Here is a 72,089-nt window from a genome sequence, read left to right as displayed (position 1 = left end):
ATGACCACGACGAGAAATTTCGAGAAATTAGAGCTTACACCGTCTTACCGACAATCAGTCATTCCATACGCCATTTACGACCTGAACAGGAAGCAGGATCGGTTAGTGGTACCTGAAGTACCCTCAAACATGCATCGTTAGTGTGATATAGATAGATGTAGGTGTACATTTACCAGCTTTACCAACCCTCTTCTGCTAGACGAATAGGAATTGTAGTGTTTAGGGTTGCAGAATGTAACGCATCTATATAGGTGTGTGAGAAAGAGCGTGCTACAATCAAGTTTAGAATTCGATGAGTTCGTCCACCCGTGAAGCAGCCTTCAGCAAGGCAATGCCAGACCACACGTCAACGCTGCAACATCTGTAACAATCGGAAGATTTCGTTCATTTTCAACAATCACTGTTCATATAGTCTTGACTTGGCCCAATCCGATCATGTGGTTTCAAAACTTAAATAACCTCTCCGGTGACTTCACTTCGATAGTGAGGAAACGGTGCAAGAACAGGTGATGTTGTAGCTCCTTCAGTCAAAATCATTCTTCAGTAACGGCATCAACAAACTGGACTATCCTTGGGAGAAATGTGTTCGTCGTATTGAGAAATGAATGCGTAGGCATTACGTTTCAGCGCCCCATTGTGACTATTGAGATCAGATCTTAACAATACCTACCGGTCTGTCACACAGAGCGTGTCTGGAATGTCTAGGGGACTATTCATGTAAGAACCATCATCTTCCACTTATTGAGTACGAATGACAGTCGTTTGATTGTACCTCGAAGTGCACGAAACGTAAACAATCATTGCTGTTCTTGTTGTTGTAGTGTTCACTCTGAAGACTTATTTGATGTAACTTTCCACACTACTACGTCTTGTGCATCTCTCCTTCTCTGCATACCCACTGCAACTTGCTTCCTGTCTTTATGTTGATGCTTAATTTTGTCAATGCTGGAGACGAAATTTTCGTTTGGACCACTAAGGTAATGTGGCTTTCAGTAAGCTTAGGGTGTGAAGTGCAATTTTCTGTAGCAGCTATAACAGAGGGCTTCGAATCAGTGATCCATAAACATTTGAATTCTGTATTTGCAAAAATACATACATTTTAAGGTTGCTAGCACTGATTCTGTGGTCCATGGATTCTGCAACTCTTAGGTAGGTTTTCGAAGGGATGTTGCACTAAACATCTACATGAAGGTCACACAGTTTCTGCAAATTACGGATCGGTGGTTGTGGGCATTGACCTGGTACACGACATCTTCCCACATGAGTTCGATCGGGCTCCAATCAGCCATATTTGGTGACCAAAACACCAGCGTGAGTTACCACGATCCTCACACCGCTGTAGTACGATTTTGGCGTTGTAACAGGCAGATATTATGCTCGTAGCCGTCGGTCTGTACACGTGGTCTAGGGGTAGCGTCTTTGATTCATAATCAAAACGTATTCGGTCCCGGGCTCGATCCCCACCACTACCTAAATTTTGACAAATAATCAGCATTGGCGGCCGAAGACTTCCGGCATAAGAAGTCAGCCTCATTCTGCCAACGGCCTTGTCAAAGATGGCGGAGGAGCGGATAGAGGTTCAGGGCACTCTCTTGTCCTAGGGGTGGAAAATTGCCCCTAAAGGCGGAAGAATCAGCAATGATCAACGACATGAGGATGCAGAAGGCAATGGAAACCACTGCATTAAAGACACGTAACGTGTATCCACAGGACATGTGGTCTGTAGTTGAAGTGTCATCATGATCCCTCCATTGGCAAAAGATTCCGAAATAGTCCCCCATTCGGATCTCCGGGAGGGTTCTGCCAAGGGGGAGGTTACCATGAGAAAAAGATTTAATAATCAACGAGAAGATAATTTTCTACGAATCGGGTCGTGGAATGTCAGAAGCTTGAACGTGGTAGGGAAACTAGAAAATATGAAAAGGGAAAGGCTAAGGCTCAATCTAGATGTAGTAGGGGTCAGTGAAGTGAGGTGGAGGGCAGACAAGGATTTCTGGTCAGATGAGTATCGCGTAATATCAATAGTAGCAGAAAATGGTATAACAGGTGCAGGATTCCTTATGAATACGAAGGTAGGGTAGAGGGTGTGTTACTGTGAACAGTTCAGTGACTGCGTTGTTCTAATCAGAATCGACAGCAGACCAACACCGACAACGATAGTACAGGTATACGTGACGACGTCGCAAGATGAAGATGAACAGATAGAGAAAGTGTATGAGGGTATTGAAATGGTAATGCAGTATGTAAAGGGGGATGAAAATCTGATAGTAATGGGCGACTGGACTGCAGTTGTAGGGGAAGGAGTAGAAGAAAAGGTTACACGATAATATGGGCTTGGGACAAGGAATGAAAGAGGAAAAAGACTAATTGACTTTCAGCAAGTAATAGCGAATACCTTGTTCAACAATCACCAGAGAGGAGGTATAGTTGGAAAAGGCCGGGAGATACGGGAAGATTTCAATTAGATTACATCATGGTCAGACAGAGATTCCGAAATGAGATACTGGATTGTAAGGCGTACCCAGGAGCAGATATAGACAATACAGTAGTGATGAAGAGTAGGCTGAAGTTCAAGACATTAGACAGGAAGAATCAATACGCTAAGAAGTGGGATACGGAAGTTCTAAGGAATGACGAAATACGTTTGAAGTTCTCTAACGCTATAGATACAGCAATAAGGAATAGTGCAGTAGGCAACACAGTTGAAGAGGAATGGACGTCTCTAAAAAGGGCCATCACACAAGTTGGGAAGGAAAACATAGGTACAAAGAAGGTAGCTGCGAAGAAACCATGGGTAACAGAAGAAATACTTGAGTTGATTGATGAAAGGAGGAAGTACAAACATGTTCCGGGAAAATCATGAATACAGAAATACAAGTCGCTGAGGAATGAAATAAATAGGAAGTGCAGGGAAGCTAAGACGAAATGGCTGCAGCAAAAATGAGAAGACATCGAAAAAGATATGATTGTGGGAAGGACAGACTCAGCATACAGGAAAGTCAAAACAACCTTTGGTGACATTAAAAGCAACGGTGGTAACATTAAGAGTGCAACGCGAATTCCACTGTTAAATGCAGAGGAGATAGCAGATAGGTGGAAAGAATAAATTGAAAGCCTCTATGTGGGTGAAGATTTGTCTGATGTAATAGAAGAATAAACGAGAGTCGATTTAGAAGAGATAGGGGATCCAGTATTAGAATCGGAATTTAAAAGGGCTTTGGAGGGCTTACGGTCAAATAAGGCAGAAGGGATAGATAACATTCAATCAGAATTCCTAAAATCATTAGAGGAAGTGGCAACAAAACGACTATTCACGTTGGTGTGTAGAATATATGAGTCTGGCCACATACCACATGACTTTCGGAAAAGCATCATCCACACAATTCCGAAGACGGCAAGAGCTGACAAGTGCGAGAATTATCGCACAATCAGCTTAACAGCTCATGCATCGAAGCTGCTTACAAGAATAATATACAGAAGAATGGAAAAGAAAATTGAGAATGCGCTAGGTGACGATCAGTTTGGCTTTAGGAAAAGTAAAGGCACGAGAGAGGCAATTCTGTCGTTACGGATAGTAATGGAAGCAAGGCTAAAGAAAAATCAAGACACGTTCATAGGATTTGTCGACCTGGAAAAAGCGTTCGACAATATAAAATGGTGCAAGCTCTTCAAGATTCTGAAAAAAGTAGGGGTAAGCTATAGGGAGAGACGCGTCATACACAATATGTACAAAAACCTAGAGGGAATAATAAGAGTGGACGATCAAGAACGAAGTGCTCGTATTAAGAAGGGAGTAAAACAAGGCTGTAGCGTTTCGCCCCTACTATTCAATCTGTACATCGAGGAAGCAATGATGGAAATAAAAGAAAGGTTCAGGATTGGAATTAAAATAGAAGGTGAAAGGATTTCAATGATACATTTCGCTGATGACATTGCTATCCTGAGTGAAAGTGAAGAAGAATTAAATGATCTGCTGAACGGAATGAACAGTCTAATGAGTACACATTATGGTTTTAGAGTAAATCGGCGAAAGACGAAGGTAATGAGAAGTAGTAGAAATGAGAACAGCGAGAAACTTAACATCAGGATTGATGGTCACGAAGTCAATGTAGTTAAGGAATCGTGCTACCTAGGCAGTAAAATAACCAAGCAAGGAGCAAGGAGGACATCAAAAGCAGACTCGCTATGGCAAAAAAGGCATTTCTGGCCAAGAGAAGTCTACTAATATCAAATACCGGCCTTAATTTGAGGAAGAAATTTCTAAGGATGTACGTCTGGTGTAGAGCATTGTATGGTAGTGAAATATGGACTGTGGGAAAACCGGAACAGAAGAGAATCGAAGCATTTGAGATGTGTTGCTATAGACGAATGTTGAAAATTAGGTGGACTGATAAGGTAAAGAATGAGGAGATTCTACGCAGAATCGGAGAGGAAAGGAATATGTGGAAAACACTGATAAGGAGAAGGGACAGGATGATAGAACATCTGCTAAGACAAGAGGGAATGACTTCCATGGTACTAGAGGGAGCTGTAGAGGGAAAAAACTGCAGAGGAAGAGAGAAAGGGCACTCGGAAAGACTTTAAACATGATGGGATGACGGCAGTCGGTAATAATGTTCACGCTGCCCACAAATATCGTGGTGACTTCGATTACTACCACAGTTATGATGGTATCCCAGGTGAATCTCTTCCAAAGCATAATACAGTCCATAAGCATAATACAGTCCATAATGACATACCTTTCGGCTGGATGACCGCGTACTGGGATAAGTCCATCGACCTGTTACAACAAGAAACGTGATTCATGCGAACAAACGACATTTTCCTCATTGATTTAAGGTCCAGTCTCAACGATCCTCTACCAATCGCAGTCGTAATTGACGACGAAGTTTGTTCAGCAGAGGAACACACAGGGTTCATCTGGTGCGGTACCACATGTTCAGTAGCTAACGCTGAACAGTGAGCTCCGAAACACTTGTTCCTGCATTAGCATTGTACTCCGTCCTCAAATCGTCTACTGCCCTTATTTTCAGCCATATTGGCTATGTTTTTGGACCGTGACTGTATGGGATAATTATTTATTTCAAGTTTCTGCTACCAGTCACTTTTTATTTTATGCTTAATCTAACACGGTGCCTAACATATGCAACGCGATCGAACGTGTTCTATTCATCTTCAAACGTGTGCACATACATACATACATAGAGAAATGTTACTTAAAAATAAACAGTCTTAACTAGATTAATTTAGAACACTTTGTCCATTGTTTTTACTGTAGATGCTGGTGTGGCATTTGGGGGGAAGGAGGGGGGCAGTGTATATCTATAAATCGAAATCAGTGATGTCTTCTGCTGGTTCTCTTCTTTGTTGTTGACTATGTATATTACAGCCTGTATCGGATGCAAATAGATCTGCATCAGTTGGTTGTGTGTTACGGAAATAGTGCTAAAGGCTTTTATGTGACAGTTGATCACTTACAATTTCATCTTCTTGCTGCTTCACTTGCATCACTGGTGTAATGGCGGAGCTGTTGATAGACATTACACTATTGCACATTATATTCTGTCACTGATTGCCACTGCACGAATTGCTTCGATGTTATACAGACAGCACAAGGTGGCGGACTCAAGCAGGTGAGCCTGTATCGATTATCAAGGTTTTGTATTGATATTCGTGGTTCTAGTCAATTATTTATATTGACATTTCTTGAATCTATTGAGATAGAACTGGATTAACCCTGTTAAGGAATTTTGAGTTTTTGGATACAGTTATTTCATTAAGAATGTTATCTCCATGCTCCATGTTAGGTATGAAAATTTCAATTTCTTCCATGATATCAATTCTTTTACTTTTTCTTAATTTGTGTAAAATTTAGAGGTTGTCTTGGATTTTCAAAGAGTAGCCTGTGTCTTTAATGTGAGTTACTACTGCTCACTTGGTACATTTATCAAGCCTGTAGCAGTCTAAAACTTCTTTGAATCGGGTTCTGTAATTTCTGCTGTTTGGCCGCTATAATATTTACTACACTGGCTGCAGGTAATTTTGTAAATGCCAGATGCACCAGGACTTGTATCTGGTGGTTTTATATTGTGAATAAGCTTCCTACTTAGCTTGCTGTTGGTGCTGAAGCAAATTTTTACTTCTGTGTTTTTGAATAGTCTTGCTAATTTGTCAAATACTATTCCAAGATATGGCATTTTTGCATATTTGACAGCTGGTGCACTGTCAGTTGTGAGTGTAGTTTGATGTTGTTTGTTCACTTTATTTCTTATCTGTTGTGACATGGAATTAATTAGAGAAGGATCATATCCATTGTTTATTGCAGTATATGTTATGGTTTCTAGTTCTTGTTTGAGTTCTGTATGTTGAAGTGGAAATTTGTGTGCACTGCACAGCATTGATCTATAAGCAGCATTTCTGTGGAGGGAGGGATGTGTTGAGAAGTTTGGTATAGTGGGGTCAGTGCCTGTGGGTTTTCTGTAAACATTGCAAGCTACTTTTTGATTTTGCTTTGATATTTTTATTTCAAGAAAAGGTATGGTGTTGTCTTCTTCCTGTTCAAGGGTGAATTGAATATTTTTATGTAGGCTAACATAGTACAGCGCGATTCGAACATCTTCTGTTCATCTACAAGCTTTTATTCATACATACCCACTTACATAGAGAAACGTTACTTAAAAATAAACAGTCTTAAACTGGATTAATTTAGAACACTTCGTCCATTGTTTTTACTGTAGCTGCTGGTGTGGCATCTGGGGGAAGGAGGGAGGCAGTATATATATCTAGAAATCTAAATCAGTGATATCCTCTGCTGGTTTTCTTCTTTGTTGTTGGTTATGTATACCACAGCCTGTATCGGATGCAGATAGATTTGCATCACTTATGTTAGATTAAGCATAAAATAAAAAGTGACTGGTAGCAGAAACTTGAAATTATTAATTCCACTACCCTGCTTGACAAAATGGACAGGACTCCGACTTCGACGTTATGAGATGTGGAGGAGCAACATTTTGTCGCCTTCTCGTGGCTTCATCGCTCTCCAACTGCTTTCCATACACGCTCAGGGCAGTAGTACCTGAGGCGATCGACTGGCATACTAGAGACACTGTCCAACACGTCCAAGCAAAGTTTCATTGGATTTTCTCTGTGGTTACCTTTTGGCAATCGCTCGGACCCTGCTTTTCAAATAGTCCTCGCGTATCTAAATGACGTGGATTAACTAATTACCGAAATGATGTCCAGAGCAATTCGATTCCTGAACATTTATTTTACTAAATCGACACACATCCCAGAAAGGAAACATGGTGAATGTGTATCTTCAAAAATAACAAGCAGCACAAGAAATGCACATATGGCGGTTCCGCACGGCATTGTGAAATAATCAGGAATCGCGACTGATTCGATTTTAAATGGTGTGACAGAAATAACTGCACTATCCATTGTAATAAGAGGAAGTTAGACATACACAAGAATTAATACGTGAACCAGACCAGTTAACGAGTAAGCCACGGTAACACAAGAATCACAACAGCGTTAAGTCGTCAATAGGAAAGGAATTGAAATGAAAAATTAAGAAACATGATTAAGGCTTGATCGTAAGTTTCCTTAACTTCACACGACATGATCTCAGTTAATTTCTAGCACCGTTGCGAGAATACTCAGCATTCTGGCTGACGCCCTGGATCTCTAGCGACGACCGACTGCTCTACATCAATCTCAGAAACAGGTCGCACTCGCTATTCTTTCAAATCAGAATCCTCTCTCTACCGTCTTCCGGAATACAGTGATCTGTCGATTGCTTTCAGGAAAATAATGTTCTTTCGCTTCTCTAACTCTGACAATTCACCGAAATTATTCAGCCAGAAGCCGGCATCAGCCAACCAGGGTTCGTGCTTTTTTGTTTCACATACCGGACAAGGGAAAATTTCCGGCATGACTCACCTCCTCTGTTTGACAAGTCTCAGAAAGATCCAGGTCACACATTACCAGCCAATGAGAGCTCTAGTCCTGAAGTTAGCCAACGAGACATGAGCAAACACTCGTTTTCACCCCTACAACGCTTCTCTTTTTTTGAAAGTGTCCCCCACAGTTTTGCTACATACCTTTGGCCTCGGTATATCTGTCAGGGAAGTTATGTCCTACTTAATTAACGGGCAGCCAACCTTAGACTGGTGCCTTTATTTCTCCTGTGGTTGTAAATTGGCATTAGTTCCTGAGGTTTCGTTACAGGATTGGAACCATCGGGTGTGCATGAGGCGCGTCTCCACCGTTGATTAGCGAAGTTTCCAACTCGGAGCTTTCCAGCGAGAACGTACCACGGTGAACCACAGCCGGACCTGTAAATCGACCATCCTGGTTAGCATCTCTTCTGAACACGTTACGCTGAGCTGCAGCGAAGTCCCAGCGGCACAAAGAGGATCTATCCTAAGAGGCGCACAAGTCTCGTTTGAAATTAACCAACACGAAGTTAAGTCAACCGAATGAAAAACTATTATACAGTAACATCCCTCCACCTGTAAAAGGAATACAAAAATCGTCTATGTAAATTCTATGAATAATAATAGCGAATGTGGCTGCAGATGTTTTGCTCTGTTCACCTTGAACTTACTGGCGGAAACCAAATTTAATTTATTTTTAACTACCTACAGGCAGAGGTCTCTGTCAAAGGGCAAGTAACGAGACACACACAAACATCTACCCATGTTACGTTTATTAATCTAGCTCCTTGTCGTCTGTTGTCAGATTGGAAATTTGGAAATTTGTGGTAAGGTCTTATGAGACCAAACTGCTGAGGTCATCGATCCCTAAGCCTATACACTACTTAATCTAACTTAAACTAACTTACGCTATGGACAGCACACACACCCATGCCCGAGAGACACGAACCTCCAACGGGGAGAGCCACAAGGACCGTGACGAGGCGTCAAGACCGCGCGCCTACCACCCTACCGTCAGATCGGATTTTCACGTTAGTTGGACAAGGAAGGAACTGAGGAGTGTGGACTCAGGTTATCATTTAGCAAATATGTAAACCTAAAGAAATCAGTGGCATACTTCTTTAAGAAAGGCTGGTTGTATTCGCAAACATTTAGCAAATTGCAAAAGCCAGTGAGCAATTCAGACAAGCAAAAATCTATGGGAGGGATCGCTGTCAACTATTTTGTGTGATCAGCAGTAAAGGATGCACCACAGCTCAATATTTGAGCTATTACTCCTCAACGGACGGGGTTACACTGTTCTTGTAACTGTTGTTCGTGTTTCAGCTGTTTTTCTTTGTCTGTTCTCCAGAGCCAGGCGAGCAGTCCTACTGCCCTCCCGTGGTGAAGGACCTCCTGGAAGGACCAGTTTCCACACTTTATGCCACGCTTTTGTCTGGGGTCCATGTTGTCACCATTCCTTCTGAAGTCCTTGTACAAGAACCAAATGTCTGGGGGCCCTTTCGGTATGATGTTCTCTTTGGCGCTCACGACAATGATTCGATATTCCTCAAAATCCGTTATATTTTGATAAGCTGTATATTCACACCCGTTAGCCATCTACTATTTTCCACATGTAGGCTTAGCTTTAGTATATGCCGAACGTACACACAGTACGCGTAACTTATTTCCTTTTGCTCTTTTTGAATAAACCTGTACTATTCTATCCATTTCGTCTGAGGGCACATGTACCCATAAATCCGCAACCACAATATATGGACAGTGTCCAGGTACCTCTGTGGATGAAACCCCATTAGGATAAAGTACATTTCGGAGTACACGTAATTTTGGTGTATTTTCCTATAAACTGCAAACTTGTTGCGATGAACCCTTCCAAGATAGAATATTCCACAAGGATTTGTGGCAATAGAAGCCATAACGACATCGTCTGAAGGTGGGCTACAGCTGCAGTCTGCCACAGACAGTGAAATGCACTTTCATGGCATGTGAAGAATGTCATGGTGCAAGCAGGGTGGTTTGTTCCGTAGTAGTGGTAGGCCTATTTTGGAGGTGAAAGAAGTAAGTAATATGAATTTTAACTGTACACAAAGGTAATATCAGACCGATACTGTTCAGTAAAACATTTAGTTGAAACTTCTTAATTTAAGTTTTACTTGAATTGCTGAGTGAAATAAACTATACTGTCTCTTTGCTGGTCTTTATCATTTCAAAACTGACCCACATTACTCTAGCGCAACGCAATCTGACTGCTCAGAGGATGATAAACTGATTTCAGATAATTAATACAAAACTCAAATAACTTATAACCAAACATGACAAAATACAAGCTAAAGACAGCAATGCATATAAGGAAAATGTCTATTCACATCTTAATGCCTATATCATATCTTAATACTGGATAGTGCACCACAACAACTTGCTGTTGTTGTTGTGGTCTTCAGTCCTGAGACTAGTTTGATGCAGCCCTCCATGCTACTCTATCCTGTGAAAGCTTCTTCATCTCCCAGTACCTACTGCGAAATACATCCTTCTGAATCTGCTTAGTGAATTCATCTCTTCGTCTCCCTCTACGATTTTTACACACAACGCTGCCCTCCAGTACTAAATTGGTGATCCCTTGATGCCTCAGAACATGTCCTGTCAACCGATCCCTTCTTCTAGTCAAGTTGTGCCACAAACTTCTCTTCTCCCCAGTCCTATTCAGTACTTCCTTATTAGTTATGTGATCTACCCATTTGATCGTAAGCATTCTTCTGTAGCACCACATTTCGAAAGCTTCTATTCTCTTCTTGTCTAAACTATTTATCGTCCATGTTTCACTTCCATACATGGCTACACTCCATACAAATACTTTCAGAAACGACCTCCTCACACTTAAATCTATACACAATGCCAACAAATTTCTCTTCTTCAGAAATGCTTTCCTTGCCATTGCCAGTCTACATTTTATATCCTCTCTACTTCGAACATCATCAGTTATTTTGCTCCCCAAATAGCAAAACTCCTTTACTGCTTTAAGTGTCTCATGGCCTTATCTAATTCCCTCAGCATCACCCTACTTAATTCGACTACATTCAATTATCCTCCTTTTACTTTTGTTTATGTTCATCTTATATCCTCCTTACAAGACACTGTCCATTCCGTTCCATTGCTCTTCCAAGTCCTTTGCTGTCTCTCACAGAATTACAATGTCATCTGTAAACCTAAAAGTTTTATTTCTTCTCCATGGATTTTAATACCTACTCCGAACATTTCTTTTGTTTCCTTCACTGCATGCTCAATACAGAGATTGCATAACATCGGGGATAGGCTACAACCCTGTCTCACTCCCTTCCCAACCACTGCTTCCCTTTGATGTCCCTCGACACTTATAACTGCCATCTGATTTCTGTACAAATTGGAAATAGCTTTTCGCTCCCTGTATTTTACCCCTGCCACCATCAGTATTTGAAAGAGTGTATTCCAGTCAATATCGTCAAAATATTTCTCTATGTCTACAAACGCTAGAAACGTAGAATTGCCTTTTCGTAATCGAGCTTCTAAGATAAGTCGTAGGGTCAGTATTGCCTCACGTGATCCAACATTTCTACGGAATCCAAACTGATCTTCCCCAAGGTCAGCTTCTACTAGTTTCTCCATTCGTCTGTAAAGAATTCGCGTTAGTATTTGGCAGCCGTGACTTATGAAACTGATAGTTCGGTAATTTTCACATCTGTCAACACCTGCTTTCTCTGGGATTGGAATTATTATATTCTTCTTGAAGTCTGAGGTTATGTCGGCTGCTTCACACATCTTGCTCACCAGATAGTAGAGTTTTGTCCGGACTGGCTCTCCCAAGGCTGTCAGTAGTTTCAATGCAATGTTGTCTGCTCCGGGGTCCTTGTTTCGACTCAGGTCTTTCAGTGCTCTGTCAAACTCTTCACACAGTATCGTATCTCCCGTTTCATCTTCATCTACATCCTCTTCCACCTCCATAATACTGTCCTCAAGTACATCGCCCTTGTATAGACCCTCTATATACTCCTTCCACATTTATGCTTTCCCTTCTTTGCTTAGAACTGGGTTTCCATATGAGCTCTTGATATTCATACAAGTGGCTCTCTTTTCTCCAAAGGTCTCTTTAATTTTCCTGTAGGCAGTATCTATCTTACCCCTAGTGACATAAGCCTCTACACCCTTACATTTGTCCTCTAGCCGTCCCTGCTTAGACATTTGGCACTTCCTGTTGATCTCATTTTTGAGACGTCACAACAACTTATTCTATAAAAAAGTTACGAAGTCCTTGAAAAGAAAATGATGTATGCAATTCCTGTTACTAGTCCCTGTTCCTTCTTATGCTTCTTTACTTTGCAAGTGCTCTTTTTTAAGAATGTGAATCATAGAATTATTATTTAATAGATCTGTTGGCTGAAAGTGTATACATTACCATATGTATTAATTTTTTTTTTTTATTTTATAACCAATGTTGGAAGGCAGCTAGAGACTAGATATGAAATAAATTAATCAAATATGTACAAAGCAAAGCATAAAATCATTATTCACTAACCATATGGAATTTTATAAATCAGTCAAAATTCGCTCAACTTTTATAGAAAGATCTTTATCATAATCATGTGTGTAGACGTAAGAATGTTTCTCATCACTACATAAACATTTCAGTAAGTAGCACAGAGAACGAGTTCCATACTGTAATCATATGCTTTCAAGTAACAGTGTGTCGTGTTTGTGATGCATTCTGCAAAGAAATGTCAATAGTGAGGTCAATGGATTCTCTTTTCTGCACCTATGTGAGCAGTTGCGCGAGTGCGGCAAGCATCTAAGTTGCTGCAGCGGCACGAGGTAAGCTGAAAATCCACACAACAGGCATATTTCAAAGTGGTTAGCGCCTAGCCCAGCGCAGCGTAATGTCAACGTCATATACATTTTTTACAAACATATTTAGGCCAGCAATTTCAGCTACAATGACAGTTTGATACAGAATAAAAAAATTTACAGTTGAAAATTTACGTTAGATGTGTACAGAAACGAAATATCATGAATAACAGTGTCCAGAAATTCCCGTCGGCATTGTGGCCCTCACATTCACATATATTCTGATTTTTCAAAACTCTTTAAATATGATTCTTGGCTTTCACCATTTTTTCCACGAACCAGAGTCCCTAAACACTACTCATTATTCCTCAGCTTATAACACATATACATATTCATTGATACTTCTTCAATATTTCATCATAATAAATATGTAGCATAATCAAATTCCTCATAAACACCATCTCATTGATCATAAACATAACTCAACATCGTAACACCCATCATCGTCATAATAACATGTCAGAACAGATCAATCAGATCTCAAAATCGTCGTAGCTTCCTTTAATAATCTCTAAATCAATAAAAAAAAGAATGCTCTCTGCTGGCTTCAATAGTGTCATCTGCATCAAACGTACTTAAAAAAATCATGATCCCAAACAAAATACACCTCTCTAAGCTCTTCCAGGATCACAATGGCTCCAAAAGTAAATACGAACAGTTCCCAAAATGCAGACAAAGTACAATTTCATAAGTGTGAAGTAATCTAACTGTGCAATTATCTAGACATATGTCAGTGATAAGAATGAGGGTAAGCTACTACAAATAGCATAGTGAACACATTATTGTGGCTAAGATAGATACAAAGCCCAACCCTACCACAGTAGTGCAAGTTTATACGCCGACTAGCTCCGCAGATGACGAAGAGATTGATGAAATGTATGATGAGATAAAAGAAATTATTCAGATAGTGAAGGGAGCAGAAAATTTAATAGTCATGGGTGACTGGAATACGATAGTAGGAAAAGGAAGAGAAGGAAACGTAGTAGGTGAATACGGAATGGGTATAATGAATTAAAGAGGAAGCCGCCTGGTAGAATTTTGCCCAGAGCGTAACTTAATCATAGCTAACACTTGGTTCATCAATCATGAAAGAAGGTTGTATACATGGAAGAAGCCTGGAGATACTGACTGGTTTCATATAGGTTATATAATGGTAAGACAGAGATTTAGGAACCAGGTTGTAAATTGTAAGACATTTCCAGGGGCAGATGTGGACTCTGACCACAATCTGTTGGTTATGAACTGTAGATTATAACTAAAGAATCTGCAAAAATAAGGGAATTTAAGGAGATGGGACCTGGATAAATGGACAGAACCAGAGGTTGTACAGTGTTTAAGAGAGAGCATTAGGGAACGATTGACAAGAATGGGACAATGAACTATAGTAGAAGGAATACGAATTTCTCAAAAATGAAATCGAAAGGAAGTGCAAAATGGCTAAGCCGGTATTGCTAGAGGACAAATGTAAGGATGTAGAGGCGTTTATCTCTAGGGGTAAGATAGATACTGCCTACAGGAAAATTAAAGAGACCTTTGGAGTAAAGACAACCACTTTCGTGAATATCAAGAGTTTCGATGGAAACCAAGTTCTAAACAAAGAAGGGAAAGTAGAAAGGCGGAAAGAGTTTATAGAGGGTCTATAGGAGAGCAATGTTGTTGAGGGCAATGTTATGGAAATGGAAGAGAATGTAGATGAAGATGAAATAGGAGTTATGATACTGCGTGAAGAGTTTGACAGAGCACTGAAAGACCTAAGTCGAAACACGGCCCCAGGAGTAGACAGTATTCCATTAGAACTAGTGAAAGCCTTGAGCAAGCCAGGCCTAACAAAACTCTACCATCTGGTGAGCAAGATATAAGAGACCGGCGAAATACCCTCAGACATCAAGAAGAATATATTAATTCCAATCCCAAAGAAAGCAGGCGTTGACAGATGTGAAAATTACTGAACTATAAGTTTAATAAGCCACAGCTGCCAAATACTAACACGATTACCTTACATGCGAATGGAAAAACTGGTAGAGGCCAACCACGGGGATGATCAGTTTGGATATCGTAGAAATGATGTAACACGTGAGGCAACACTGACCCTACGACTTATCTTAGAAAATATATTAAGGAAAGGCAAACCTACGTTTCTAGCATTTGTAGACTTGGATAAAGCTTTTGACAATGTTGACTGGAATACTCTCTTTCAAATTCTGAAGATGTCACTGGTAAAATAAAGGAAGCGAAAGGCTGTTTACAATTTGTACAGAAACCACATGGCATTTATGAGAGTCGAGGGCCATGAAAGGGAAGCAGTGGTCGGGAAGGGAGTGAGAAAGGATTGTAGCCTATCCCCGATGTTATTCAATCTGTATATTGAGCAAGCAGTAAAGGAAACAAATGAAAAATTCGGAGTAGGAATTAAAATCAATGGAGAAGAAAGAAAAACTTTGAGAATTGCCAATGACATTGTAATTCTGTCAGAGAAAGCAATGGTCCTGGGAGAGCAGTTGAACGGAATGGACAGTGTCTTGAAAAGAGGATATAAGATGAACATCAACAAAAGCCAAACGAGGATAATGGAATGTTGTCGAATTAAGTCGGGTGATGCTGAGGGAATTAGATTACGAAATGAGACATTTTAAGTAGTAAATGAGTTTTGATATTGGGGGAAGAATATAACTAACTATGGTCGAAGTAGAAAGGATATAAAATGTGGACTGGCAATTGCAAGGAAAGCGTTTGTGAAGAAGAGAAATTTTTAACGTCAAGTATAGATTTAAGTGTAAGAAAGCCTTATTTGAAAGTATTTGTATGGAGTGCAGCCATGTAAGGAAGAGAAACATTGACGATAAATAGTTTAGACAAAACGAGAATAGAAGATTACGAAATTTGTGCTACAGAAGGATGCTGAAGATTAGTTGGATAGATCACATAACTAACGAGGAGGTATTGAATTGAATCGGGGAGAAGGGGAGTTTGTGGCACAACTTGGTAAGAAGAAGGTACCGGTTGGTAGGACATGCTCTGAGGCATCAGGGGATTACATATTTAGCATTGGAGGGCAGCGTGGAGGGTAAAAATCGTAGAGGGATACCAAGATATGAATACACTAAGCACATTCAGAAGGATGTAGGTTGCAGTAGGTACTGGGAGATGAAGAAGCTTGCACAGGATAGAGTAGCAAGGGAGAGCCGCGTCAAACCAGTCTCTGGACTGAAGACCACAACAACAACAATATGTGAATGATGCAGCAACAATATGTTTGTCTCTCTCAGTTAAATGGTTATGTAGCTGTGTAATTCTGTATTAGAGAAAAATGGTACTCATGTGTAAAACTGTATAAACAAATACTGTATTAGCTGTGGCTCCTTGCACTTGCCACAAACATGGTACACAAAGTAGGCAAAACCCCACGAGGGCTAATTTAATTATACACCAGATGTTACAGATTAAAACTGCGGAATGACATGTATCGCCGAGAACCTTCTCTGTGTTACTGTAATACAAAAATATTCCAAATACGAAAGGTAATCACTCAAGTGCGTGTCACGTAGCGATAAACTGTAGTTCTTGCTGTAGGATAGTTTCTGTCATTAGCTAATGGTAAAAGTGTGCCAAGTGTCGTAGTTATCGTCGTCCATAAGCAGAGTTCCCCAGAAGGCAATGTACTGACCTCGTCATTTACAAAAGTAAAGTGCTATTCGTACAAATGTCGTAGTTATCACGTTGATAGCCGTGACGTTGAAAGTACCATACTGCAACTTATTGTTGTGTGAAAAATACCTGTCTCGTTGTAGCTATGCCACAAAAGTTATTACCAAGAAGAACGTAGAAAAACTGTGCAGATATAAAACAGATACAGCTCAAAGCAATAATACAAATTGTGTCCCCCATAGGTAAAGTCATAGTCAAATAAACCAAATACTGTGTCATCTGTAACCTCTCAGAAAGTACTTTATTTAAAAGATGTCTTTACAGGTACATTAAAGTGTTGCAGGTAAACCTCATTATTAGCATATGTTCCAAGACTGTACGCCTTATGGTCGTTACGTAATCCTGCAACCAACAACCAAAAATGTACATACAACAACACTGTGTCGTCTGTCCCCTATAAAAGTGAACTCTTAAAATTACTGTCTTAATAAATTCCAAAGGTTTTTCACTAAATAGTTCAAAATGGCCCTAATGGCTCTAAACACTATGGGAACATCTGAGGTCATTAGTCCCCTAGGCTTAGAACTGTTTAAACACACCTAACCTAAGGACATCACACACATCAATGACCGAAGCAGAATTCGAACCTGCGACCGAAGCAGCCCGGTTCCGGACTGAAGCACCTAGAACCGCTCGGCCACAGCTGCCGGCGAATGGATAGTTGACTTCAAAACATAGTTGCATGCCAAATGTGACAACTCGTAATAGTAACCTGAAGTGAAAAGTTTTATAGCTACTACTAGGTCAGAAAGCAGATTATTTCTCAATAAACGGGTTCACATGAGAAATGTGGTGTAATCCTTTATTTTTCTTAGTAAGTAGAGTTTCAACTTCAATGCAAATACCATGCGGTATACGTCGGATCCTATAAGGCCCATTGTAAATCAGAAAGAACTTGTGACCTAAATGTTTCTTCTTATGTAACAATGTATGGGCTTTAATTCGGACTTTCTGACCAATATATAATTTCTTTGCATATGTCCTTTTGTCTGCAGCAGAATTTATATTTTTAATAGACAAATCAATTATGTCTTTACGTCGAAGTTTACATGTATTCGAAAAAGGTGCAAGCTCTCGGATTCTCTTCGGTTGTTCCTCATTGTTCAGTACAAGAATAGGTGGTAAAGCAGTCGAGTCATGAGGCATTTCATTGAGTACATTTTGAAATAAGTGTAAGTATCTGTCCAAATACTGATGTTTTCTGTGGCAAAAAAGTCTGCAGAGCTTATTGATTTCTTTTGTAATCCGTTCAGTCGGGTTACAATGTGGAGAGTACAATGAAATAAAAAGAGGCTTAATTATACGGTTCCGAAGCATGTGTGACCAAACAGAGATCTTGTGGCGTATATATATATATATATATATATATATATATATATATATATATATATATATATATATATATATATATATTCGGTGCGTACAGTGTCACGTCTTTCAGTGTCACAAAAATTTTTATTTTTAAAGGTGATCACGTAAGACTATTTTCATGGGTTCGCCCTCAAATTTCTCCCGCATATCACAAAATTGTCGTCTGATGCTGTAAAAACTGAAAAAATAAATTCCTTTTAAAGCAGAGTTTCATATATAATTTACATTCATAACCTTACACTTGTCTCACAGAAGAAACATCAAGAATACTTTACACAAGTTTAAGGGAAGAGATGCTTCCGACAATTATTACAGTATTTAAAAAACATCAAAATATGAACAGACTGAAATGAACTAACAGTACATGAGACTATGTAAATCAATTCAACTGTAACAAGCTCTAGAGCATATTATTATCACAATGAGAACTATGCAAAAGCGAAATGCCAAAATGAGCACTTCTCAATTGGGAGTAAATCAAAACAATCAGAATGGCTGAAAGAGAGCACAATAACATGAGCCATAAACGAATAAAAGCTAAGAAACTAAGCGAATAAGAGAATAGGCAAAAATGAGATTCAAACAAAATGAGGGCTCGCCGAACTCCGTCGGGACTTACATACGGTTGCGCTTGTGGCGGCACCTCGTGGCCCGTATGCAATTTGTGCCACTGCTGTCGCATGTCGACTCTTAATCTATGATGTTACAATTTGAATTATGGTTCCTTATCTGAAATAACTTAAGCAACATCTCCAACTTCATGTAAGAAATTTTTAAGAAAGGCGTTGGATAGTCCGTTCAGTGACGTTGCATAACTGTGTGGAAAAAGAAGTTTGATGTAAGTTTAAGAGCGACTAGAAAGTAAGAAAATCTGTTCAGTGTTTTGACAAGGGGTCCCAGAAGATTAAGAGCAGCAAATTCTTTTAATCTAGAAGGAAAGATAGGAAACAATGGTGCACGGTGTGAGATGGTAGATAATTTAGCTTTTTTTAGAAAGTTTACAAATATCCAATACTCTCCTAATTCTCTTTTCCATGTTGTTAAAATAACAAGTCGTCCAAAGAATATGATAATATTTTCGTGGACCAAAATGTACGTAACTGAAATGAGTGCACAAAATGAGCTTATTAACAAAATCGTCAGGAATACCAAGTACCTATAACGTATAATTTACAGTGCTACATTTCAAGAGAATGTTGTTTCTAACCATATAATAATGACAAATCTGCGTGTGTGTTTTTTCATGCCATTTGCTTTCGATACATTTCCAAATCGGATCTTTATCTTGTTCATAAGCAATGTTCTTTACGGATGCAGTGATGAAGTTTTCAAAGGCTAAGTTTTGAATGTAAAAAAATACAGAAATTTTTCTCAAGGTCAGCTTCTGTGCTACTTTTCTCAAGGACGGACGGTGCACGTGAAAGTGCGTCTGCATGAATGTTTTCTTTCCCAGGAATGTAAACTATTGTGAAGCGGAATTCCTGCAGAAACAACGCCCAACGTTTCAGCCTATCATGATTTAATTTTGATGACATAAGAAATTGTAATGCTCGATGATCAGTACAGGCTTTTACGTGTTTGCCAGAGAGAAAGAAATGAAATTTGTCAAATGTGCAAACAATAGCTACAGCTTCTAATTCAGTGACGGAATAATTTTTTCGGATTTTGTTAGCACGCGGCTAGCAAAAGCAACGGTTTTCTGAACGATAATGTCATTTTCTATGATTTCTTGAAATAAATAGGCACCAAGAGTTACTTTAGAATAATCTGTGCTAAGGCAGAAATCTTGTGACAAATCTGCGTGAGCAAAGACTGACGCGTTAAGTAGCGCTCCTTTCAAAGAATGAAATCCCAACTCTGCCTGTTGCCTGTTCGTCCCAGTTCCAAATAGTGTTTTTATCAGTGAGAAAACGGAGTTTTGGTGTTATTAGAATTTGAATATTCAGAACACGACGGTAGTAATTCAAGAGACCTAGAAAACTGAGAACTTTTTTTTCTCTTTTTTTGTGAATTGGCCTTTTCGGGATCCGGCTGAATGCCTTCATAAGAAATAATGTGACCCAAAATTTCACCTTTGTCCTACCGAATTCAGATTTTTCCAAGTTAACTGTAATTCAAGATTCTGCAAAAATACGGAACACTCTGTTGAGGAAGCGATTATGTTGTCCCCAAGATGCTTCTGCTATTAAAATATCGACCATGTATGAGGTTATGTGACGTTTTAAGAAGTCAAGTATGGAATTTCGGCCACGAATGAAATGTTCAGACGAAAAGGAAGTTTCCGAAATTGATAACAAACGCCGAAACAAAGAAAAGCCCTATATTTAATACATTCTGGATGAAGTTCGATTTGATAAATGCTGGATCTGAAATCTATAGAAGACAACCATTGAAATTTTGGAGGAGTTCTTTCAACGTTTGATGCCTATATGTTTCAGGAATGTTTATGGTATTTATTTGTCTCGAATCTACGAGAAGCCCTATGTCAAGCATATATTGTATTTCTGTTCTAACACGGTCGCTATAGTGTGCCGGAAATACGTATGGTCAGACGCAAAATTTAGGATGCTCACGAACACGAAATTGATATTGAAATCGTTTAATTGTTCCTATTTTGTGAGTAAAAACTGTGGAATATGCTTGTAAAATGTCAAAAAAGTCGTGCCTACCTGTGTCATTACAGTTCTCAATTGTTTGAATTTTTTCTGAATTAAAACATTACTATCTAATACGTCATCAAAACCATCTGCGACAGTACTTGCAAATTGATTAATAGTGTCAAATTCCGTCAAAAGTTCCAAACTGTATTCAAACAAGAGGTAAAGCCGATTAATTTCCTCGTCATTGTTTGAGAGTCCATCTTCAAATTTTAATATTTTGGCTAACCTTCTTTCTGTAAGCTTATTTCACAGTCGTGAAAGTTTAAAATTGCTTTATATTCATTCAAAAAGTCTACACCCAATATAACTTTTGTCGACAATAATGGAACAACAAGAAAATTTTACAAAAGAATTCTAAGTTACTTTGTGATGTACATCTACACTTTTTTCAAAAAATTGCACCTTGTAATTTAATCTTATGTAAAGGAAGTGTGGAGCAGTTGTTCGATTTGTTGCAATTACTAAACGCTGTTTCACTAATTACTGATATAGGTCTGCCAGAGTCAAGTACTGTCGTAAATTTTATATCGTTTGCTATGATGTGAATTACAGGGTATTCAATATTGTTCTGTTTCACTGTTTCATGTCATGTTCCCGGAGTAAGGTGTTCCTAATGTCTTCCATTTTCACGTAACTGATATCCACGGCAGCTACGTCATCAGCTTCATAACTATGTTTTGTTCCTGCAAGTGGTGCGAATTGTTGTCTATTATCTCTTTGATGTCGTGCCTCGTTAGGCGGGAGTTGGAGGTCTAATTTTTACTATTTCAACTTGACGAGAGGCGCCTGCCCTATTTGAATCACACCAGTTCTGATTAAATTCAGGTCTGTCGTCATGACTATAGCGTCTGTCATCATGTTGGTAAGTTCTGTAATTTCTTTCTTGACGGTTAACTGGTGGAGAATATCTCGCAGAATCGTAATTGCGAGATGAACCGTTCCGTCTGAAATTATTTTGCCTCCCTTGATAATAATTGTTCTGGTTCCTATATTGTCTGTTTCTACGGTTATCTCTGTCATATTCATTACCACGGAGAGGTGATATTTCCCTGTAACTACGTTTATTCTTCTAACGGTTGTCATACGGGTGGTGTCTGTTTTGGTCACGATTTGCGTTATAATAATAGCTTTGTCGTGTTCAGTTATTTCTGACGACACAGAATTGTGACAGATGTGACTTGTAATTGTTGTTTACCTGTTTTCTCATCATGCAATTGTCTGTTTAATTTACAGTTTTTGGAACAGTCCCTGAAAAGCTTCGATGTCATCTTTACAACGACCAGCTAAAATAATGTGTCTTAAATGTTCAGGCAATGTAGTTAAGCAAATGCGGATGAACTCAGAGGGCCTATAAGGGTTTGACAAATACTGATTTTTGTGCAACATATCTTCAAAATATTTTACCTGGCTGGAAAATGTTTCATCATTATGATGGTGTGTTGTACTCTATCTTGAGTGGCCTGAGACGAATACGCAGAAAGGAAGGCATGACAGAAATCTCCTTCATTCTGACAGTCGCGAATAACCGATCGCATTCTTACAGCTGGTTCATTCTCTAAACAACCACACGTGTATTCTAATCCTTGCTCTAATGACCAATTGGGGGGAAAACAATCAGCAAATTTGTGAAGCCAAGCTTGTGGATAAATGTCATAATGGAATTCGTGAATACTTTAAATTTACGTGTCGTGATGAAGAGCTTATGGTCAAAATCATTGTGTCGGCGAGTCGCAAATCGGTCATTTTTACGTCGTGTCGGCGATTCCACCTGAATATTGGCTGCTCCTTGCCAACTCCTTTCAAAATCTCCTAAATATCTAGTGTTATTACTTTGTGACCTTCCCTTATTTCTAAATCCCTCTTTCCTTGTCGGAGTAAGAGCATCCTCTGAAATATGTTAACTCTTGTATCGCCTGTGCCAATGGATCTGGTACTTCCCGCACTTCTTTTTTGTGTTATGTGTTGATTTGTTACTGACTTTGTTTGAATATTCTAATATCTTCGTACTCCACTGTGTCAGTAACGGCTACCGGTCTTGTATTATTCAAATCATCATCTACCTTCGTAGATAAATTCATTACCTGACCCGAAAGTTCGGCTACTTTCGCCAATAATGTGCTTATTTTCTCCGTGTGTTTTTCTGAACCAAATTTTAGACTGTCCATTCGTGTCTAAATCGTATCTACTGTGTCCTTTAAATTTTCCTGGTCTTTTGCAAGTAGCGTAACCGTATCGGTGGATGCAACTGATCCAATTTTAGCCTGCAAAGTGTCGCGATTTTCAGGAACAAAGGTCTGCAGCTCTTTTATGGCTGCTTCATGATTCTGTAATGAGTTTCTTAATCGCGAAAAAATAGGCTGAAAAGGCTCACATATTTGTGATTTCACAACTTCAAAAATTTGTTGACATTTCAATTCGATTTTAAGTAACTCAGCAGTTAAACCTTCACGTGTTTGTTCAAGTGTTTCTTTAATTTGTTTGTGATTTTGTTCCATTTCTTGCTGTGTTTCTTTCTGATTTTGTTCCATTTTTTACTGTGTTTGTTTCTGATATTGTTCCATTTGTTGCATCACGTTTGCGCTTTTCGGCAGTGCATTGGCACCGGCAACATTCCCATTCTGAAAAGCAGGGAGTGAGTCTTGACTTAATTGAGAAAGGGGTGATGACGAAAATCTTGAATTCACGGTATTTGCAAGATTTGGTTCACTTATTTCGCATTCCTGAGGCGAACTGTTAAAGACAGGTCGATCGCCAGAACTTCTCTGTTCACTAATTGTTTCACTGACTACACCATTATTTACTGCCTAGTCCATTTCCCTATGCACAATTACAAAATTATTATGTTGAACATCTGTTAATTCGCCACAAGGTGGTGCTAACACGTTACGCTCATCGTCACTGTCATTTTTCAATTTACTTTGGAGATTAGTGTTGCGCTTTTCACACACTATTATTACCACAGCGTTTCACAAGATAGCAAACAAAAACCATTTGAAAAGTAAAAATAATAACACAGACGAAAATAGCACTAAAAATAACCAATTTTTAATTAGTTGTAAATGCGACTGCGAAATAATTGGTGCAAATCCACATGCATGCTACGACTGCTTTGATCATTACAATAGAGTAAAACAATGAGAGACTACAACTACAAGGGATACGCCACATACAATTACGCACTAGCAGTGAACAATAACTAATTTCTAATCGTGCACTAATTATTAAGACTAGAAGAAAAATCAGAAGATTCCAGTGAGGTATCCTCTGCTAAAAGTCGACAGGTGAAATTTCTTGATTAAATTTTTAATTAAACTGCTGAAATAGACTATACTGTCTCTTTGCTTGTCTTTATCATTTCAACATTGATCCGCAATATTCTAGCACAACGCAATCTGACCGCTCAAAAATGATAACGTGATTTCAAATAATTAATACAAAAGAATGGCCCTGAATAAGAAGAAATACTAACAATAACTCACATATATCATAAGTCACTTACGTCACAGAAAATCTTCATGACACGAACTACAGCGATACAAGCGCCAATCCTGCCAGCTAAATAAAACATTCTAAGTACTGAAGGCTCTAACTACTAATAGGCATGTTGTTAGCAAAGGAAAGATTTTGTTGCAGAGCAAACAATGTATTTAGCAGATTTTACCTTAATCAAGTGACAACCAGTTCAAAAAAAATATAAAATCATCAGTAATACTCGTATATCTCCATGACCGATGCACATTCAGGCCGTGCGCTCGCGCTAATACTGCAAACCTCCACCACTGCTAATTATTAACCTCTAACCTCCACCAGTGCTAAGTACTCACCCCCAACTTCCATCACTGCTTGCTGTTCACCTCCATCTGACAGCACCGCTGACTGTTAACTTCCAGCTGCTAGTCAGACCAACTACAGAGTCTCGGACAGAGTACGCACAGCGCTGTCAGAGATATAATGCAGAGCGCTACATAGCGCTGCCAAAATGTAAACATACAAAGAGCCTACTTACATAGTTTATTCATTTTCTAAAATACTTGAAGACATGGATCTTAGGAAGTCAACGCTACACTCAAAACCTATCCGAGTCAAAAGTAGTCAATGCTCATATATTTCGATGTGAAATAAACGAATATGATGTTTAAAATGTCCACTTTGATCTCATGCCCTTGGAAAACTAGCAAATTTTCTTTATGATAGAGGGAAATTTCTTAACGATAAAATTAAATCCTTCCTAGTTTGTAACTTCCCCCTCACTTATCGACCTTAATGACAGTGAAAAATTAAACTGTGTGTACCTAATGGAAATTTGGGAAAAACAATGGTCACTGAAGTTAATCTGTCGGTAAAGAGGGAGGAGAGAGTTACATCTAAATAAAAGGAAAAACGCTAATGAAATTGGTGGAAATTAATTTTGAAAAAAGGGTAAAATTAATAAAGTAAGTAAATGTGCGGTCGTTACGTTAACAATTAATTGGCGTTAATTGGATATTTGAGATTTGGGGAAAATTACGATCGCCAGTCCTATGGACAACTACTATAATAACTAAAATTAAAGGCTAAATCACATATAATTAGCACTAAAAGCGTGGCAACTGATGGTTGGCACGTGTTGTATGAAAACTGAATGTTTGTCAGAAGTAATAACTTTCGCTACACTCTCACTTAATTTAGCAAAAGAATTAATAAAACCGGAAAATTGAAAGTTAATTTAGTGACTGAAATTAATAGTGAGTTTTGTTTCTTCAGTACTACGAAAGTCAGTAAAATAAGGTTAGACTTGGGCTACCTTAACAATCATATCAAAAGCTGCTTGGATCTACGCAATTTAGAAATAAGAGATTCAACTTTGAACTCGAATTAAATGATTCTGAACAATTAACACTAGTACAATTTAGTATGTACCAAGCTGAGCGACAGTCGCAGGTAAGCTAAAATATGGTAACAAAACTCACACTCTTAATTTATGCTTGTGTAATCTAAATATTGTAGCCAGCTATGAATACCTTAACTGAACTTTGAAATTAAAGCAGTGAAATCGAATGATATTACTTTAATGCTGGCGTCTGAATTTCAACGACACTCGGGTTCATTCCGGAAAAGCAAGGGACCCTGCTTGGTAACGCAATTGGGATATTGAGCAACAAAGGGTCATGCTAAGCTGCTGTAATTTAAAGAGGCAAATGGAACAATTTTAAAAGCTGAGGTCTGCCATACAGTTCTAAAACATTACGTGCTTTTAGTCTTCCTTGTTGGTTGATTGAAGGTTTGACGTCGTCGGTCGAGGAGGTGGCGACAGTCACTCATTGTCGGCCGTCGCTGTTGCAGCAGCTGGATGTTGGCGCGACTTCTTCTCGACACTGTCACCAGGCGAAACGGGCTCTTCATGTATGCAAGCTAATGTTTCCCGTGCGCGATACCGTGCCAGAAACTATCATAGCAAGTGGAGCGCAATTACATGCTGTCAAACCCTGAAAGCGCGGCAACTCGCGGGAGTGTCACTCAACACATTTGCTCCACCGCCCTACTCCAGCCAGACACCATCTACCCGCGCTCCATGCGGCAGCGTTAACACTACCAAAGATCCTAAGCACTTTGGTTCTCCACACGACCTATCGATGTAGTCGTTCGATAGCATACTTTTCCCTAGGCCAGACCCAGAGTAAAAATACAAATAATATTTACAAAACAAACCAATCATACATCGACATAAATGTATATATATACAAATATAAAAACAATTACAATATACAAAGACACATGAAGTAACCATGAGGTAACCAAATAAGGAAAAAAATGTATATTAAAATAAATGGAAATAGGAGGATATGCTTTTCTAGAATTACAAGTTGTCGAATATGGGTAATCTAGGAAATCTGATTTGTCGGATGGCTAGACAACATTCAAACAAACAGTATTAATGAATTTCATTACAAAAAGAAGAGATTACAGTACTTAAGTTTGACTATTACACAGAAGTGTCGCAGTCAAGGGTGACATGCAAAATAATCAAGTTTCTTTAGACCCAAGTCCGTGTTACATACATTGTACAAACAAAATAACTAGTGTCGATGCTGCTATAGAATTCGCTAATCCTGAAGCTACTCTTCAACTGGGGCCCCACCAGTCGGGCGTTTAAGGCTTCTTCGCCTAGGGGCTGCTCCTGTCTCGTCGTCCCAGAGAGGGGTCGGTCCAATTGGCTGACGTCCTCTCACAACTCTAACTACTCTATCTCTCCCAACTGGCACACCGGCGCTTGACTTTACGCCGTAACAGACAGTAGATTTTTTGTGGCACAAATGAAGGCTGTCAACATTGAGTATGACATATTTTGCTTTTTGAGAAGCCATCGCTTTTACCTAAAAATGTGTTGCGCTTAGACAACCTATCTGCTCTTCTGTGTTTTAAGCAATAATTTTATAGGTATGTAAGAAATGAAGCGTATAGTTTTTTTTTATCTTCACGGGTGCAAAATCCAGTTCAATAGCCTAAATATACATAAACAAATATATTTTGTTAACATTTCAGATAAATTCAACTTCGATCTGTCAGGTAAATGTGTTAACACTGTGTTTAGCTGCGCATGTGATGAAGTGACTTCCGTTATCAGAAACGTGAAATGACATTGAAACGCAGCCAGTCGCTTGGTTGCCTTGGGGATGGGGACTGGGCAAACAGTGATTGAAGACCGTGCGTCAAAGGAAATCTTAAATAAATTTTGTTGTTGTTGTTGTCTTCAGTCCTGAGACTGGTTTGATGCAGCTCTCCATGCTACTCTATCCTGTGCAAGCTTCTTCATTTCCCAGTACCTATTGCAACCTACATCCTTCTGAATCTGCTTAGTGTATCCATCGCATGGACTCCCTCTACGATTTTTACCCTCCACGCCCCCCTCCAATACTAAATTGGTGATCTCTTGATGCCTCAGAACATGTCCTACCAAACGATCCCTTCTTCTGGTCAAGTTCTGCCACAAACTTCTCTTCTCCCCAATCCTGTTCAATACTTCCTCGTTAGTTATGTGATCTACCCATCAAATCTTCAGCATTCTTCTGTAGTACCACATTTCGAAAGCTTCTATTCTCTTCTTGGCCAAACTATTTATCGTCCATGTTTCACTTCCATACATGGCTACACTCCGTACAAATACTTTCAGAAATGACTTCCTGACACTTAAATCTATACTCGATGTTAACAAATTTCTCTTCTTCAGAAACGCTTTCCTTGCCATTGCCAGTCTACATTTTATATCCTCTCTACTTCGACCATCATCAGTTATTTTGCTCCCCAAATAGCAAAACTCCTTTATTACTTGAAGAGTCTCATTTCCTAATCTAATTCCCTCAGCATCACCCGACTTAATTCGACTACATTCCATTATTCTCGTTTTGCTTTTGTTGATGTTCATCTTATATCCTCCTTTCAAGACACTGTCCATTCCGTTTAACTGCTCTTCCAAGTCCTTTTCTGTCTCTGACAGAATTACAATGTCATCGGCGAACCTCAAAGTTTTTATTTCTTCTCCATGGATTTTAATACCAATTCCGAATTTTTCTTTTCTTTCCTTTACTGCTTGCTCAATATACAGATTGAATAACATCGGGGAGAGGCTGCAACCCTGTCTTACTCCCTGCCCAACCACTGTTTCCCTTTCATGTCCGTTGACTCTTATAACTGCCATCTGGTTTATGTACAAATTGTAAATAGCCTTTCGCTCCCTGCATTTTACCCCTGCCACTTTTAGAATTTGAAAGAGAGTATTCCAGTGAACATTGTCAAAAGCTTTCTCTAAGTCTACAAATGCTAGAAACGTAGGTTTGCCTTTCCTTAATCTTTCTTCTAAGATAAATCGTAATGTCAGTATTGCCTCACGTGTTCCAGTATTTCTACGGAATCCAAACTCTTCTTCGTCGAGGTCGGCTTCCACTAGTTTTTCCATTCGTCTGTAAAGAATTCGAGTTAGTATTTTGCAGCTGTGGCTACATTTTGTTACAACAACCTAATTTCATTGACAATAAAAAATTAATAGTGCAAATGAATAATGTCAGGCGAAATCAGAGAGAATATATTTGAGCTCCAGCGCATCCGGCAAGTTGAGACATTTCACAAGTTAGGCTTGTCAAGAAATTGATATCATCGCACGCTAAAACACAAATGTAAAAGTCTTAAAATGCGTAGAATATCAATTACTTAATTTAACAAACTGTACACAGCAATTGGTCACAGGAGTCCACTTCTTTTAAAATCATATATGAATTCATCCTCTAAGGTAATCAAAAAATTTCATTCAAAACGGCGAGCAGAATGCACACCTTAAACGGTTCATCAGCAGGTTCAGAAGGCCAACTGGATATGCACAAAGATTAATAACAAAGGCATCAATAATTTGGCGAATGCATAAGTGCTCAAACGAGAATAAGAACGCTGTGTTGAGATTACTCAACAGGTTTGACAGGCAAATTAGATGCATACTTGAAACTTATTTAGAATCCAACCAATTTTAATTAACACAGATGCGCTCGCACTGAAAGGAGAGTGCTCAGACTTGATTAGTGAAACGAAGACTCTATAGACGCAGTTAAATAACGAACGTATAGGCACCCAAACAAACAATAGAATAAATACAATGATTTAAATTGTGAAATAGGCTAAATACAAAGACAGCCACTAAATAAAAATTACGTACCCACAACCGGAACTCTTGACGCCTACGGCACTGTGAGCTGCTGTGCCAAGTAAAACTGGCAGCTCCCACCGAGGCATACAAAAAGGGAGCAGACTTGTTCACCAACTTTGTACAAGCTACTCTGATGAAATAGTTCACTCAGTCGAAGTACAACAAGGAATATCTTAAACAGAATTCTTTTATGATCACAAAATTTAAAAGGAAAAGGTTCTTAAAAACTTAATAATTACGGAAACCAGAAACACGCTTTAAGAGAAGTTGAGGTGCAGCGAGCTTAACTTTAACAGTTGAAACCCCACTTCTCCGGGCCGGCCCATATGGCCGAGCGGTTCTAGGCGCTTCAGCCTGGAACCACGCGACCAGTGCGGTCACAGGTTTGAATCCTGCCTCGGGCATGGATGTGTGTGATATTCTAAGGTTAGTTAGGTTTAAATAGTTCTAAGTTCTCGGGAATTGATGACCTCAGATGTTAAGTCCCATAGCGCTCAGAGCCATTTTTTGAGCCCACTTCTCCGGCCCTGGAACGCCAATTCTTTAACAGTCAGTAACACGAGGAGTAGAATACCTAGCGCCGTCGGTTAAAGCCACTGAAGAGATTGAAAGAAACGGCCGCATAACAAATTACGTGCCTGAAGGACACAACGAAATTAACAACATGAAAAGGTCTAAGGTGTCCTCAGGCGTAGTACGTGTATGGCAAGCGGCCAAAAACACAGGCAGACGTCGGTACGAGAGCTGCCTTCCCCAAGTGGTAGGACTCGCTCTCTGCTAGCCTCTGTGAACAAGAACGCTGCTACGTCGGTAAACGTCAGGTGACTTACATCGTGCAACCGACCCAACTCTGATCCAAATCGCCACGGCGAGCGCGCCCCGCGAGCACAGAAAGGACTGCGGCGATGAACCACGGACCCAGAATAAGAGGCCACTCAAGTGAACGCGAAGTAAAATCACTTTAGTCGACATCATCGCCTTGAGACGTCAGCAACTGTGTTTCAGATAATATTCTCATTTATTGTTCCGTCCCAGTTGCACAGATTTTTAATTCGATTACACATTTCGATCACTCTGGATCATCTTCAGATCGAAGGACCTAAGTAACTGCATCAGCAACCCGTGTTGTCTACTCAGAACAACATACCGTAGTGGTGTATGTTGCAAAATACAGTGCTCTGGTATGTTGTTCTGAGTAGACAACACGGGTTGCTGATGCAATTACGTACATCTGAAGATGATCCAGAGTGATCGAAACATGAAATCGAGCCGGTTGGGGTGGCCGAGCGCTTCTAGGCGCTACAGTCTGGAACCGCACGACCGCTACGGTCGCAGGTTCGAATCCGGCTCCGGGCATGGATGTGTGTGATGTCCTTAGGTTAGATAGGTTTAAGTAGTTCTAAGTTCTAGGGGACTGATGACCTCAGAAGTTAAGTCCCATAATATCAGAGCCATTTGAACCATTTAATCGAGTGTAGTGTTAAATTACAATGAAATGAACACAATTAGCTGCTGACAGGCGTTGAGATACGTCAACGGGGACAGATGAAAATGTGTGCCCCGACCGGGTTTCGAACCTCCTGCTTACATGGCAGATACTCTATCCATCTGAGCCACCGAGGACACAGAGAACAGCGCGATGGCAGGGATTTATCTCTGCAACGCCTCCCACGAAACCCACATTTCAACGTATTGTCCCGCACTACATTCGTGGTTCCCGGCCAATTATACTCATTACTCGCGGCGCGTTGCCGATTCCCGTAAGAGTCCGGGCACTGTTAGTGCATTCGTACAGAAGAAGAAGATGGTCAAGTGGCCGGTGAGCCATATAAGATGATATCTGTCCTTTCGTACATGTCCGAAAGGACAGATGCCATCTTAGTAAATATGTAGAGTGAAACTTAGACGGAACAATAAATGAGAATTACCTTATATACCTGGAGTGTAAATCTGTGACCTACTGCCAGCTCTACTCCTGGGTGAACCTCTCTGTGCGACGGCCGAACGTCAAGCGATCGAGGTCCATGCCCGCGTAGCGTTTCAGGTCGCCAACTGGCCAATGATGAATACACTTGGGAGCTTGGCACGACCTGTCGATTCCCGCCAAGGATATGATCCCATTACTAACGAGAGGATATTAACATTACTTCGACTGTAATGTAGATGAGGATAAACTTCCGGTGCCAAGTTTTGTTGCAATTCATGTGCAGTAATTCTAAATTGTTGGTTAAACAAAACAGTACAGTCAATGCAATTCGCAGATCGCATGACGTGGCTAGAATCTTCAAATCACATCAGTCATTTCTATTTTATGGTGCCTCTTTTCGTATATGGACTGTCGAAAAGTAAAAAGCTGATCCTGTCATATCCATCTTTTACATCTGCTGTTCGACTGGCATCACATGAAGAAGGACTGCCTGCTCTTATCCCTCCTGAACTTTGTCTCCCAGAAACCGATCAAGACGTACAGGGTGAAGGCAAACAACAGCCTGTGTCTTTGCAGCAACATCCGATTTACACATCATCGTATCACGCAGTAAGAGACAGAGAATTTCTCAAGAAGAACTTGCTGATATAAGTTATGATCTGTAGATACAAAAAAACCAAGTAGAACTTCTTGGCTCCAGGCTTCAGCAGTGGAATCCCCTGGAAAAAAAAAAGAAACATGAACTTGTCTTAGGAGGAAAAATAACACCATTATTTATAATGAAAATAACCTAGTTGCCAGCTGTGATGTAAATGGTCTGATGGCATCATTGAGAATGGAGCATAGCCCCGAGAATGGAAACATTCCATTGACTCCCCTCAGTGAATTTTCAAAGATGTTTGGCTTCACAATGGAAACGCACTGGCCCCTATTCCTGTACGACACAGTCTACATTTAAAGGAGCTATGATAATATAAATTGATTCTTGGAACATTAAATTACAAAGTCCATCATTGGCAGATGCGTGCCGCTCTGAAGAATATATTTACCTTGCTGGTAAAACACTTAGAATATACCAAATATTGCTGCTTCCTTTGCGAGACATTCGTGACAGGAAATCACACTACATACAAAAATCTGGCCTGAAAGGAAAATGGTTGAGCTCGAGAAAAAGAATATACAGTACAAATCCTTAGTTTCTCGTGATGAAATGTTATTGTCACCTAGTATTTAAGACAAAATTCCCACATTTCACTGATCCTAAGATCAAACAAGAAATCTTCACTGGAACTGTTGAAGAGTGTGAAATTTACTAGAGTCAAAGAAGTAGGAAGGAAGAAGCATAGGAATCCTTCAGAAATGTTGTCTCAGTTTTTCGGGGATCAAGGAGTCGAAAATTACAATCTAGTTATTAATGAATTTCTGACGACATACCTGATCTGCACGCAGTCACTATCCATTCTGTGGACTCGCAGCTCGACTTCCTTCCAAACAGTTGTCGCGCAATGAGAAATGAGCGTGGAGAACGCTTCTAACAAGACGTTTCAGCAATAGGATGATTATCAAGTGAAGTGGAACAGTGGAAGTCATCAGTCCTTGCAGACAACCATTAGCACGTCGTGAGAGATACCCCAGGAATGGACAAAATGGACAAAAAAAAAAAAAAAAAAAAAAAAAAAAAAAAAAACAACACCTCAGCAGTGTAAATAATTATGTAACATACCAAAGGGAGAAGTTACGTACATGTCGTTCTTTGAGTCTTCTGACTGGTTTGATGCGGACCGCCATGAATTTCGCTCCTGCGCTAGCCTCTTCATTTCAGTGTAGTACTTATTCAAATCTCTCTCCCTTCTCCCACAATTTTTCCTCTGCTACTCTAGAGGTTACACCCTTATGTCTTAATACATTTCATACTATCCTGCCGTTTCTTCTTGTCAGTGCTTTCCATAGGTGCCTCTCTTCGCCAAACCTCCTCATTCTTCATCTCATCAGTGCACCAAATTTTCACCATTCTTCTCTAGCAACACCTTCAAATGCTTCGATTCTCTGTTGTTCAGGTTTTCCCTCAGTCCACTTTTCACTACTAACTAATCCTGTGCACCTTTAATACAGTCTCAGAAATTTCTCGTCACATGTTATGCCTACGTTTGATACCAGTAGGCTTCTCTTCGCCAGAAAATCCCTTTTTGCCAGTGCTAGCACACTTTTGAAGTCATCGTAGCTCTGTCCATCAAGGTTTTTTTACAGCCTAGGTGGCTAATTCCTTATCTCATTTTTGGTACTTCTCATTAATTTGGTCTTCCTTCGATTTACTCTCAAGCCATGTTGTGTGCACATTGGACTGTTTAATCCTTCAAACAGATCCTGTATATCTCCTTCACCGAGGATATCAGTGTCCTCAGCGATTCGTATCGTTAGTATCCCTTCACCTTGAAATAAAAATTCCACACTTGAATCTATCTTTCATTTCCGTCACTGCTTCTTCGATTAATGGACTAAACAGTAATGACGAAAGAAAGACTGCTTCCAAAAGTTACACCCTTTTCAATCCGAGCACTTCGTTCTTGGTCTTCCAGTCTTACTGTTCCCTCTTCAAAAAAATGGCTCTGAACACTATGGGACTTCACTTCTGAGGTCATCAGTCCCCTAGAACTTAGAACTACTTATACCTAACTAACCTAAGGACATAATACACATCCATGCCCAAGACAGTATTCGAACTTGAAACTGTAGCGGTCACGCGGTCCCAGACTGTAGCGCCTAGAACCGTACGGCCACTTCGGCCGGCGCTCCCTCTTCGTTCTGGTTCGTACTCAGTACTGTAAAGGCATATTTGAATGCTGGACTTTAGTTAACAGGAAACGTAATTGTAAGCAATTAAATACAGAAATAATTTTAGCCATATATATATGACTGTATAATTATTGTATGGGGCCGCTGGAAACATTTGAAGATTTTTGATCGTCAGGTTATTAGCAGAATAAGAGGCAACTTGTTCTTTCTAGGTCTTGTCCACATCTGACGTATATTGGCACACCGCCATTAAAACTGCATTATTTCATTAATACATTCACAAGTTACAACCAAACAGCACTCGTAATGGCATAATTCAAGTCTCAATGCAAGTGTCGTAATTTAATTGTGTTTTATTTCAGTATATACTGTTATTACTAACCTATGTATGTTTTATTTTGTAACTTTACCCATTGTAAGATTGTAGGGTGACTTGGCGTAGAAAAAGGTTCCACACTAATAAGCAAGAAGTCGTCCCGCTCGATCCAGCGTCGTCTTCGGGTGCTGTCTTATCACGAAGTCCGATTTTAGTAAAAGACAAAAAGAAGAAACACGACTGAAAAATACATGAACGCACGTTTAACAAAAAAAAACCATGCTCAAGTGCGAAATTTTGTATGATATTTAACATTCATTAATATAATTCATTGTACTGTCTCGATCCAGGTACGAACGAAATAAAATTAAAGTACTACGCGTCTCTTGCTCCTATTCTTCAGAATTTGGAGCATCTTACACCATTTTATACGGTCAGATGCTTTACCCTTGTCATCTCAGTAGACGAATCCTAGGACCCCTGTTTGACATTTCACCAACCTTGCTTCCGTAATGAAGCACAACGTGAGAACTGCCTGCCTTGTGCTGTTCTCTACCTTACCTTAAGCCAAATTAATACTCACGTAGCAGAACGTCTATTTTCCTTTGCATTCTATTGTTGTTTATTTTTGTCAGCAGGTGCGATGCAAGAGCTGTTAAGCTCAATGTGCGATATCTACCCCGCTTATCTACCATAATTATTATCGAAATTGTGTGTATGAAACCCCCCTCCAGTGAACCATGGACCTCGCCACTGGTGGTAAGGCTTGCGTGCCTCAGCGATACATATGGCCGTACCGTAGGTGCAACCACAACGGAGGAGTATCTGTTGAGAGACCAGACGAACGTGTGATTCCTGAAGAGGGGCAGCAGCATTTTTGATCGTTGCAGGGGCTACAGTCTGGATGATTGACTGATCTGGCCTTGTTGTATTAACCAAAAAGGTCATGGTGTGATGAAAAAGCCAGCGGCTGAAAGCAAGGGGAAGGAACAGTCGTAATTTTTCCCGAGGGCATGCTGCTTTACTGTGCGGTTTAATGATGATGGCGTCCTCTTAGGTAAAATATTCCGGAGATGAACTAGTCCCCCATTCGGATCTCCGGGAGGGGAATACTCAAAAGGATGTCGTTATCAGGAGAAACAAAATTGGCGTTCTGCGGAACGTGGAATATCAGATCCCTTAATCGGGTAGGCAGGTTAGAAAATTTAAAAAGAGGAATGGATAGATTAAACTTGTTGTGGGAATTAGTGAATTTCAGTGGCAGGAGGAACAAGACATTTGGTCATGTGAATACAGGGCTATAAAAAAATCAAGTAGTGATAATGCGTTAATAGGCTTAATAATGAATAAAAAAAAGTAAGAGTGCGGGTAAGCTAGTGAACGCATTAATGTAGCCAAGAGAGACACGAAGCCCACGCCTACCACAGTAGTACAAGTCTTTATGCCAACTAGCTCCGCAGATGACGAAGAGATTGAAGATATGTATGACCAGATAAAAGAAATCATTCAGATCGTGTGGGGTGACGAAAATTTAATAGTCATATGGGACTGGAATTCGATAGTAGAAAAACGAAGAGAAGGAAAAGTAGTAAGTGAATACTGAATGGGGGTAAGGAATGAAAGAAGAAGCCGCCTGGTAGAATTTTGCACAGAGCAAAACTTAGTCATAGCTAACGCTTGGTTTAAGAAACATGAAAGAAGACTGTATACGAGGAAGAGGGCTGGAGACTCTGGAAGGTTTCAGATAGATTACGTAATGGTAAGAAAGAGATTTCGGAACCAGGTTTTGAATTGTAGGACACTTCCAGGGGAAGATGTGAACTCTGACCACAATTTACTGGTAATGAACTGTTGACTGAAAATGAAGAAACTGCAAAAAGTCAGGAATTTAAGGAGACGAGAGAACCAAAGGTTGTAGAGAATTTCGGAGAGGGCATTAGGTAACGATTGACAAGAACGGGAGAAAGAAATACAGCAGAAGAAGAATTGGTAGTTCTGAGAGATGAAATAGCGATGGCAGCAGAGGATCAAGTAGGAGGGCTAGTAGAAATCGTTGGGTAACATAAGAGATAATGAATTTAATAGATGAAAGGTGAAAATATAAAAATGCAATAAATGAAGTAGGCAAAAAGTAATACAAACGTCTCAAAAATGAGATCGACAGGAAGGGCAAAATGGCTAAGCAGGGATGGCTAAAAGACAAATGTAAGGCTGTAGAGGCTTATCTCACTAGGGGAAAGATAGATATTGTCTACAGGAAAATTAAAGAGACCTCTGGATAAAAGAGAACCACTTGTATGAATATCACGAGCTCAGATGCAAAACCAGTTCTAAGCAAAGAAGGGAAAGCAGAAAGGTGGGAGGAGTATATGGAGGTTCTATGCAAGGGTGACGTATTGGAGGGCAATATTATGGAAATGGAAGAGGACGTAGGTGAACATGATACTGAGTGATGAGTTTGAGAAAGCACTCAAAGACCTATGTCGAAACAAAGCCCTTGGAGTAGATAACATTTCATTAAAACTGCTGATAGCCAGTTCTGACAAAACTTTACCATTTGGTGAGCAAGATGCATGAGACACACCAAACACCCTCACACTTCAAGAAGAACATAATCATCCTAATCATAAAGAAAGCAGGTTTTGACAGGTGTGAAAATTATGGAACTATCATTTTAATAAGTCACGGCTGCAAAATACTAACACGAATTCTTTACAGACGAATCGAAAAACTGGTAGAAGCCGACCTTGGGGGAGATCAGTATGGATTCCGTAGAAATGTTAGAACGTGAAGCAATACTGACCCTGCGACTTATCTTAGAAGATAGATTAAGGAAAAGCAAGCGTACGTTTCGAGCATTTGTAGACTTAGATAAAGCTTTTGAATAGGTTGACAGAATATTCTCTTTCAAATTTTAGAGATGGCAGGAGTCAAATACAGGGAACGAAAGGCTATTTACATTTTGTACGGATACCAGAGGCAGTTATAAGAGTCGAGGATGCAATGGATGGGGATAAATTGAGAGAGGATAGCAGCCAATCCCCAATCTTATTCAGTCTGTATATTGAGTAAGCAGCAAAAGAAACAAAGGAAGATTTTGGAGTAGGAATTAAAACCCATGGAGAGGAAATAAAATCTTTGCGGTTTACCGATGACGTTGTAGTTCTGTCAGAGACAGAAAAGGGTCTGTAAAAGTAGTTGAACGAAAAGGACAGTGTCTCAAAAGGAGGATATAAGATCAACACCAACAAAATCAAAACGAGGATAATGGAATGTAATCGAATTAAATTAGTTGATGTTGAGGGAATTAGATTAGGAAATGAGATAGTTAAAGTAGTAGATGAGTTTTTGCAATTTGGGAAGCAACATAACTGATGATGGTCGAAGTATAGAGGATATGAAACGTAGAATGACAACCGCAAGGAAAGAGTTTCTGAAGAAGAGAAATTTGTTGACATTGAGTATAGATTTAAGTGTGAGGAGGTCGTTTCTGAAAGTATTTGTGTGAAGTGTAGCCACGTATGGAAGTGAAAAATGGACGACAAATAGTTTAGACAAGAAGAGAATAGAAGCATTCGAAATGTGGTGCTACAGAAGAATGCTGAAGATTAGATGGGTATATCACGTAACTAATATGGAGGTATAGAATAGAATTGGAGAGAAGAGGGATTTGTGGCACAACTTGATAGAAGAAGGGATCGGTTGGCAGGACATGTTTTGAGGCATCAAGGGATTACCAATTTAATACTGGAGGACAGCGTGTAGGGTAAAAATCGTAGAGGAAGACCAAGACATGAATACACTAAACAGATTCATTAGGATGTTGGTTGCAAAAAAAAAAAAAAAAAAATGGCTCTGAGCGCTATGGGACTTAACATCTGAGGTCATCAGCACCTAGAACTTAGAACTACTTAAACCTAACTAATCTAAGAACATCACACACATCCATGCCCAAGGCAGGATTCGATGCATTTTGCAGTAAGTACTTAGAGATGAAGAAGCTTGCACAGGACAGGGTAGCATGGAGGGCTGCATCAAACTAGTCTCTGGACTGAAAACCATAAATATAATAGCAACTTGAATGATATTTTTCCAAAATTCTGATGGCATGTCGCCAGTCTAATAAATATACGCACCAACGTGAGTAATCGATGGGGTGCCTCCTCCTGCCATAATTTTACAAATTCAGATGGAACGTATTCTGTTCCTTCTGTCTTCTTTCATCTCAAGTCGTAAATGCCTCTTTTAAATTCTGATTCTAATATGGGAACCCCGGGCCTTCATCATGAACATCGACCATAAATTCTTCTTACCTCAAGTCATCAGACAAGTTGCCCATCTTAGAGGCATTCATTGTAGTGTTTCCACCTACCCGCATTTCTTTCTGCGCTTAACAGTGGAATTCCCACTGCACTCTTAATGTTATTACCCTCGCTTTTAATTTGACCCCGGGCTGTTTTCCTTTTATGAACGCTGAGTCAGTTCTCTCGACGATTATTTCATTGTCGATTTCTTCAGCTATTTCATGCAGCCTTGTAGCCTTGGTTGACCTGCACTTCCTATTTATTTCATTCCAGCGGGATTTTTATTGCTGTATTCTGTATTATCCTGAACATTTTGTTACCTTCTTCTTTTGTTGATCAATTGGAGCATTTCTTCCGTTGTCCAGCGTTTCTTCTCAATTACCTCTTTTTACCTTATTTTGTCTGTACCACATTTGTGATTGCCCTTTTTAGAGACGTCTGTTCCTCTTCAACTGAGCTGGTTACTCTCGCGTTCCTTATCGTAATATCCACCTTCTTAGCAAACTTCAAAGGCAACTTGTCATTCTTTAGGTCTTTGGTATCCCACTGCCTTCTACGTTGATTCTTTCGGACGATTCTCTTAAACTTCAGTTGACTCTTCATGATTACTAAACAGTGATCTGAATCGATACTTGTACCTGGGTACGCCTTACAGTCCAATATCTGACTATGGAGTCCTTGTCTGTCCGTGATGTAATCTAGGCGGAATCATCCCAGGAATTGTTTCCGGATCTTTTTCAAGCATACCTGCTCCTCCTGTAATTACCATATCTCCTCTCCCATTCCTGCTTACAAGCTTACATTCTCCCGTAAACCTTTCTTGTGTTTCTTCCCCTGCGACTGCGTTCAAGTCCCCGATGATTATTAGATTTTCATCTCCTTTTACATACCGAAATACCCGCTCAACATCGTCATATACTTTCTCCGCCTCTTCATTCTCGGCTTGGCACGTTGGCTTGCCTACGTGAACTATCACTGTCGGCGTTGATTTTCTTCAGAATCTCAGGGAACAATCCTATCGCTGAACTCATCACAGTAGCTAACCCTCTGCCCCACCTGCCTATACCTAACGAATCCTTCTTCAGTTATACGATTCTGTGACGTTAGTACCGTATATTTGTCTGACCAGATATTCTTCTCTTCATTTCACTTCACTGACCCTCTTTACATCTAAATTAAATCTCGTTGGGAGAACGATGGTGACTTCTTATGCTGTAAGTTTTCGGCCACCATTGATGACGATTTTTATTAAAATTTTAAGAAGCAGCTGCGTTCAAACCGAGAGCCAGAAACTACTTATAGTAGTCAAAGACGCTACCCGAAGACCAAATGTGTATGTATAATATCTTTCAGTCAAGAAAACAAAAAACTCTGGTGTTATAGTTTTATTTCTTCTTCCCCATTTTGGTTCGAACTGACTATGTTTTGTAACGGACAGAGGAAGCATTACGTCTTTTGTAGAGTACCTGTAATCGGGTTCCAACTTGGATCATTCATTTTTTACGACTTTTGACGTTGCTCATACATCAGTTCTACACGTATCTGCAACACGTCTATTGCAAATATTGTAAGTAGGCTGTTTAGTTTTTTTATTGGTAACGCCGCCGCTGTGTAGCGCTCTGTATGAAAATCACTGGCTGTGCCGTGTGCCGTCTGTGGCTGGTTGGCATTGTTGTAATACTCGCCATTGTAGTGTCGGGCAGCGGCAGCTGGATGCTAACAGCGCGTAGCGTTGCGCAGTTGGAGGTGAGCCGCCAGCAGTGGTGGACGTGGGGAGAGAGATGGCAGAGTTTTGAAATTTGTAAGAATTGGTGTCATGAACTGCTATATATATTATGACTAGTGAGGTAAATACATTGTTTGTTCTCTATTAAAATCTTTCATTTGCTAACTATGCCTATCAGTAGTTAGTGCCTTCAGTAGTTTGAATCTTTTATTTAGCTGGTAGTAGTGGCGCTCGCTGTATTGCAGTAGCTTGAGTAACGAAGATTTTTGTGAGGTAAGTGATTTGTGAAACGTATAGGTTAATGTTTGTCAGGGCCATTCTTTTGTAGGGATTTTTTAAAGTCAGATTGCGTTGCGCTAAAAATATTGTGTGTCAGTTTAAGCACAGTCGTGTATAATTTTTTTTAAGGGGACATTTCATCTAACACATAAATTACACAGCTATCTGATCATTTAACTGAGAGAAACAAACATTTATTATACTACATCAATGACAGATGTTTACGTAATTACACAGTTGGATAACTTCACACTTACAAAGTTGTATTTTGTGAACTGTTCATATTTTTTCAGAAACATTGTGATACTATGAGAGCTTTGAATGACATATTTGGTATGGGATCACGATTTTTAAAGTACGTTTGAGGTAGATGACACTTTTGACATGAGCAGAGAATTTTTTTAGGTTTTGAAATTATTGGAGGAAGCTACGACGATTTTGAGAATTTGACTGAGGTGTTATGATGTTATTATTACGACGACAATGTGAATTATACTGCTGAGGTATGTTTAAGCTGATGCTATTTGAGGAATTTGATTATGCTACTTATTTATTATGATGAAATATTGAAGAAGTGTCGACGAATAAGGTAAGGAATAACGAGTAGTGGTTAGGGACTCTGATTTGTGAGAAAGGATGTTGAAAACCGAGAATCGTACTTTAAGAGTTATGAAACGAGTGTATATGCGTGAATGTATCACTATGTGGCGAAAATTATTTGGACACTATTCTATTTAAAGGATTTTGTTTCTACATATTTGTAACGCAAATTCTTGACCTGTGAATTTTTTTATATGAGACTGCCACTGTAGGGGAAACTGGTGTCGTAAATATTTCGATAAGACAGTTAAGTGACCACCTGAATGTAATGCGTCGTGGGCACCCAGCTGCGCGACAACCACCTGAAAAAAAGAAAGACATTAGTGTGTGCCTGTCAGAGGCACAAGTGGAGAAAAAAAAAAAGATGCCCTTATCCTCGCTATTGACATTCCTTTGTAGAAAGCACTGCAAATACGACACGCTCATTTCTCGGAAACATTCTTACATCTGCACACCTGATTATAACAAACGTCTTTCTACGAGAGTTGAGAGAACTTCTTCTGACTTATGAAATGCCAAATAGCTATTGAATGATGTTTTTATTCTTTACTTTGCATTATTGCTTATTTCAGTTGATATCTGTTTTCCAGCTGTGTTACAACATTGGTTTTATAAAATAAAAGTAAATACATTTGCTAATGTGAAAACTTTCTGTCAACAGATCTGTTAAATAATAATTTAACGATCGACATTCTTGAAAAAAAAAAGGAGCACTTGGAAAGGAAAGAACAATAAGAAGGAACTAGTAACAGGAACTGCATACATAATTTTCTTTTCAAGTACTTGGTAATTTATTTCATAGAATAAGTTGTGGTGCACCACTTTAATTACATAGCCATTAAGATGTGATTATATCTTTCCCTTATCTGAATTGTTGTCTTTAGTGTACTATTTTTTTCTGCTTGTAGCTTTGTCATGTTTAGGTATAAGTTATAGCATTTGCTGCGGCTGTTTGCCATTCATAGTGCTACTGAATGTCACTTTGTATTACTAGGTTAAGCCAATTTTATTACTGATTTATTTTTCTTGTTTGCTGCGCATTGCCTTATATTAGTTGTAATATTGCTGCCTTTTTTTGCCAATTTCCATTTCTTTTATCATTGCTGTTTGTGTAAATTGTTTTGTGCTGCTGCATTGCCTCGTCCCTTAGTTAAGCATCTGAGCTCAGTAGATTTAAGTTAGCTTAAGAGGGGGTAGCCTATATAAGAGAATGAGTTGCGATGGATTTGAAGAAATGCACTGAGAGGTTGTATGAGAAAAGTACAGAATGCAGGTATAGATAGGACTTTTTGGAAATAATGAAGAACGAAGGGAGATCTCCGAGAAGTAAAGAAAGATTTGTTTGCAAAATACTGCAGTAAAACAAACCCTGCCCTTTCCTTGTGTTATCCCACTATGTGTTTGTGTACCCTTGTGTATTTATGTTCTTCCTGTATTTATATGTTTATCTGATAAGACTTATGTTGCAGAATTTTTGTAATAATAAGCTACATTCACTATGATGAGGAGTACTGTTATCCTCAAATATAATTTGCTTTAATAACATGTAATTTACTTTGTAAAGATGTTTACAAATTATTTATTCAGTTCTGTTTTAATGCTCATGTGTGAAGTTGATGTTTCGAAATTTATTCTGATTTTTTATGTATGTGCTCGTGTCACAATTCCTGTAACACTAACGCATGTGTTATTTCGATTCTTTTGTAAAGCCTGTATTACTGCAAATGTTATCTGTACTATTATGTTCTTCAATGAAGTATTTTGTACCTTTGTTATTGTATTCTTATGTTATAAAATTATAATTGACACCAGTTCATCAAATTAAGTAATTACACAGTTGGATAACTTCACACTTACGAAGTTGTATTTTGTGAACTGTTCATATTTTTTCAGAAACATTGTGATACTATGAGAGCTTTGAATGACATATTTGGTATGGGATCACGATTTTTAAAGTACGTTTGAGGTAGATGACACTTTTGACATGAGCAGAGAATTTTTTTAGGTTTTGAAATTATTGGAGGAAGCTACGACGATTTTGAGAATTTGACTGAGGTGTTATGATGTTATTATTACGACGACAATGTGAATTATACTGCTGAGGTATGTTTAAGCTGCTGCTATTTGAGGAATTTGATTATGCTACTTATTTATTATGATGAAATATTGATGAAGTGTCGACGAATAAGGTAAGGAATAAAGAGTAGTGGTTAGGGACTCTGATTTGTGAGAAAGGATGTTGAAAACCGAGAATCGTACTTTAAGAGTTATGAAATGAGTGTATATGCGTGAATGTATCACTATGTGGCGAAAATTATTTGGACACTATTCTATTTAAAGGATTTTGTTTCTACATATTTGTAACGCAAATTCTTGACCTGTGAATTTTTTTATATGAGACTGCCACTGTAGGGGAAACTGGTGTCGTAAATATTTCGATAAGACAGTTAAGTGACCACCTGAATGTAATGCGTCGTGGGCACCCAGCTGCGCGACAACCACCTGAAAAAAGAAAGACATTAGTGCGTGCCTGTCAGAGGCACAGGTGGAGAAAAAAAAAAAAAAGATGCCCTTATCCTCGCTATTGACATTCCTTTGTAGAAAGCACCGCAAATACGACACGCTCATTTCTCGGAAACATTCTTACATCTGCACACCTGATTATAACAAACGTCTTTCTACGAGAGTTGAGAGAACTTCTTCTGACTTATGAAATGCCAAATAGCTATTGAATGATGTTTTTATTCTTTACTTTGCATTAATCCTTATTTCAGTTGATATCTGTTTTCCAGCTGTGTTACAACATTGGTTTTATAAAATAAAAGTAAATGCATTTGCTAATGTGAAAACTTTCTGTCAACAGATCTGTTAAATAATAATTTAATGATCGACATTCTTGAAAAAAAAAAGGATCACTTGGAAAGGAAAGAACAAAAAGAAGGAACTAGTAACAGGAACTGCATACATAATTTTCTTTTCAAGTACTTGGTAATTTATTTCATAGAATAAGTTGTGGTGCACCACTTTAATTACATAGCCATTAAGATGTGATTATATCTTTCCCTTATCTGAATTGTTGTCTTTAGTGTACTATTTTTTTCTGCTTGTAGCTTTGTCATGTTTAGGTATAAGTTATAGCATTTGCTGCGGCTGTTTGCCATTCATAGTGCTACTGAATGTCACTTTGTATTACTAGGTTAAGCCAATTTTATTACTGATTTATTTTTCTTGTTTGCTGCGCATTGCCTTATATTAGTTGTAATATTGCTGCCTTTTTTTGCCAATTTCCATTTCTTTTATCATTGCTGTTTGTGTAAATTGTTTTGTGCTGCTGCATTGCCTCGTCCCTTAGTTAAGCATCTGAGCTCAGTAGATTTAAGTTAGCTTAAGAGGGGGTAGCCTATATAAGAGAATGAGTTGCGATGGATTTGAAGAAATGCACTGAGAGGTTGTATGAGAAAAGTACAGAAAGCAGGTATAGATAGGACTTTTTGGAAATAATGAAGAACGAAGGGAGATCTCCGAGAAGTAAAGAAAGATTTGTTTGCAAAATACTGCAGTAAAACAAACCCTGCCCTTTCCTTGTGTTATCCCACTATGTGTTTGTGTACCCTTGTGTATTTATGTTCTTCCTGTATTTATATGTTTATCTGATAAGACTTATGTTGCAGAATTTTTGTAATACTAAGCTACATTCACTATGATGAGGAGTACTGTTATCCTCAAATATAATTTGCTTTAATAACATGTTATTTACTTTGTAAAGATGTTTACAAATTATTTATTCTGTTCTGTTTTAATGCTCATGTGTGAAGTTGATGTTTCGAAATTTATTCTGATTTTTTATGTATGTGCTCGTGTCACAATTCCTGTAACACTAATGCATGTGTTATTTCGATTCTTTTATAAAGCCTGTATTACTGCAAATGTTATCTGTACTATTATTTTCTTCAATGAAGTATTTTGTACCTTTGTTATTGTATTCTTATGTTATAAAATTATAATTGACACCAGTTCATCAAATTAAGTAACTTGTAAATTACACTTCACTGCACATGTTTCTGTTGGTCATAGTATATGGACAATATGTGAGAATTAGGGACTGATAGTGTTTGCACGTGTGTTAATAATTCAGTAAGGGACTGGATAACAGCATTGCTGGTTGTAAGAACATTTCAAAAACAATTTTTGTGAGTGGACAAGTGGTGGTTTATGGACTTGCTGTATTCTCTGCAAGCCTCTTCAATGGTGATTGTGAACCTGCACAGTTGCAACAGATGGCTGCTGGCCGTCTCTACAAGGACTACAGTGGGTATACACCTTTGATGACCCACCAATACCTTTATTTCTACAAGGACTACAATGGGTCTGCACCTCTGGTGGCCCACCAATACCGTAATCTCTACCAGCACTACAGTGGGTCTGCTCTGTGATGACCTACCTACTGATAGTCTTCAACGTCGACTGACTCTGTTGTGGCCCATTACCTGTCTGCATGTCAAGAGTCAGCACTTTCTTTCGTTGGAAGGACAACACTACTTCTTCAAGACTGCATGGAAATCCACTACTTCCGTATGCATTTTCTTTTATTGCTCAGTCTTTGAGAAAAACACTACTATTTTACTGTTATGAATGATCAGGACTGTCTATATGGACTGTGAGAAAATTTTAGCTTTTGACCAACATTGTATCGATAAGTGTGTGCATTTCATTTCTTTGTTACTGTAATTATGAAAAAAATTTTCAAATCTGTATTGGCCACTGCCCAAAACAACTTGTAAATTTTTTTGTGGGGAGCATGGGGGCTATGTAAGTAGGCTGCTTAGTTTTTTTTTATTGGTAACGCCGCCGCTACGTAGCGCTCTGTATGAAAATCACTGGCTGTGCCGTGTGCAGTCTGTGGCTGGTTGGCATTGTTGTAATGCTCGCCATTGTAGTGTCGGGCAGCGGCAGCTGGATGCTAACAGCGCGTAGCGTTGCGCAGTTGGAGGTGAGCCGCCGGCACTGGTGGACGTGGGGAGAGAGATGGCAGAGTTTTGAAATTTGTAAGAATTGGTGTCATGAACTGCTATATATATTATGACTAGTGAGGTAAATACATTGTTTGTTCTCTATTAAAATCTTTCATTTGCTAACTATGCCTATCAGTAGTTACTGCCTTCTGTAGTTTGAATCTTTTATTTAGCTGGCAGTAGTGGCGCTCGCTGTATTGCAGTAGCTTGAGTAACGAAGATTTTTGTGAGGTAAGTGATTTGTGAAACGTATAGGTTAATGTTTGTCAGGGCCATTCTTTTGTAGGGATTTTTGAAAGTCAGATTGCGTTGCGCTAAAAATATTGTGTGTCAGTTTAAGCACAGTCGTGTATAATTTTTTTTAAGGGGACATTTCATCTAACACATAAATTACACAGCTATCTGATCATTTAACTGAGAGAAACAAACATTTATTATACTACATCAATGACAGATGTTTACGTAATTACACAGTTGGATAACTTCACACTTACAAAGTTGTATTTTGTGAACTGTTCATATTTTTTCAGAAACATTGTGATACTATGAGAGCTTTGAATGACATATTTGGTATGGGATCACGATTTTTAAAGTACGTTTGAGGTAGATGACACTTTTGACATGAGCAGAGAATTTTTTTAGGTTTTGAAATTATTGGAGGAAGCTACGACGATTTTGAGAATTTGACTGAGGTGTTATGATGTTATTATTACGACGACAATGTGAATTATACTGCTGAGGTATGTTTAAGCTGATGCTATTTGAGGAATTTGATTATGCTACTTATTTATTATGATGAAATATTGAAGAAGTGTCGACGAATAAGGTAAGGAATAACGAGTAGTGGTTAGGGACTCTGATTTGTGAGAAAGGATGTTGAAAACCGAGAATCGTACTTTAAGAGTTATGAAACGAGTGTATATGCGTGAATGTATCACTATGTGGCGAAAATTATTTGGACACTATTCTATTTAAAGGATTTTGTTTCTACATATTTGTAACGCAAATTCTTGACCTGTGAATTTTTTTATATGAGACTGCCACTGTAGGGGAAACTGGTGTCGTAAATATTTCGATAAGACAGTTAAGTGACCACCTGAATGTAATGCGTCGTGGGCACCCAGCTGCGCGACAACCACCTGAAAAAAAGAAAGACATTAGTGTGTGCCTGTCAGAGGCACAAGTGGAGAAAAAAAAAAAGATGCCCTTATCCTCGCTATTGACATTCCTTTGTAGAAAGCACTGCAAATACGACACGCTCATTTCTCGGAAACATTCTTACATCTGCACACCTGATTATAACAAACGTCTTTCTACGAGAGTTGAGAGAACTTCTTCTGACTTATGAAATGCCAAATAGCTATTGAATGATGTTTTTATTCTTTACTTTGCATTATTGCTTATTTCAGTTGATATCTGTTTTCCAGCTGTGTTACAACATTGGTTTTATAAAATAAAAGTAAATACATTTGCTAATGTGAAAACTTTCTGTCAACAGATCTGTTAAATAATAATTTAACGATCGACATTCTTGAAAAAAAAAAGGAGCACTTGGAAAGGAAAGAACAATAAGAAGGAACTAGTAACAGGAACTGCATACATAATTTTCTTTTCAAGTACTTGGTAATTTATTTCATAGAATAAGTTGTGGTGCACCACTTTAATTACATAGCCATTAAGATGTGATTATATCTTTCCCTTATCTGAATTGTTGTCTTTAGTGTACTATTTTTTTCTGCTTGTAGCTTTGTCATGTTTAGGTATAAGTTATAGCAATTGCTGCGGCTGTTTGCCATTCATAGTGCTACTGAATGTCACTTTGTATACTAGGTTAAGCCAATTTTATTACTGATTTATTTTTCTTGTTTGCTGCGCATTGCCTTATATTAGTTGTAATATTGCTGCCTTTTTTTGCCAATTTCCATTTCTTTTATCATTGCTGTTTGTGTAAATTGTTTTGTGCTGCTGCATTGCCTCGTCCCTTAGTTAAGCATCTGAGCTCAGTAGATTTAAGTTAGCTTAAGAGGGGGTAGCCTATATAAGAGAATGAGTTGCGATGGATTTGAAGAAATGCACTGAGAGGTTGTATGAGAAAAGTACAGAATGCAGGTATAGATAGGACTTTTTGGAAATAATGAAGAACGAAGGGAGATCTCCGAGAAGTAAAGAAAGATTTGTTTGCAAAATACTGCAGTAAAACAAACCCTGCCCTTTCCTTGTGTTATCCCACTATGTGTTTGTGTACCCTTGTGTATTTATGTTCTTCCTGTATTTATATGTTTATCTGATAAGACTTATGTTGCAGAATTTTTGTAATAATAAGCTACATTCACTATGATGAGGAGTACTGTTATCCTCAAATATAATTTGCTTTAATAACATGTAATTTACTTTGTAAAGATGTTTACAAATTATTTATTCAGTTCTGTTTTAATGCTCATGTGTGAAGTTGATGTTTCGAAATTTATTCTGATTTTTTATGTATGTGCTCGTGTCACAATTCCTGTAACACTAACGCATGTGTTATTTCGATTCTTTTGTAAAGCCTGTATTACTGCAAATGTTATCTGTACTATTATGTTCTTCAATGAAGTATTTTGTACCTTTGTTATTGTATTCTTATGTTATAAAATTATAATTGACACCAGTTCATCAAATTAAGTAATTACACAGTTGGATAACTTCACACTTACGAAGTTGTATTTTGTGAACTGTTCATATTTTTTCAGAAACATTGTGATACTATGAGAGCTTTGAATGACATATTCGGTATGGGATCACGATTTTTAAAGTACGTTTGAGGTAGATGACACTTTTGACATGAGCAGAGAATTTTTTTAGGTTTTGAAATTATTGGAGGAAGCTACGACGATTTTGAGAATTTGACTGAGGTGTTATGATGTTATTATTACGACGACAATGTGAATTATACTGCTGAGGTATGTTTAAGCTGCTGCTATTTGAGGAATTTGATTATGCTACTTATTTATTATGATGAAATATTGATGAAGTGTCGACGAATAAGGTAAGGAATAAAGAGTAGTGGTTAGGGACTCTGATTTGTGAGAAAGGATGTTGAAAACCGAGAATCGTACTTTAAGAGTTATGAAATGAGTGTATATGCGTGAATGTATCACTATGTGGCGAAAATTATTTGGACACTATTCTATTTAAAGGATTTTGTTTCTACATATTTGTAACGCAAATTCTTGACCTCTGAATTTTTTTATATGAGACTGCCACTGTAGGGGAAACTGGTGTCGTAAATATTTCGATAAGACAGTTAAGTGACCACCTGAATGTAATGCGTCGTGGGCACCCAGCTGCGCGACAACCACCTGAAAAAAGAAAGACATTAGTGCGTGCCTGTCAGAGGCACAGGTGGAGAAAAAAAAAAAAGATGCCCTTATCCTCGCTATTGACATTCCTTTGTAGAAAGCACCGCAAATACGACACGCTCATTTCTCGGAAACATTCTTACATCTGCACACCTGATTATAACAAACGTCTTTCTACGAGAGTTGAGAGAACTTCTTCTGACTTATGAAATGCCAAATAGCTATTGAATGATGTTTTTATTCTTTACTTTGCATTATTCCTTATTTCAGTTGATATCTGTTTTCCAGCTGTGTTACAACATTGGTTTTATAAAATAAAAGTAAATGCATTTGCTAATGTGAAAACTTTCTGTCAACAGATCTGTTAAATAATAATTTAATGATCGACATTCTTGAAAAAAAAAAGGATCACTTGGAAAGGAAAGAACAAAAAGAAGGAACTAGTAACAGGAACTGCATACATAATTTTCTTTTCAAGTACTTGGTAATTTATTTCATAGAATAAGTTGTGGTGCACCACTTTAATTACATAGCCATTAAGATGTGATTATATCTTTCCCTTATCTGAATTGTTGTCTTTAGTGTACTATTTTTTTCTGCTTGTAGCTTTGTCATGTTTAGGTATAAGTTATAGCATTTGCTGCGGCTGTTTGCCATTCATAGTGCTACTGAATGTCACTTTGTATTACTAGGTTAAGCCAATTTTATTACTGATTTATTTTTCTTGTTTGCTGCGCATTGCCTTATATTAGTTGTAATATTGCTGCCTTCTTTTGCCAATTTCCATTTCTTTTATCATTGCTGTTTGTGTAAATTGTTTTGTGCTGCTGCATTGCCTCGTCCCTTAGTTAAGCATCTGAGCTCAGTAGATTTAAGTTAGCTTAAGAGGGGGTAGCCTATATAAGAGAATGAGTTGCGATGGATTTGAAGAAATGCACTGAGAGGTTGTATGAGAAAAGTACAGAATGCAGGTATAGATAGGACTTTTTGGAAATAATGAAGAACGAAGGGAGATCTCCGAGAAGTAAAGAAAGATTTGTTTGCAAAATACTGCAGTAAAACAAACCCTGCCCTTTCCTTGTGTTATCCCACTATGTGTTTGTGTACCCTTGTGTATTTATGTTCTTCCTGTATTTATATGTTTATCTGATAAGACTTATGTTGCAGAATTTTTGTAATACTAAGCTACATTCACTATGATGAGGAGTACTGTTATCCTCAAATATAATTTGCTTTAATAACATGTTATTTACTTTGTAAAGATGTTTACAAATTATTTATTCTGTTCTGTTTTAATGCTCATGTGTGAAGTTGATGTTTCGAAATTTATTCTGATTTTTTATGTATGTGCTCGTGTCACAATTCCTGTAACACTAATGCATGTGTTATTTCGATTCTTTTATAAAGCCTGTATTACTGCAAATGTTATCTGTACTATTATTTTCTTCAATGAAGTATTTTGTACCTTTGTTATTGTATTCTTATGTTATAAAATTATAATTGACACCAGTTCATCAAATTAAGTAACTTGTAAATTACACTTCACTGCACATGTTTCTGTTGGTCATAGTATATGGACAATATGTGAGAATTAGGGACTGATAGTGTTTGCACGTGTGTTAATAATTCAGTAAGGGACTGGATAACAGCATTGCTGGTTGTAAGAACATTTCAAAAACAATTTTTGTGAGTGGACAAGTGGTGGTTTATGGACTTGCTGTATTCTCTGCAAGCCTCTTCAATGGTGATTGTGAACCTGCACAGTTGCAACAGATGGCTGCTGGCCGTCTCTACAAGGACTACAGTGGGTATACACCTTTGATGACCCACCAATACCTTTATTTCTACAAGGACTACAATGGGTCTGCACCTCTGGTGGCCCACCAATACCGTAATCTCTACCAGCACTACAGTGGGTCTGCTCTGTGATGACCTACCTACTGATAGTCTTCAACGTCGACTGACTCTGTTGTGGCCCATTACCTGTCTGCATGTCAAGAGTCAGCACTTTCTTTCGTTGGAAGGACAACACTACTTCTTCAAGACTGCATGGAAATCCACTACTTCCGTATGCATTTTCTTTTATTGCTCAGTCTTTGAGAAAAACACTACTATTTTACTGTTATGAATGATCAGGACTGTCTATATGGACTGTGAGAAAATTTTAGCTTTTGACCAACATTGTATCGATAAGTGTGTGCATTTCATTTCTTTGTTACTGTAATTATGAAAAAAATTTTCAAATCTGTATTGGCCACTGCCCAAAACAACTTGTAAATTTTTTTGTGGGGAGCATGGGGGCTATGTAAGTAGGCTGCTTAGTTTTTTTTTATTGGTAACGCCGCCGCTACGTAGCGCTCTGTATGAAAATCACTGGCTGTGCCGTGTGCAGTCTGTGGCTGGTTGGCATTGTTGTAATGCTCGCCATTGTAGTGTCGGGCAGCGGCAGCTGGATGCTAACAGCGCGTAGCGTTGCGCAGTTGGAGGTGAGCCGCCGGCACTGGTGGACGTGGGGAGAGAGATGGCAGAGTTTTGAAATTTGTAAGAATTGGTGTCATGAACTGCTATATATATTATGACTAGTGAGGTAAATACATTGTTTGTTCTCTATTAAAATCTTTCATTTGCTAACTATGCCTATCAGTAGTTACTGCCTTCTGTAGTTTGAATCTTTTATTTAGCTGGCAGTAGTGGCGCTCGCTGTATTGCAGTAGCTTGAGTAACGAAGATTTTTGTGAGGTAAGTGATTTGTGAAACGTATAGGTTAATGTTTGTCAGGGCCATTCTTTTGTAGGGATTTTTGAAAGTCAGATTGCGTTGCGCTAAAAATATTGTGAGTCAGTTTAAGCACAGTCGTGTATAATTTTTTTTAAGGGGACGTTTCAATATTGCTGGAGGAAAGTATATCACACACATAACCATAAAAAATTTTGATTTCAAATTATCTAACCTAATGGAGCTAAATTACCTTGCCGTTCAGTAGAAGTATTATGTATTAAATACACAACTTCTGACAAGTTTGTTGACATACAAGTTTTACACTATCGTCCCTCGTCATAATGTAAAAAACTGTTTTGATAACTCATTTTGTGACAAACTTTTCAGCTATGAATAAGTATACCGATAATCAAGGATAGTGTTTGAAAGTAAAACCTAAAGAAATGAATAAGTTAAAAGGGGAAAGGTGTTCAGAAACTACCAAATTTACGAATTCTTTGCTGCAGCTAGACGAGTGAACTATGGAAACAGGAATGAAATAAAAAGCATCAAAACTACATTATGACACTTGCAATAAAATCAAAATATTTTGTTGGGAAATAGAGACACTGATCATAGAAAACGCAAAAACCTGGCAGGTCATTTGCAGTACCAAGAATACCCAGGAAAGAGCCACTGTAGAGGTGGCCGAAACTTTGGTTTTGGTGTATAGTTATTTTACCTTACGACGCGGTACCTCTCTCAGAAAATTTTTTATGCCATCTAAGGTCAGTTGTTGGTAAAACACTGATTTTTAAATATCATCTTGTAATAATCTATTCTAATCTAGGTGTACCCTGCTTCATGGTGAAAATTTGTCTTGGAGTATACAACAAAGTTAAATACCAAACAATGCAAGTGCATTTGAGATGTAATTATTCACCATTCTTGCAGTGCTTGATAATCATTGTCTCTGGCTTCCCCCTTGTTTCTAAGGTTTACTTTCCAATGTGGTGATTAGATCACATTTCTTCGCCTTCCTCGGTATTTAGGAACATTAGATACGCCGATCACATCACAACTTCTACAGAAAAGTAGTACAAGTATAAAAAATCTTCAAATGAGGCGCGTAATGTCTTTACAGGTCGATAGGAAACAGAGACTCCCGAGTTAGCGTTAAACGTGAATATTGATAGCCTCTCGTTTCCTATAAGAAGTTTCGCGAGACGAAAAACTTTAAGTAATAATAATATTATAATTAGAAGATTAATTTTTGACAAGAGGGTACATTGTTTGGAAACTTCAGGATTAAGGTTACAAGAATATACAATTAGTTATTGAAATCATATTCGCTTTTACAAAAGAATACTGTAGAACGTGAAAGTTTTTATCATAAATCACTTACAAAACAAATTATTTTTGGAAAAGAAAACCGTTGTTACAAAACGTGAAAAGAAGAGTTCAGTTGACGTATGTCGAGTCTAATTTACATGTATAGAAACTGTACGCTGTACATACTTTGTAGGTTCGTAATTTTATCAGCATACTTTATCTCTGAACACTCGTGTCGTATATTATAAAACGTGTATACTGGTTCCTGTACGATGCTTCCACTTAGGTGTACCTCTGTGAAGCTACTAACTCAGCGGAACCAGCTTTAGCAATGCTTATTGGAAACGGCGAATATAGACGAAAGGAAGATTTACAAAAGGCCGCTATTTTCGGTGCCTTTCTGATGCAATTCTCTCTTTTTTTCCCTTAATGTGGAGCTTGTAATCTGTACCATTCCGCCGTCCGGCCCTGAGTAATCCGCAAGACAAAAAGAAACTGATGAGAGCATAAATTGCAGAATCGCCATTAGTGGAGCTTTGACTACCAGGCGTACCGTATCAAAACTTTCTTCACTTAGCGTCTGTCCCTCATTCCCCTGTATCTTCTGTCGTTCTCCCCCCCCCCCCTCCGCCCCTAACCCCCCACCGCCCACCCCCACACATCCGCCCACCACTGGCTTTCACACTCCTCTGTCTGTGTGCTTATGTGTAAATGAGTGATGGAGAGGAAGAAGTGAGAATAAGAGAGAAGGAGTGGGACGTTACAAGCACTCCTGTGTGAACGAACGTGCGCGCATCTAGGAAAATATTCAGTGGAACGAGCTAGGTCTGCTCTGCAGGACGCCAGGAAAAAAGTAACTGCGCTTATACTAGATGATGACAAAGTTGCGTTCGGGCGTTGCAGAAGGGCTCCCCCGTGACCCTCTGCCATTTGTGTGTCTAACGGCAGCCGCTATGCGCAGTGTTTTTGCGTGGAGTACGGATACGGCGCGCAAAGCCCCAGCCGACATCGCAGCTGTGTCCACAGGTCGCAGGAGAACACTGTGCAAAAACGAGAATTCCAAAGAGTGACGATGGAGGTGTCGACAGGCAAAACAGTGCACAGCAGTTTTTGCTAACGAAATACTCATGTTGTTTAGTGCGCCGAGTTAGAGAAGATGCTGCGGAATGTATCTTCATTACAAGGCCCGTTCCATTCACCCTACTGCGTCAGTCCTCATCTTCGGAAGTGGAATGTGCACAACAATCGTCACACACTGAGACAGCTTCCTTCGTCCGTCATTTTTGGCAGCTGTCACGATAGAATGTTAAGCAAAAAGTGCGTTGTGTCCATGATGCAACTGACTTTTAGTTCACCTCGGATGCGCAAGTCTTCAAGTGGACACTGTAACCTCTCCCTTACTAAACGACCTATCCTGCTTGGAATATAAAATATGACCGTGGATCGAGTGTATATCTAATGGAATTTTTCTAATTGCATAAGGTTATCTTTCTCGAAGAAATAATACCGATAAGTGTACAACCGATCTTTCTGATAAAAAGGTCTACTAAAAATGAAAAAGGGAATTAAAACGAACAGGGCTACAATTTGGAAAAGTGTAAGTTATTTTGTAAATTCACTCACGAACAACACTGGGCAGAAAAGGGGTACCACTGATCATGAATCCAAAAGTTACACTAATGAACGAAAAAGAAATAATTGCAGTCGCCAGCCCACTAGAGCCATTTACATCCAAAATCCTGTACAAGATGATGGGAAAGAAAAACATTTATTGTTAAACACTGACGTGACAACTGAAGGTTGTCACGTTTTTGACACTAATTTTGTGAGAGTATGTAATGATAAAGAAAAATGAGAAGTCACTTTTACGTTAAGTTTGACATTAAATTTTGAAAAAGGCAATCGAGTAATGGTTTAAAAATATCCACTTAAAATGTATGTTAGTATTTAATTCGTTACGTGATCAATGACTTTCAGAGACCTCAACACAACGTCATCGAAGAAATTTAAAGAAAGGCAAGATCTTTTTACTTTGCAGTTACTTAATTTTAAAATTAGATTTCATATTATTGTCTGAACAACTAAGCCTTTTTTTAATGACTTGAACAGAATTAAATGCTAGAATACGTACCAAACCAAACAGCCATGTGCTCCTAGCTATATGTAAAATAAATAAAATTTCCGCACTCTTAATTTCTTCACTTTCCTTAGATTTGGATTTTTTCCAGTGATAGATTCTCAAACTTCGGTTAGCACATAAGGAAAAAAAGGAACAATGACGTTGGTTGGTAACAATGTGTGGGGCAATGAGGACACAATCGCCCTGAATTTACCTGATTATCATTCAAATAAAGTTCATTAATCATATCACATTTAGTTGTGCTGCTGGGTTAGCCGTTAATACTTTCTACCAATGAACAGTCTTACTTCACTGCTGTGCGTGCGACGAAACTCAGAGCCGACGACGAATCTGTGTTGCTGGAACTGCTGCTGTTGTTCAAGACGGTAGCATCTTGTGGGGCCACGGCTAATTAAACGAGCGGGCAGTCGTAATTAATACAGCCTCTTCAGCCCGTCCTCTGTCCTTCCCCCTGCTACTAGTCATGTTGCCGGCGCGCGTACACGATGCCTCCGAAATAGTACTCTGTACTGCGAGAGCGTTAACACCACACTTCCCCACGCTATAGGCGCTGAAATACGTCTCTCGCTCTCTCCGCCCGCTCTGCGCAACCACACCCTACCCAAAGATTTTACAACGCAAAAGCACTGCTATTGTCGTTGCTAGTCGACGCAAATAAGAATTCCTTTGGCTATTTTCCCAGAGCTTATAAATTTCACAGTAAAACACAGATAAATACAATGAAATGTCAACAGACTTCTACCTAAACGTGCACATGCAGTGAAGCAATGTCCTCACTTATTAAAAGAAAGCATTTAAATTACAAATATTTTCACACAGTTAAAAAAATATTTATTTATCGGTAGCAGGTGCCATACATCCTGCATTTTAGGTGTTCCAACACCACAAATCCTATGGCCACCGTTACCGTTGCCAGGACGTTGTTGTTTGGGTGAATTGCCTGCAGCTTTTATGGAATTGTTCATAATTCTGAATTTGGACTGAAATCTTGGCTGCTCTCAGCCAAGTTGGGCTATTTGGTCAATGAATACTTTTTCCTCGTGTTCTGCTGCGGTGTTTTCTGCCATTGAGGCATAGCACACCGATAGATTCTCTGGAAGTCTTATGCTCAAAGCTTAACGTTCTTTTAATTTTTACAGCCAACAGTTACTAGATATCGAGTTTTCAGTATGAAACATTTGCTGGCTTCCTCGGACTGCAGCTAAATCCTAAGGATAATCCAAAAACCTAATTTAGTGACTCAACAACGTCGATAACAACACGATACTCTCTTGCCGGTGGTAAGGCAAAAGGCTTGCCAGGTTTTTGCATTTGTTGATTTTCAGTGCCTTCATTGTCTAACAACAGGATTTTGATAGTATTGTAGGTGTCGACATGTAGTTTTGATACTTTATAGTTTATTCATTTATTCATGTTTCACTCGTCTTGCTGCAGTTAAGAGAGCAGATGTCTGGTAGCTTCTGAACATTTTTCCTCTTTTAACTTAATAATTTCTTTAGGTTTTAGCTTCAAACACTTTCTTGGATTAGCAGTATCTTTCTTCTTAGGGACCCAACTGAAACTAATCCTGAAAGGTTTGACATAAAATAAGTTACCTAAACATATTTTTTTATATTTTAACGTGGTGTAATACAAGAAAACATTTATGTCAATTATCCTTGGCTGGGGAAGTCTCCGCAGTTAAACTGCCTTAAGAAGTACACCAGTGGAAAAAATGATGTTACATATATTTCTGATATTGGAATGGGTGTAAGAGGTTATCCTGAAAAATCGAAGTTGAAGACTTCTGTGTTGCTTAGGATCCGAGCTTTTGGCGCGTCCGTCATGTGGACGTACGCGACATCTCAGACATATAGCCATGGGTCCCATGGTATGAATAAAAAATACAGTCCTCTTCAAAGGTACACAGACCGACAAAAACAGTACCCAGAAGTCATAGTCGGATGTCGATGTAGCATGTACGTACTATCGATGGTGGTGTAAATGGTGTTGCAATTCTCTGCGACTGGTAGAGGGACCATAATGGATCACTGTTGTTAGTGTTTCGAGCTGTTACCAGACCTAGTAGCTTGCATAAGGAGTGTGAACAGCCTCAGATGTTGAATGAGTTTTTTAATGGACACAAGGACGTCGGATAGCCATGTGAGACACTCTGTGACCAAAATGGTACTGAAACAGAGGATGACAGACTAAAGGCCGAATTACTAAATGTCTTCTTCCAAAGCTGTTTCACAGAGGAAGACTGCACTGTTTTTCCTTCTCTAGATTGTCGCACAGTTGACAAAATGGTAGATATCGAATTAGACGTCAGAGGGATAGAGAAACAATTAAAATCGCTCAAAAGAGGAAAGGCCGCTGGTCCTGATGGAATACCAGTTCGATTTTACACAGAGTACGCGAAGGAACTTGCCCCCTTTCTTGCAGCGGTGTACCGTAGGTCTCTAGAAGAGCGAAGCGTTCCAAAGGATTGGAAAAGGGCACAGGTCATCCCCGATTTCAAGAAGGGACGTCGAACAGATGTGCAGAACTATAGACCTATATCTCTAACGTCGATCAGTTGTAGAATTTTGGAACACGTATTATGTTCGAGTATAATGTCTTTTCTGGAGACTAGAATTCTACTCTTTAGGAATCAGCATGGGTTTCGAAGAAGACGGTCGTGTGAAACCCAGCTCGCGCTATTCGTCCACGAGACTCAGAGGGCCTTAGACACGGGTTCACAGGTAGATGCCGTGTTTCTTGACTTCCGCAAGGCGTTTGACACAGTTCCCCACAGTCGTTTAATGAACAAAGTAAGAGCATACGGACTATCAGATCAATTGTGTGATTGGATTGAGGAGTTCCTAGATAACAGAACGCAGCATGTCATTCTCAATGGAGAGAAGTCTTCCGAAGTAAGAGTGATTTCAGGTGTGCCGCAGGGGAGTGTCGTAAGACCGTTGCTGTTCACAATATACATAAATGACCTGGTGGATGACATCGGAAGTTCACTGAGGCTTTTTGCAGATGATGCTGTGGTGTATCGAGAGGTTGCAACAATGGAAAATTGTACTGAAATGCAGGAGGATCTGCAGCGAATTGACGCATGGTGCACGGAATGGCAATTGAATCTCAATGTAGACAAGTGTAATGTGCTGCGAATACATAGAAAGATAGGTCCCTTATCATTTAGCTACAAAATAGCAGGTCAGCAACTGGAAGCAGTTAATTCCATAAATTATCTGGGAGTACGCATTAGGAGTGATTTAAAATGGAATGATCATATAAAGTTGATCGTCAGTAAAGCAGATGCCAGACTGAGATTCATTGGAAGAATCCTAAGGAAATGCAATCCGACAACAAAGGAAGTAGGTTACAGTACGCTTGTTCGCCCAATGCTTGAATACTGCTCAGCAGTGTGGGATCCGCACCAGGTAGGGTTGATAGAAGAGATAGAGAAGATCCAACGGAGAACAGCGCGCTTCGTTACAGGATCATTTAGTAATTGCGAAAGCGTTACGGAGATGATAGATAAACTCCAGTGGAAGACTCTGCAGGAGAGACGCTCAGTAGCTCGGTACGGGCTTTTGTTAAAGTTTCGAGAACATACCTTCACCGAAGAGTCAAGCAGTATATTGCTCCCTCCTTCGTATATCTCGCGAAGAGGCCATGAGGATAAAATCAGAGAGATTAGAGCCCACACAGAAGCATACCGACAATCCTTCTTTCCACGTACAATACGAGACTGGAATAGAAGGGAGAACCGATAGAGGTACTCAGGGTACCCTCCGCCACACACCGTCAGGTGGCTTGCGGAGTATGGATGTAGATGTAGATGTAGATGAGACGTCGTTATCAGCACCTGACATAGGTATAATTTTGTGTCTCCATTTAGCCAGCTGGTCGCACCTTGCAGTACCGAGATTTGTGGGGCTTTGGGAAGTGACAATCGCCTGATGTCAGACTGCATGGCAACGTGAGGGCAGGCATACTCATGGTCCAAGTTCCGGTCGAGCACATATGTGCACCAAAACGATCACAACCTTTTGAGATATGCGCCTGCCTTCCAGCAACATGTAATGGACTCGCTAAAACGTTCATTCGGCAGATGATGGTAAAAGTGATCGCAAATATCTACTAACTCCAGTGTTGCTGCTCGCTGTTACGGTCACAACCGAGATGGAATCTTCCTACAAATCGGTCAGGGGCGTGAAGATGGCGCTAGAAAAATGCTGAAACTGGTTGCCAAATAAAATAAGGTTGGACACTAAATGGCTGAAAGGTGTTTAATGTGACATCCTGTATCGAACAGCCGAGTCCCACAACCATCTCTAAAAATATGAACATACAGAGGCTTTCAGAGATTAGTCATAACTACGCTTCCTGTTTATACATTATACACACACACACACACACACACACACACACACACACATACATACACAAACACACACACACACACACACACACACATATATATATATATATATATATATATATATATATATATATATATATATATATATATATATCCATTACAAAAATATATTGTCTATGTCCATCCAAAAAATCATTTGAGATTTGAGTGTCGTATAAAAATTCTTAACATATCGGTTAAAAAGTTTTCGAGATATTCGGTAACTATGATTATATTACGTATTACATATATAGCTGTCATACTGATTTTTTTTGTATGAAAACATGTGAGATCAGAACTTGTGACGGAACAAGCGCTGTATCATTGGAGAGACACAGAGGCGAGTGTGATTGGACTCAACCAAGTTCACTGCTATTAGCGCCGCGCCATGATAACGCGTCTCTACGTAGCATGCAAAGTATTGCCCCAGAATCTATGGATGGAATTAAATATCAAAGTAGCTTTTGCAAACTTTGTCAAAACATGCTTCAGTGCATTAATGTTAAAACGTTAATCCCAGACTGATCAGATGAATATGTTTCACTAAATATAGATAGACACGAAGCCCACGCCTACTACAGTACTACAGCTTTACTGTATGGATAAATGACGATGGAGTCCTCTTGGGTAAAATATTCCGGAGGTAAAATAGTCCCCCATTCGGATCTCCGGGCGAGGACTATTCAAGAGGACGTCGTTATCAGGAGAAAGAAAACTGGCGTTCTACGGATCGGAGCGTGCAATGTCAGATCCCTTAATCGGGCAGGTAGATTGGAAAATTTAAAAAGGGAAATGGACAGGTTAAAGTTAGATATAGTGCGAATTAGCGAAGTTCGGTGGCAGGAGGACAAGACTTTTGGTCAGGTAAATACAGGGTTATAAACACAAAATCAAATAGGGGTAATGCAGGAGTAGGTTTAATAATGAATATGAAAATAGGAGTTCGGGTAAGCTTACACAAACAACATAGTGAAAGCTTTATTGTAGCCAAGATAGACACGAAGCCCACGCCTACTACAGTAGTACAAGTCTATATGCCAACTAGCTCTGCAGATAACGAAGAAATAGAAGAAATCTATGATGAGATAAAAGAAGTTATGTAGATAGTGAAGGGAGACGAAAATTTAATAGTCATGGGAGACTGGAATTCGGTAGTAGGAAAAGGAAGAGAAGGAAACATAGTAGGTGAGTATGGATTAGGGGTAACAAATTAAAGGGGAAGCCGCCTGGTAGAATTTTGCTCAGAGCATAACTTAATCATAGCACACACTTGGTTTAAGAATCATGAAAGAAGGTTGTATGCATAGAAGGACCCTGGAGATGTTAAAAGGTATAAGATAGATTATATAATGGTAAGACAGAGATTTAGGAACCAGGTTTTAAATTGACATTTCCAAGGGCAGATGTGGATTCTGACCACAATTTATTGGTTATGAACTGTAGATTAAAACTGAAGAAACTGCAAAAAGGTGCGAATTTGAGGAGATGGGACCTGGATAAACTCAAAGAACCAGAGGTTGTGGAGAGTTTCAGGAAGAGGATAAAGGAACAATTGACAAGAATGGGGGAAAGAAATACAGTAGAAGAAGAATGGGTAGCCTTGAGGGATGAAGTAGTGAAGGCAGCAGAGGACCAAGTAGGTAAAAAGACGAGGGCTAGTAGAAATCCTTGGGTGACGTGAGAAATACTGAATTTAATTGATGAAAGGAGAAAATATAAAAGTGCAGTAAGTGAAGCAGACCAAAAGGAATACAAATGTCTCAAAAATGAGATTGACAGGAAGCGCAAAATGGCTAAGCAGGCATGGCTAGAGGACAAATATAAAGATGTAGAGGCTTATCTCACTAGGGGTAAGATAGATACTGCTTACAGGAAAATTGAAGACACCTTTGGAGAAACGAGAACCACTTGTATCAATGTCAAGGGCTCAGAGGGCAACCCAGTTCTAAGCAAAGAAGTGAAGGCAGAAAGGTAGGTGGAGTACATAGAGGGTCTATACAAGGGCGATGTTCTTGAGGACAATATTATGTAAATGGAAGAAGATGGAAATGAAGATGAAATGGGAGATACGATAGTGCGTGAAGAGTTTGACAGAGCACTGAAAGACCTAAGTCGACACAAGGCCCGGGAGTAGACAACATTCCATTAGAACTGCTGATAGCCTTAGGAGAGCCAGCGCTGAAAAAACTCTACCATCTAGTGAGCAAGATGTCGGACTTCAAGAAGAATATAATAATTCCAGTCGCAAAGAAAGCAGGCGTTGACAGATGTGAAAATTACCGAATCATCAGTTTAATAAGTCACGGTTGCAAAATACTAACGCGAATTCTGTACAGACGAATGGAAAAACTGGTAGAAGCCGACCTCGGGGAAGATCAGTTTGGATTCCGCAGAAATGTTGGAACACCTGAGGCAATACTGACACTACGACTTTCTCTTAGAGAATAGATTAAGGAAAGGCAAACCTACGTTTCTGAAGAAGAGGAATTTGTTAACATCGAGTATAGATTTAAATGTCAGGAAGTCGTTTCTGAAAGTATTTGTTTGGAGTGTAGCCTTGTATGCAAGTGAAACATGGACGATAAATAGTTTGGACAAAAAGAGAATAGAAGCCTTTGAAATGTGGTGCTACAGAAGAATGCTGAAGATTAGATGGGTAGATCACGTACCTAATGAGAAAGTATTGAATAGGATTGGGGAGAAGAGGTGTTTGTAGCACAACTTGACAAGAAGAAGGGAACGGTTAGTAAGACATGTTCTAAGGCATCAACGGATCACCAAGTTAGTATTGGAGGGGAGCGTGGAGGGTAAAAATCGTAGAGGGAGATGAAGAGATGAATACACTAAGCAGATTCAGAAGGATGTAGGCTGCAGTAAGTACTGGGAGATGAAGAAGCTTGCACAGGATAGAGTAGCATGGTGAGCTGCTTCAAACCAGTCTCAGGATAGAAGACCACAACAACAACAAATACATCGTTTTAATAAAAAAAGCAAGTGGCACTAAATATTAAAGATAGAAATGCAAAAGCTGTTCAGATTGTGCAAATGTTTGTCACAATCAACTGTTACAAGTCTCTTCTGGATGGGAATAATATTTTGGTCAAAATGTATGTTTTTACGAAATATTGATGGCGCTGAGAAGAAAATTCATATGGAGCTTCAGTTTGATATAAAAACATTTACTATGTGAGCGCACTAAGCTACTTGTAATAGTTTTCAAGTAATTTACTAGAAACGATATTTGTAACAGGAACGCCCTTATTTGTTATATATTAAGTATCGCTTACATTAATGATAGAAAGTTCTGATTACAACACTTGATTACATCCATCAAATAATAAAGCTACATCAAGTTCCAAGACTCTAATATAAATAACAATCAATACAAGATCTCTTAAAAATTTAGTTCAGAGGTCATTTTCTACTCCACATACTGTTCTAAAAATCCTGTCTAGCAAAGTATAAATTCTGTCAAGCTGTAAGTTTTTCAGTAACTAAAGCCAACTCAACTTTAATCACATAAAAAATTGCGAAGATTGTAAATTGATCCATGACGGTGAAATTAAATAATACGTGTCCGAGACAGCAAGGTTTAAATGCTTTTGTAAGTAGGTTGTTTAGTTTTTTATATTGGTAACGCCACGTAGCGCTCTGTATCAAAATCACTGGCCGTGCTGTGTGAAGTCAATGGCTGTTTGGCATTGTTGTAATACTCGCCATTGTAGTGTTGGGCAGCTGGACGTTAACAGCGTGTAGCGTTGCCCAGTTGGAGGTGAGCCGCCAGCAGTGCTGGAAGTGGGGAGAGAGATGGCGGAGTTTTGAAATTTGTAAGACTGGATGTCATGAACTGCTATGTACATTATGACTTGTGAACACTATTGAGGTAAATACATTGTTTGTCCTCTATTAAAATCTTTCATTTGCTAACTGTGCCTATCAGTAGTTGCTGCCTTCAGTAGTTTGAATCTTTTATTTAGCTGGCAGTACTGGCGCTCGCTGTATAGCAGTAGTTCGAGTAACAAAGATTTTTGTGAGGTATTTGATTTGTGAAAGGTATAGGGCCATTCTTTTGTAGGAATTATTGAGAGTCAGTTTGCGTTGCGCAAAAAAATACTGTATGTCAGTTTAAGCACAGTCATGTATTATTTTTCTAAGGGGACGTTTCATATGAGTTGCGTTGTAGAATTTTTCTGATAATACGTTATTTGCTTTGTAAAGATGTTTAGACATTATTTATCTGTTTTGTTTTGTTGCTCTTACGTGAAGTTGATGTTTCAAAAGTTATTCTGATCTTTACGTATGTACTTATGTCAAAATTTTTGTAACACTGATGTGCATGTTTATTTCTATTCTTTTGTAAAGCCTGTTTTACTACAAATGTTATCTGTATTATTACTTTTTTAATGATGTATTTTGTACCTTTGTTATAAAATTGTAATTGACACCAGTTCATCAAATTAAGTAACTAGTTAGTTACATTTCACTGCACACGTTTCTGTTGGTCATGGTATATTGACAATATGTGAGAAGTAAGGAGTGCCAGTGTTTGTATGTGTGTTGATAACTGAGCAAGGGACTGGTTAACCGCATTGCTGGTTCTAAGGACAATTCCAAAAACTTTGTGCGTGCACAAGTGGTGGTTGATAGACTTGCTATATTCTCTGCAAAACTCTTCGATGGTGATCGTGCACCTGCACAGTCGCAACAGATGGCTGCTGGATATCTCTACAAGGACTGAAGTGGGTCTGCACCTTCGATGGCCCACCAATACCATAGTCTCTACCAGGACTACAGTGGGTCTGCTCTGTGATAACACAACTACCAATAGTCTTCAACTTCGACTGACTATGCTGTTGGTTTGCTCTGTTGTGGCCCATTACCTGTCTGCATGTCAAGAGTCAGCCCTGTCTTTCCGTTGGAAGGACAACACTACTTCTTCAAGACTGATTAGAAATCCACTACTTTCCAGTGCATTTTCTTTTATTGCTCAGTCTTTGAGAAAAAAACTGCAATTTTACTGTGATGAATGATCAGGACTGTCTTTATGGACTGTGAGAACATTTTAGCTTTTGACTAACATTGTATCCATATGTCTGTGCATTTCATTTCTTTGTTATTATAATCATGAAAAAAATTTCAAATCTGTTTTTGATAGTGCCCAAAACAAATTTTAAATTTTTTTGTGGGGAGCATGGGGGCTATGTAAATAGGCTGTTTAGGTTTTTTATATTGGTAATGCCGCGTAGCGCTCTGTATGAAAATCACTGGCTGTGCTGTGTGAAGTCTGTGGCTGGTTGGCATTGTTGTAATACTCGCCATTGTAGTGTTGGGCAGCTGGGTGTTAAGAGCGCATAGCGTTGCCCAGTTGGAGGTGAGCCGCCAGCAGTGTTGGAAGTGGGGAGAGAGATGGCGGAGTTTTGAAATTTGTAAGACTGGATGTCATGAACTGCTATATACATTATGACTTCTGAACACTATTGAGGTAAATACATTGTTTGTCCTCTATTGTAGGGATTATTGAAAGTCAGATTGCGTTGCGGTAAAAAATATTGTGTGTCAGTTTAAGCACAGTCATGTATAATTTTTCTAGGGGACGTTTCATTACTACCTGAACATAAAGCGGTTGACGGCAGATGTTCCGTTCGGCCACTGTGAACATATACAGACATGGCCGGAGAGGCAGTAGGACATATTTCGCGCCTAACAATCACTTTGTCCATGTCAGTCAAACGTCGGATTACGAGCTACCTCGGATGACGTCATAGCCAGGCTACTACTAAACGCATGTTTTCGGTACAAATAAGAAGTAAACTTGCGAGGACTGTACACTATTCTGGATCGCTTGAATTTCACGGAACTAATGTTTACGAAACCTCATGGCAAATAGTGCGGTTACTTTTCGCTTTTGTGGCGAGCAATTGGCTTTGAGGATTAGAAGCCTGGGTGAAAGTCCACTTTAATTCCAACTTCCCTTAGAGGTCGCCTCTGAACTGCTCATAGTGCTGTTCATGATAAGGTTATTATAAGTATTGTCATCAGGAATATTACTATGTTTAATGCGTGAGAATTTTTACTGAATATACTAATCAGTTAGAACCCAAAACTTTTGAATTATAGTTGTAGTTCCTGATCCCACTGCGTAAATAGGAAGTAATAGGAAGTTTCTTTCAGGCAGCATAAAAAGAATGTGGACTTGCAGACTGGAAATTACGGTCAGTATGGTCTCTATCTCTTTCTGGCTGACTGCAAAACCAGTATTCAGGCTCTTGTAATCGGCGAAGGATATTCTCATTTAACCCGCCGCCCCACAAACTGTTAAAATGAACGCAATTCGTTTACTTTCTTTTTCATATCCGAAATACCATTACCATCCACAATTATGAACACAAAAAAACAACCAAAGCGATCGAGCCGTTCTCATGTCAAGTGATGTTCTTTCACATTTGATTTTAATTTGCAGCTTTTCTGGAGAATTTTCCAAAGATTTTCTTTCATACATACCTTTTCCTGACAACTGCGAAAACAATGAGTCAACCTTTAATACGTGCAGCAACCGGTTTTTATTTATATAGGTTTTGAAAATATTGTCTTCCAGGCATGTGCACAACAGCCTTGTTTAATTCTTCTTTCCACCTTTATAGTCAGTCGGTAGCCTTGTTGATTTAGGTAAGGCTCTTATCATACTGTTAGTCACATTTATCTGAAATCTGAAGATTTTTGTCAAGTTGTAGTTTCATGTAAAGTTCACTTTTTTTATTGGAGTTGTGTGGAAATAATATTTCCTTATTTTGTTATTTGAGCTAATGCGCTATAACTATTAGGGCTGTTTTATAGGTAAATTCACTAGTAGAATCTTCATAATCATTTGTACTTTTGAGTAAAGAAAGAATCAACTCTATGTCCTCTATGGTTTATTAAACAAGTCTATCAACGGGGCAGTCACATATCGAAATTTCATGTTGCTGCATTTAATGGCAATCCATCAATCATTAAAGACAAGTATTTATCCCAAACATTTCCCAGACTACTACCACCTCCAACGTTTCCTGTGCCTCAATTCCGTCAACTTTATTAGAAGGGGGCCTTATTCTGTCTTCCACTGCTTTTATTGCTGTAGCTTCGGTGACTGACGACTGGAAATCAAGTGAATTTTGCAATAATTGCACGCAAGAGAAGTTTATTAAGTCATCATAATTGATTAAGACTGTTTAAGATCAGTATAAATGATCATCATGTTGCCAATGTTTCGCCTAGAAAGCGTAAATTTCATAAAAACAAATGGAAAGCACAAAATTACGGATGTTCTACGGTAGACCCTATTAATTTATCTCGTTAAGAGGTCTTCAACTTGCAAGGCCAGTCTGATTATTAACGTAGAACATCTATATTTTTGTGCCTTTCATTTATGACTATGATGTTTATCTGCCCACAAGGGAAAGGAAAATCTGTTAAAATGTATTACATTTCTTGACTAACATGCTTCATACCAAAGAAACGTGTGACATTTACTCATAATTACACTGAAGCGCCAAAGAAACTGGTGTAAGCATGCGTATTCTAATACAGATATATTAAACAGCAGAATGCAGCGCTACGGCGGCAACGCCTATATAACACAAGTGTCTGGCGCAGTCGTTAGATCGATTACTGATGCTACACTGGCAATGAGTTGGAACGCCGTGTTATAGTCGTTGCACGGGTGATGGGACACAGCATCTGCGAGCAAGCGATGAAGCGGGTATTTTGTCGTAGACCATTTCACGAGTTTACAGCGGCTGGGGAGGAGGAGGGAGGAGATTAGAGTTTAACGTCTCGTCGACAACGAGGTCATTAGAGACGGAGCGCAAGCTCGGGTGAGGGAAGGATGGGGAAGGAAATCGGCCGTGCCCTTTCAAAGGAACCATCCCAGCATTTACCTGGAGCGATTTAGGGAAATCAAGGAAAACCTAAATCAGGATGGCCGGAGACGGGATTGAACCGTCGTCACCCCGAATGCGAGTCCAGTGTGCTATCCACTGCGGCTGGGAAAAGATCCTGCAAGAACGGGACTAACGACGACTGAATATAATCGTTCAACATGACAGAAGTGCTACCCTTTCGCAAATTCCTGCAGATTTCAATTCTGGGCCAGCAACAAGTGCTAGCGTGCGAATCGTTTAACGAAATATCATCGACATGGGCTTCCGGAGCCAAACGTCCACTCGTGTGCACTTGATCACTTCACGACAAAGCTTCACACCTTGTCTGGGCCTGTCAACACCGACATTGGACAGCTGATGACTGGCAACATGTTGCCTGGTCGGACGAATCTCGTTTCAAGTTGTATCGAGCGGATGGATGTGTAAGGCTATGGAGACAACCTCATGAATCCATTGATCCTGCGTGTCAGCAGGAGACTGTTCAAGCTGGTTGAGGCTCTGTAATGGCGTGGAGTGTGTTTAGTTGGAGTGGTAAGAGACCCCTGATACGTCTAGATACGACTCCGACAGGTGAGAGGTACGTAGGCATCCTGTCTGATCAGCTACATCCATTCATGGCCATCGTGCATGCCGGTGAACTTGGACAATTCCAGCAGGACAATGCGACACCCCATATGGTCAGAATTGCTACAGAGCGGCTCTAGGACCACTGTTCTGAGTTTAAACACTTCCGCTGGGCACCAAACTCCTCAGATATGAACATCATTGAGCAAGCACATTTGGGATGCCAAGCAATGCAATGTTCAAAAGAGATCTCCTTCTCTACCCCCCTCATTCTCTTGCGTATTTAGCTACAGCCCTGCAGGATTCGAGGTCTCAGTTCCCTCCAGCCCTAATTCAAAGTCCATGCCACCTTGTGTTGCGGCACTTCTGCGTGCTCGCGAGGGCTCTGAACGGCATTAGGCAGATGTACCAGTTTCTTCTCACTACCAAGAAGTACCGAAGTATCTGTTAAAATGTATTACATTTCTTAACTGACATGCTTCGAATCAAACCAACAGGTTGCAATTACGGCCATGGAACATGCAAATAACTAACTCAGAGCCAAATTTGTCATGCTGGGAACGACACAGCGAATACGTCACTTTGACAGATCCCAAAAGTAATTAATAGATGAAACGGTGAAAAGGCTACGACGTAATGGGCTGAAAGATATCCGTAAGGAAAAACATAGCTTCGCAATTACTGGAGGTTGGCTGTGAGTTGGCTTAATGGCACACTATCCTCAAAGGAGACGAGAGTCCTTCGGTAACTAAATAATATGCTAAACTGCTTGCTATCAAAGAAGTTAGTTTTCTGGCCACAGCCCTAAGGACTTACTTTGAAGTACTTCTATGTTACATATTGTTGGAGAAGCGAATGAGAACACAGACCCCCAGTTTTAACTCTAGCGAGTTTGTGGCGTCGCACTCGACAGCGAGAAGCGGGACTCTACAACGCGTCTTTTGTCAGTTTTGGCCTAGGGAAAAAAGTTGGAAACTAGTTAATTTAAACAGTTAGATACCTGCATACCGCGGTCCCTCCCTCGCGAACAGAATGAAACAAAATCGAGTAAATTTGAGCTGGGGGCCGAGACAATTCAGAGGCTAGTCCGATGCGCGCGGCGCGGGATTGGCGAACTTTTGCGGCGCTTCAAATGTTTGCACTGAAGAAGGGAGGGGGAAGTTGGCGCTCGTGTTGTTCCGCCACGGTACATATCTGCAAGTTCCCGCAAGTTGATGGAGGCGGCCGCCGTTGTTTGGCCGGATGCCGGGAACAGCCGAGTGTGTCCGACTCTAGCCGAGGCTGGCTGGCCCTCTTGCGCGCTGTTTGAGTTTGGTCGCGGGAGTGTGGCGGTTGGAGGGGGCGAGGGGAGGGGAATGAGTAGGGGAGGCGAAGCGCAAGCGGGTTGTTGGCAACGCAGGCCTGCTCTCGAGGCTTGTGCAGCGACACACGCGCTCTTGTTTACCGGACGCTGCTCTGCCGCAGGTGTATCGACAACGCTCCTGCCCTAACATCACATAAACACACGGCTGTTCGTTAACCGCGTTTGCAGACAACACAGTGACATTCCCCCCCTAATTCTCCGTTCGAATACTGCATGGCTATTCCATTCTTGTATGAATTTTTGAACCCAGAGCTAATTATTTTTGATTTATGTTCTATTTCAGGAAGTTAATGTTGCCTTCTCCTCACTATTACGTTTACATTTTTTATTTGCTATTGTAAGTTAATATTAGATATACCACACCCTACAGCCTATAACAACAAGCCGTGGCTCAATAACCAAACTGTCGAACAACTATGAATTGCAACTTCCTGCCGGAATAAAACTGTGTGCCAGACTGACACTCGAACTCGGGACCTTTGTCTTTCGTGGGCAAGTGCTCCCACCACCTTGTTTTCTGCCACTTTTCATCCTATAACAAAAAAAAAAAAAAATCTGGTCCACTTCTGGCGTTGGCTCCTGACTAAACCTGCCCCAGAGAGCTGCCTATATACCAGGGGAAGCATGGGAATTCAAGGTTATGACTATCCTTACAAACAAAACAAAATCTTCCTTTTGCTAAATTTTATTGTTATTTTTACTTATTTATTTATTTATTCGTTATTTTTGTTGTGTAATTAATCAGAGGCCTTCTGCACCCCGCTAAGAATATGTTGTGTCACGTCTTCTCCAAATTGATGTGTTCCGCTCAATTGTGCAGAAATGTTCATTGGTTCAAAAAGGAAACCTTCTTCTCTCTTGGCTTAACACATTCCAGGTGCGAGGCGGATCATGGAAAGCACTCCTAAGCAAGTTTGAGAAAAATTGTATTTTGGGTGATGGAGAACGATATAATGGCTGTCATTGAGGTATGTCCCAAAATCGAGTACAGAGTCTACAGTTTGTCCAAATAGGTAGTGAATGGCACGTCCGCGAATCCAATTCACAGCATTGGTATTTGTCCGAGGAAAATAGTTACGTTCCGGAAATAATAAGGAAAGGGGAGTAATCCGATGCTGATTGTCCCGCGTTAGAAAAGCCACAATACGATGAATCGATTGCCGAACCTCCGCCACCGATCCGCAAACAAACCGATGTTCGTCATTGTCTGGCAGTCCACTGGAACATAGAGGTGATTGGGCGGGGTGGATACGATGAAGGCGAGATTGGTTGGTTTGCTTACCATCGTCAGTTAGGTACCAGACAGATTAAACATTCGTATCAAAGTAACAGGCGAACACCGCGCACCATACATGACGTCAGTCAACCTGGGGGAACTTTCGTTCAATCGGGTTAGGTGTACAACCTAATTGGAGGACATTGTATACTGCCTTTGTCTTGAGTAAGAGCTGTCTTGGTAAGGTGAGACGTAGATAACTGAGTTCAACATACAAGTATCTTATATAATGGAACTGGTCCGGAACATCCGAGATGACCTACTGAGCTACCCAAACACTACTGATGACTCTTTCTCACAGCTTCAATTCTGCCAGTGCCTCTTCTCCTACCTTCCAAACTTCACAGAAGCTCTTCTGCGAAGCCTTACATAACTAGCACTCGAGGAAGAAAGGATATTATAACTTATCCACAGCCCACACGATGTTTCAGAGTTCGAGTCTCGACCCGGCACACACTTTTAATGTGCCAGAAAGTTTCATATCAGCCCACACTCCGCTGCACAGAGAAAATCTCATTCTGGAACTAAGACAATATGCCCTTGAGAGACTATACCCGCAACACAGCCTTAACAATCAGGTGAAGTTAAGCTATTAAAACATAATTTATGTATGTCCATCCTTTTGATAGGAGGTCTTGGGAACGACTACAGTATAATAATGGCGTGTGACGAGGGCCTCCCGTCGGGTAGACCGCTCGCCTGGTGCAAGTCTTTCGATTTGACGCCACTTCGGCGACTTCCGCGTCGGTGGGGATGAAATGATGATGATTAGGACAACACAACACCCAGTCCCTCAGCGGAGAAAATCTCCGACCCAACCAGAAATCGAAACCGGGCCCTAAGGATTGACAGTATGTTGCGATCCCTTTTTTTTAAATCTTGTTTTGTTCG

The sequence above is a fragment of the Schistocerca gregaria genome, chromosome 6 (genome assembly GCF_023897955.1).
Source record: "Schistocerca gregaria isolate iqSchGreg1 chromosome 6, iqSchGreg1.2, whole genome shotgun sequence".
NCBI classification, from domain to species: Eukaryota; Metazoa; Arthropoda; class Insecta; order Orthoptera; family Acrididae; genus Schistocerca; species Schistocerca gregaria.
This window is presented reverse-complemented; position numbering follows the sequence as displayed.